Below are 63,734 nucleotides of genomic sequence, written 5' to 3' on the forward strand. Positions count from 1 at the left end.
TGAGTTATGTAGATACTAACCAGGAAACGAGGTCAAACACTTGATATAGACAAAGTATATTATATGGATTGTAATGAGAATTAAAAAGGTGGAAACATTTACCTTTACACTGAGCCTTTCATGTAAAATACTTGTTTAACAGGGTTATCCCTCCTTCCTTATTAAATTCTATAAAACTCAAATAAGGGATTCCAATCCTGAGACATGTCCTTGCCTTTTTACATCAGTAGAGGGCAGTGCAAGACCAATCATACAGATCACAGGACTTACTTTTTTCCTCCTCTTTTCTTGTTTCAGACAGTCATGAACTATTCTTTGACAGGGATATAATTGTTCACGTTGAACAGACGAAGAATACCTTTTGCTGCCATGTCTACAAAATCAGTCGTGGACAAGTAGAGGAGTGAGATGAGTGTCTGAAGTTCGGTAAATCACGTGACATTCCTCCAACTACTAATTATGAAATGCAAGAGAAGTCCTAATGTAGATTGCGCTGTTGAATGTTTTTCTATTTATTTCTGGCACTTCTTTCCCAATAAAGATAGCATACGGTCATCCTGTTTGTACTTTAAGATGTTGGCACTCTAATAGTGTCTGAACTGGTCAGTCATGTTTTGTTCTTCCAATCCGACTGTTGGATACATCTGCCTTTTTGTCATGATTTATTTTTGACATACGGAAGTCACTCAATTTCCTCCTTAACGGAATAACATTTTGATCAAAGAAGTTGCGTTGATACACTGCATATATGTTTTTACAGCCACCGATTTCCCTCTATCATAGCTGAATAAATGGTGTGGGGTTTTGACCTAAAAATATGGTTCAGAGCCCTCCTCCACTTCTGATCTTCACGAGGGTGAGCACACAGAGGGCTTTTTGCTGGTTTGAGTTTTGCTTCTCACAAGCTCCAAAGCAGAATCTGGTCACAGCTGTCTCTTTACACTGGAGTAACACATTTGTAGACTATACAGATGTTAACGCATGACTTTAATGATGGACCTGAGGATACAATGAAGACCATAATGTTGCAACAATATGGAGAGGAGCATGGTATGCAACAGTAGTCCAACATACGGAATTATACTCCACCTACTGTAGCATTGTAACTTGAGCCATAGCATCACACACACCATGAGGGAAAATGACATACTGTATGATAAATTACATATCTTCAGTTCTCTGAAAAACAATGCTAAAACTCACCAGGTTGTTCTCAGAGTCTGAGCTGGAGACAGAACTGTCCTGATGGAACATTAATCAGCAATCTGAAAACATTAGCATTCATGGCTTACCAGTCACATGATAGTATACATGTAACAATGCTGTAAATTCAGGTGTGCATTGATGGAATAATTGTTTGATGCCGCTGTAGCATTATGATTGTCTATAATCCATGATGTGTGTTATAGTGGAGTCAGCAAGAGCACTTTGCTTCAAAGAGTCAACATTGTTCAGTTTGGCCAGTACCCCTATCATCTTTCACCACTATAAATAATGCATTTAGGACTACAATTAAAATTAACTACACTATCAAACATGCAGCACACAAAAAGCAAGCACCTGCAAATTATTTTTATTTTCAATATATAATTATAGGCTAACCGAGTTGGGTATTGTGTGCAAACCTGAATTATCATGACAGCACCTTGTATTTTGTGAATTTTACAGTTATTAAATATAACACAAAATAAAATCAAACAAGCTTATATAATTGGTATTCATTTTTGTACATTGTACCATAACTCAAGAAAGGCCGTTGATAGCTAAGCTACCCTAAATCCAGCAAGGTAAGGAGGAAGGCTACAAAGGTCAGTAACATATAGGGGTCATGTTCTGAAGCAATGGCAGAAGATAGGAAAGTTGAATCCATCTAATTTATTCAGGAATGCAGAGAGCGGTTTTCAAAGGGAACCATTATACAACCGTAACATAATGAATCCTCATTTAGCCGGTCAGGTCAGTCATGATTTCAACATATCCAGGTCAATTACTTGATAAGCATATCCAGTAAATAAGTAAGTAAATCCAGCTAATTATCATACAGGATGTCCAGCTAATACCCAATGAGTACATCCACATCATTATATGCACACACTGTAGCTTGTCCAGCAAATAACCATTTGGTGATAAAATCAATGCGTTAGAATTTCCCCCGAATCACAAAATCAGCACCTTGATTCAGGGAGAACGGGGGCGTGTTTACATAGACATGTGGGGCAGGGTTAAAAGCCATAAGATTGGCAGTCATTGGCTGAGGGGAGTGTCAGTGTCAGCTTTTGGGCCCCACCTGCTCCCGCCTCTCTGGCACTCTGTCCAGGATGGGGCTAAGGCCTCGGACCCCTGCGTACGGCCGGTGGGAAACCCCATTCATGGCTGAAAGGCCCCCAATGTCTATCGGGCAGATGTAGTCCCCCAAGTCATCCGGCCTCCTCTTCCTCAGGTGACTGAAGTGGGTGAAACCAAGCTTCTTGGGCTGAAATAATACAGGAAGACAAGAGCTTAAGCTTGGGTCCTTTGTACACAGTATGTACATTGAAAAATAACTACTGTGTATTATTTCTAAAACTGAATACAAGAAAATTAGGCAGATGTCATTACATGTACAGAGTAGTCACAGCACATTATAGGGTAATCACAGGCCCTCTTCCATGGACACACAGCAGTCGTACCCGAACTTTGGCGGCGGTAGTGAGGGGTGCATGGCCGGTGGCGTTGGCATACTCCCGTTTCTCCAGAGAGGCCTGCGTCCCCACCAGGGCGGTGAAGGCGGTGGCCAGGTGGCGGCGGAGCAGGGTCTTCTGAGGGGGGATGTTCAGCAGCATGGCCAGGGTCTCAGAGCTGAACCGCAACTCCAGAATCTAAAGTACAGGGGTAGAGGACAGGGCTGGAGCTCACTCAGGTAGGAACACAACCATTAATAAGTGCTGCATCCCGATTCTCTTGTCTTCTTCCAGAGTGTGTTCCTGCAGATGACGGGGGGTGTGCAGCTGCACACTTCAGAAAGGTTTGGGGAATTGGGACGCATGCATGGTTCTGAGGTGCAGTCCACTCACAATGAGACCTCCATGGACCCCACTGCCCCGTAGGTTGGGTGCATACTCAGCCAGGTCCACCGCCCGAAGCCACTCCATCACACGATGGTTGGACCATTGGATCACCTCTGAGGGAGAGGGGTTCCTCTGACCAGGGAGAGAGTGAAATGAGACAATTCCGCCACTGAGCAGTAAAATCTTATCGTTAAACAAATCTTAACCAATTTCTCATCCATCATTCCAACTTTTCCCCTCAGTCACTCATTTCCCTCCTCCCCCCACCTCAGGGTTCCCACCCTCTCACCTCCTCTCCAGGCCTTCGTCGGAGGCAGTGGGGGTTGAACTTGTTGACGTGGAGGACGTGGATAGCACACTTTATACTGAGGTGATGAAGCTGACTGGTCACCTTCAGGAAAAGCAGGTCATTCTGGGAAACAGTTTAGATACTGTAGTTCAGTAGGAAAGCTAAGGCGTATTCCCTGTAGTTCAGTAGGAAAGCTAGGGCGTATTCCCTGTAGTTCAGTAGGAAAGCTAGGGCGTATTCACTGTAGTTCAGTAGGAAAGCTAGGGCGTATTCAATGTATGGGAACCCTTTTATATTTAATGGTGATATCAAATGAGAGCATTTACACTCAACATTTCTTGTACGATTCACTTAAAAAGACATCATTGTTTAGCCTTACCACGGTGAGATACTGAAGCATCCTGCCATCCACTCGCCCCTCGTGGAACTGGTCCTTGTACTGTGGAAGGCCTATGTCATCCAACCATCCTGCATGTGACCAATCAGAGTTAACCATTTTAACTTCCTTTTAAACAAGGACCATTTTCCAGCAAAATATCCTACAGACAATGCAGTTGACTCATTGTGCACCTCAAATATCACATTTCTGGTAATGTCTGAATATAGTCGATTTTAAGAGTACAGTTTAAGTTGTAGACGTACGTGTAACCCAGATGTGGCCCAGTTCAGAGGACTTCTCCAGGGCTTTAGTACTGAACCCCCTTAGAGCCAGCTGTAATTTCTTCCTGTGTAGCGGGTGATTGATACCCATTTCCTGTGGACACAGAAACATTTACATTAAAATAAAGTTCTGAAACACATGCCAGGTTTTACTGTGGTTTCCCCAAACCATCCATGTTTATATGTTCAGAACAACATGAACCTGATTCCTGCAGTGCTACATGTTCTCCAGAGAGTATTATGACAACGCAGTGTCCATATGGAATCCTGCGGAGACTGAAAAGTTCTGAGTGACTGACAACCTACTTGTGACCCTGAGGCTGTCCTAATATAGACACCATACAAGCAACCATTCTGTATGTTTTTAAGTTCAGAGTAGCAACTCTCTCCCTCAATGTTTTACAATTTTTATTTAATTTATTTCACCAGGTAGGCTAGTTGAGAACAAGTTCTCATTTGCAACTGCGACCTGGCCAAGATAAAGCAAAGCAGTTTGACACAGACAACAAGTTACACATGGAGTAAACAATAAACAAGCCAATAAACAAGTCAATGACACAGTAGAAAAAAGAAAGTCTATATACAGTGTGTGCAAAAGGCATGAGGTAGGCAATAAATAGGCCATAGGAGCGAATAATTACAATTTAGCAGATTAACACTGGAGTGATAAATGAACAGATGATGATGTGCAGGTAGAGATACTGGTGTGCAAAAGAACAGAAAAGTAAATAAAATAAAAAACAGTATGGGGATGAGGTAGATAGATTGGGTGGGCTATTTACAGATGGACTATGTACAGCTGACCTTCTCAAAGTCCTGTGGCCTTGCGGACAGGAGCGTCTGTCCGTTGTCGACCCACTGCCGGGTCAGGTTGACGTACTGGCCCAGACCATAGTCCTCCAGCCAACCACACACCTGCTCTCTGGTCCACTGGCTGAATGGTGTGTTCATATCCCTGATCGACAGAATGAGAGAAGTTAGAGTAAGAATGCTTGAGAGAGAGAGAGAGAGAGAACACTGATAGAAGCAAAACAAGGTTCTCTGTCTACATATATTGTATATGGCCTATTCAACATCTATACGATATGAACAGTATGCCCTATATTGAAACAGGCGCAGTAGCAAACATATGTGACTCATTTCAGGAAACTAGGCATATCTCGTAACGTCACTACTTCACAGGAGAGGTATTTGAATGTAATTTATGTATTTTCTTATCAAAAGCATTTTTTGGCAGAAATGCCTTCTGGAACACGTGAACTTTCATGTGCCTTAAAAAGTAACTTGTAATGCCATCTGTAAAAAAAAAATAATGTTTTTGTTAAATTACGAGCCGAGTTGGTTTAACCATGGAAAAGACAGTAAAGGGGATAACTAGTCAGTTGTACAATTGAATGCACTCAACTGAAATGTGTCTTCCACATATAACCAACTCTTTGAATCAGAGAGGTGCAGAGGGCTGCCTTAAAATCGACATCCACGTCTTCGGAGCTTCGGAATTTTTACCTTGTCAGCTCGGGATTCAATACAGCAACCTTTTGGTTACTGGCCTAACGCTCCTACCTGCCAGGCTACCTGCCGCTAGCCATGATTGGCTGAGAGAATGGTTGGGCTGGACATGCTGAGAGATGATTTCAGATTGTGCTGTCATGGAGCACTCTTCTGTCTATAACATAAGCTGCTAAATGTGTCTAGGTAATCCTTTCTAAAGTGGCTTTTTTGAAAGATATCACAAAAATCTGCACAAGTGTTGCTAAGGCTCTCCACTTTCTGGAGGACCAAGTGTTACTAAGGCTCTCCACTTTCTGGAGGACCGAGTTTTTAAATCAGTGGAATGCCTGGTGGAAGCAGAGTATGATAGCTAAGGAGATGGCGTTTGATTGCAAATGCAGAGGGAGCCAAAGAGAACAAGGAAGGCTGTTGAATAAAACACCTGTCTGGATTACATTTTCAAACTAAGGGCAACCATGGTATTTGTGACAAAGAGGGAGAAGCATTCATCCATGTATACAGGTAAGAGAGACTAGCAAGCTACATTTTCAGATATTCTACATTTCTAATTCTGTTAGAACGTCGTTTTCATTGCCCGTTAAAGGGTACTGTTAGCTAGCTAGCTAACATTGTGTGTATGATCTGTGTAGTAATGTTTTCATATTTCAGAGCCATTTACATTGCTAGTTATAGACTAGCTAACATTGAACTTAGCTCATCGGTTAGCTTTAGCTACCTGTAGATTCATACAGGATAGTTATGTTATGAGTTAGGATTATGGTTCATTGTTTAGCTAGCTACAAGTCACAACAAAAGACTCCACTATGCAAGTAACCATTTCACTGTGCCGTTTACACCTAACAAGCTAGAAACTAAGCAAAATCATTGTTTAGAAAGCTGCTTTTAATTCCCTGGTATTCTAGATGTATATATATTAAATGTATGGGTGTATTGGTGTTAAAATGAACCAGTTATGCTATTTTTATGTAATGTAAAAAGCACCATTCCAAATTGTTATACATAAGACCAAATCGAGGCGGTTGGTCACTATTTGTACAGATGGTCAAACTATCAACAAGTCATCTGGTGATAAGCAACTGTTTGCTAAGGTTACGGTTAGGTTTAGAATAAGTGTTAGAGTAGGGGTTAAGGTTAGTAGAAATGTTACTACATTGTTAATTCATGCCACTAATCTATTGGGGAATTAGGCGGTGTCAAGGAGTTATCCCCAAATCCAGTCTTACCGAACAGTGCTGCCAGACTCAGGGGTCCGGGTCAGTCTTGGCCCCGCTGTGGCACGCAGCCCCCCTCTCCTAAACTGGTTTGGTTCCAGGTCCTCCCCCTGCAGACCCCCTGACTGGGTCCTCCTGATCCTGGAGGAGAGGACTGTATTTGATTTCATAGACATACTGTACATAATATTCAAGACTTGGGCGTCATTCACATTCCTAAGCTTGCCATGTTAGGTGAGGTATATGCTGAATCTACTGTATGTATTTTATTTAAAAAATATATTTAAAGAATATATACCACTCACTTTCCCCAGAGCTTTCTGATACTGTTATTGTTCTTCAAGTGTTCTGGTGAGCCAATAGTCCGTTGACCTGACTCCGCCCCTGAAGACTGGGGTGAAAGATCAGAGGATGAGGTGTCGTCCATTTTCTCTGTCTTTCCTGTAAGAAGGGGGGAAAGATCAACAAAAAATTATCTTTATTTTCTAGTTGTGTATCTATCATTGAAACATATAAAATCGGAAGTTTACATCTGGGCAAAGGTTCTGGTTAAGCTTTCATTTGAGTTTATTTTGAAAATGTGCAATGCAAGAATAAAAACAATCAACTCGTTCATTCAAAAAATGTATTTCTTTCCAGGACTGCAAAACAAATAGCTGATGTTATCTTGGTGAAAAAAAAGTTTCATACAGGCGGTGAACCTTCAAAAAGACTTGAATCTTAATGACTGAATTATGTTTATTGCCAATAGCCTGTGAAGAGAACTAGCACAAACATGTTAATTAACTCAGACTAGTGCAATGGACACCCTACGTGTACATATCCCTGAAATATAAGGAACATGAATGTATTGGAAATTCCAAATTGTATGCTGTCATCTTACACAGAGCACTGACACACTCATTTACCCCGACATACATTTTCCTAGTCCCCAGGTCCAGAACAAATGAAAGGAAATGCACAGCATTATACCCTGAGCCATGAATGCATGACTCCCTTCCATCTTATGAGCACAAAAAAAAACGTATTAAGCACCATCTCACGGCACAACTTCTCTCCTCCATGTGACCTACTTGTGCTTGTACAGACATGTAAAAACTGATAGATGCACACGCACACATTGAAAAGCATTAACATGATGTGTATGTCAATTGTAAAGTATTTTGTCTGTAATGTATTTTTCGATATGTTGTCGAACCCCAGTAAGACTCACTGATAGGCCCACTAGGGGATTGGTAGAGCTTTGCTTTCTCATGTTTGTATTGGAGGCCTTTGGCTCTAACCGACCACCCAAAAGGAGTGAGAGCACATAGAAAGGGGTTCCAGCTGCTGGGCCTGTGCCTGTTTATGTGCACAGCACAAAATCCCACCACCACATCCATAATATGGCACCAGTTACAGCTGGGAGGCCAATATAGATTAATTTTGTGGGAGGATCATATACTCATGGACTTGATTCCTGCCACTCCAAAGTCCAGGGTGGAGTTGAGGTGAGTGTGGTCCATGAGAGAGGGTGGGGTTGTGTGGACCGTGGTCATTTAGAAAGAGAAGGTGGAATTGGGGTAAGTGTGGTCTGTGAGAGAGAGGATGGGGTTGGGTTCAGTGTGGTCGACCAGAAAGAGGGTGGGGTTGTGAACATGGTATATGTCAGGCAGTCAGGAATATCCCTGAAAACCTTTGCTCCGGCTGGGGCCTCGCCGCTATTGGCTTTGATCAAAGTGCCACTAGCCACTGATCAGAGACCTGTGTATTTTCCCGGTCTCAAAATGGAGGACCAGGTCTTGGTCTGATCAGCTATCTGAGGCTTTGTGCTCTGTGTTGTAGAAGGGGCCAGAACTAAGCAGATATGGTTTCTCAGAGCAGGTCTGTCCACTATGCAACATAAGCTACAGTGAAACCTAAGTATATCGTGAGGTGAAGGTGTCTGAAGCACTAATAGACAGTGTGTGTGTGTGTGTGTGGTGGGGGGTGGGGGGGGGGGGGTTAATGCTTCTTTAGGCTTACTTGAGTCTCCGTCTTCACTCCCCTCTGGAGACCTCTGGCTCTGTGTCTCACTGCACTCTCCCTCTCCATTATGCTCTGGGAAGGAGGCCTTCACCGGCAGGGTCTGGCATCGGTTATCTACAGGCCTATTCTGGAGAACAAACACAGACTAATGAAACAATTAGACCAATAGAAAATGTTTTATGTTACTTTTGATTAATTGATTTATTTCCTATAAAATTCTAATTCACAAAACAATCATGTGGTCAGAAGTGTGACCCAAACACAATGAAGAACAGTAATGGTTAGATATGAACGTGAAGAGTTTTGTTCACAGTAGCAATACCTCAGTAGACACTTCAGCCTCTACAGGAATCACCACTACATGCTAGAGGTAGGAAAGGTGAAGAACAGTCATTAGATGACAAGGAGTCAGTGCTGTGATACAGATTGGGGAGAAAAGTGTAATGGCCTTTCTAGACAGATATTCTCACTCTGGGCAGTAAATGGTGTCAAGTGAAAATGTCCCCACTACCTTCGATGAAGATCCATTCTGTAGGTTGTCCATACTGCTTGATAAAAGTCGGGAATGCGTCCTGATAAAAATATATTATCATCTGATTATTCAATTTACAATGAATTATATTGGTTAGTGCAGCCCCATAAAGAAGTCCCAGAAAAGGCAATCTATTCCCAGAGTCTCACCAGAGTTCTCTTTCCTTCTGGGCTGGCAGGTGGGACACAAGCTGTGGGGATGAACTGCTGAAGGACATCTGGACCAGAGGAGAGACGGAGATGAGGACAGGGAGCGAGGAATATGACGGTAGTGCATTGTGACAATGAGGCTTCTGAACCATATTGGGCAGGATCAAACATGTTTTAATCCAAAAGGCACTTTCTACCTTCATATTGTGCCGATACTGAAAACTGGAGTAATTGTCAGTGTATGCTTGGGGCTGAGAAAACAATTTTTTCCCCTATCTGAACATTCCCCTTCCTCTGACCCACCTCAGTCTTTTTGTTCTCAGGGAGAACACTAGAAGGAACTGTCCTCATCACCACTCCATGCTCCCGTTCCTCACTGCTGCTCGATGGAGTACTCTCATTGGATATTGAGAGGATGGTGGGTGGAGCTATCACAGAAAGAGTGTCATTGCTTCATACCATCATGAGTAATGGAAATGTTCTGCTCTCTCTAGTTCATTATACAGTGGGGCAAAAAGTATTTAGTCAGCCACCAATTGTGCAAGTTCTCCCACTTAAAGATGAGGCCTGTAATTTTCATCATAGGTACACTTCAACTATGACAGACAAAATGAGAAGAAAAAAAATCCAGAAAATCACATTGTAGGATTTAATGAATTTATTTGTAAATGATGGTGGAAAATAAGTATCTGATTGAGTATCTGAAGTATCAAGATTTCTGGCTCTCACAGACCTGTAACTTCTTTAAGTGGCTCCTCTGTCCTCCACTCGTTACCTGTATTAATGGCACCTGTTTGAACTTATCAGTATAAAAAACACCTGTCCACAACCTCAAACAGTCACACTCCAAACTCCACTATGGCCAAGACCAAAGAGCTGTCAAAGGACAGCAGAAACAAAATTGTAGACCTGCACCAGGCTGGGAAGACTGAATCTGCAATAGGTAAGCAACAATTATTATTATTAGGAAATGGAAGACATACAAGACCACTGAATATCTCCCTCGATCTGGAGCTCCAAGCAAGATCTCACCCCGTGAGGTCAAAAAGATCACAAGAACGGTGAGCAAAAATCCCAGAACCACACGGTTCTAGTGTGGTGACCTGAATGACCTGCAGAGAGCTGGGACCAAAGTTACAAAGCCTACCATCAGCAACACTACGCCGCCAGGGACTCAAATCCTGCAGTGCCAGATATGTTCCCCTGCTTAAGCCAGTACATGTCCAGGCCCGTCTCAAGTTTGCTAGAGAGCATTTGGATGATCCAGAAGAAGATTGGGAGAATGTCATATGGTCAGATGAAACCAAAATATAACTTTTTGGTAAAAAATCAACTCGTCGTGTTTGGAGGACAAAGAATGCTGAGTTGCATCCAAAGAACACCATACCTACTGTGAAGGATGGGGGTGGAAACATCATGCTTTGGGGCTGTTTTTCTGCAAAGGGACCAGGACGGCTGATCCGTGTAAAGGAAAGAATGGATGGGGCCATGTATCGTGATATTTTGAGTGAAAACCTTCCATCAGCAAGGGCATTGAAGATGAAACGTGGCTGGGTCTTTCAGCATGACAATGATCCCTAACACATCGCCCGGGCAACGAAGGAGTGGCTTCGTAAGAAGCATTAAGGTCCTGGAGTGGCCTAGCCAGTCTCCAGATCTCAACCCCATAGAAAATCTTTGGAGGGAGTTGAAAGTCCGTGTTGCCCAGCAACAGCCCAAAAACATCACTGCTCTAGAGGAGATCTGCATGGAGGAATGGGCCAAAATACCAGCAACAGTGTGTGAAAACCTTGTGAAGACTTACAGAAAATGTTTTCCCTCTGTTATATACCCTTTGTTGGCAATGACAAAGTATTGAGGTAAACTTTTATTATTGACCAAATACTTATTTTCCACCATAATTTGCAAATAAATTCAATTAAAAATCTTTTTTTTCTAATTTTGTCTGTCATAGTTGAAGGGTACCTATGATGAAATTTACAGACCTCATCTTTTTAAGTGGGAGAACTTGCACAATTAGTGGCTGACAATACTTTTTTTGCCCCACTGTACATTTGAATGCAAGGAATGCTTTACCCTTTGGTGGCTTTTCATTAAAACAGTCAATCAATAACTAGAGTAGTGCAATGTATGTTAGGGGAGGTTGGTACCTTGTCTTGGAGTCGCAACGTCTCTGAACTGTCTGCACTGGACTAAGAGCAGTGTGAGCTCCTCAATACGCCGGTCCTGTAACAGGGAGATGAATCCATACAGTCCCTTGCAAAGTAGTTATTCACATTTTGTGATACAACGTGGGATTAAAATTAATTTAAATTGTCAATCTACACAGAACACTAAATGCCAAAGTGGAAAACAAATGTAATAAGTAAACATTGTTGTATAAGTGTTCAGCTCCCAGAGTCGAACCATGTTAGAAAAACCTTTGGCTTCGATTACAGCTGTGAGTTTAGGGTAAATCTAAGAGCTTTGCAAAACTGGATTAGGACATATTTGTCAATTAATTTGCAATAACCATTGTCACTTCCTGTTGAACACAAAACGAGGGAGAGCTCAGTTGTGTTCCCAAGAAAGCTAAGGTAACTGAGCTAAACTACCCCCCCCCCCCCGTAGCTCTCACAGCTCTCACTTCCATCATCATGAAGTGCTTTGAGAGACTAGTCAAGGACCATATCACCTCCACCCTACCTGACACCCACTCCAATTTCTTTACCGCCCCAATAGGCCCACAGGCGACGCAATCACAACCACACTGCCCACTGCCCTAACCCATCTTGACAAGAGGAATACCTATGTCAGAATGCTGTTCATCGACTACAGCTCAGCATTTAACACCATAGTACCCTCCAAACTCGTCATCAAGTTCGAGACCCTGGATCTCGACCCCGCCCTGTGCAATTGGGTACTGGACTTCCTGATGGGCCGCCCCCAGGTGGTGAGGGTAGGTAACAACATCTCCACCCCGCTGATCCTCAACACTGAGGGCCTAAAAGGGTGCGTTCTGAGCCCTCTCCTGTACTCCCTGTTCACCCACGACTGCGTGGCCATGCACGCCTCCAACTCAATCATCAAGTTTGCAGGCGACACTACAGTGGTAGGCTTGATTACCAACAACGACGAGACGGCATACAGGGAGGAGTTGAGGGCCCTCGGAGTGTGGTGTCAGGAAAATAACCTCACACTCAATGTCAACAAAACAAAGGAGATGACTTCAGGAAACAGCAGAAGGAGCACCCCCATCCACATCGACGGGACAGTAGTGGAGAGGGTATTAAGTGAAGTTCCTCGGCGTACACATCACGGACAAACTGAATTGGTCCACCCACACAGACAGCATGGTGAAGACGGCGCAGCAGCGCAAACTACCTGCCCTCCAGGACACCTACACCACCCAATGTCACAGGAAGGCCATAAAGTTAATCAAGGACAACAACCACCCAAGCCACTATCATCCAGAAGGCGAGGTCAGTACAGGTGCATCAAAGCAGAGGCCGAGAGACTAAAAACAGCTTCTCTCTCAATGCCAGACTGTTAAACAGCCACCACTAACAATGAGTGGTTGCTGCCAACATACTGACTCCACTCCAGCCACGTTAATAATGGAAAAAATTATGTAATTGTTTATCACTAGTCACTTTAAACAATGCCACTTAATATGTTTACATACCCTACATTACTCATCTCATATACAGTGCCTTGCGAAAGTATTCGGCCCCCTTGAACTTTGCGACCTTCTGCCACATTTCAGGCTTCAAACATAAAGATATAAAACTGTATTTTTTTGTGAAGAATCAACAACAAGTGGGACACAATCATGAAGTGGAACGACATTTATTGGATATTTCAAACTTTTTTAACAAATCAAAAACTGAAAAATTGGGTGTGCAAAATTATTCAGCCCCTTTACTTTCAGTGCAGCAAACTCTCTCCAGAAGTTCAGTGAGGATCTCTGAATGATCCAATGTTGACCTAAATGACTAATGATGATAAATACAATCCACCTGTGTGTAATCAAGTCTCCGTATAAATGCACCTGCACTGTGATAGTCTCAGAGGTCCGTTAAAAGCGCAGAGAGCATCATGAAGAACAAGGAACACACCAGGCAGGTCCGAGATACTGTTGTGAAGAAGTTTAAAGCCGGATTTGGATACAAAAATATTTCCCAAGCTTTAAACATCCCAAGGAGCACTGTGCAAGCGATAATATTGAAATGGAAGGAGTATCAGACCACTGCAAATCTACCAAGATCTGGCCGTCCCTCTAAACTTTCAGCTCATACAAGGAGAAGACTGATCAGAGATGCAGCCAAGAGGCCCATGATCACTCTGGATGAACTGCAGAGATCTACAGCTGAGGTGGGAGACTCTGTCCATAGGACAACAATCAGTCGTATATTGCACAAATCTGGCCTTTATGGAAGAGTGGCAAGAAGAAAGCCATTTCTTAAAGATATCCATAAAAAGTGTTGTTTAAAGTTTGCCACAAGCCACCTGGGAGACACACCAAACATGTGGAAGAAGGTGCTCTGGTCAGATGAAACCAAAATTGAACTTTTTGGCAACAATGCAAGACGTTATGTTTGGCGTAAAAGCAACACAGCTCATCACCCTGAACACACCATCCCCACTGTCAAACATGGTGGTGGCAGCATCATGGTTTGGGCCTGCTTTTCTTCAGCAGGGACAGGGAAGATGGTTCAAATTGATGGGAAGATGGATGGAGCCAAATACAGGACCATTCTGGAAGAAAACCTGATGGAGTCTGCAAAAGACCTGAGACTGGGACGGAGATTTGTCTTCCAACAAGACAATGATCCAAAACATAAAGCAAAATCTACAATGGAATGGTTCAAAAATAAACATATCCAGGTGTTAGAATGGCCAAGTCAAAGTCCAGACCTGAATCCAATCGAGAATCTGTGGAAAGAACTGAAAACTGCTGTTCACAAATGCTCTCCATCCAACCTCACTGAGCTCGAGCTGTTTTGCAAGGAGGAATGGGAAAAAAATTCAGTCTCTCGATGTGCAAAACTGATAGAGACATACCCCAAGCGACTTACAGCTGTAATCGCAGCAAAAGGTGGCGCTACAAAGTATTAACTTAAGGGGGCTGAATAATTTTGCACGCCCAATTTTTCAGTTTTTGATTTGTTAAAAAAGTTTGAAATATCCAATAAATGTCGTTCCACTTCATGATTGTGTCCCACTTGTTGTTGATTCTTCACAAAAAAATACAGTTTTATATCTTCATGTTTGAAGCCTAAAATGTGGCAAAAGGTCGCAAAGTTCAAGGGGGGCGATTACTTTCGCAAGGCACTGTATATATACTGTACTCGATACCATCTACTGCATCTTGCCTATGCCGTTCTCTACCATCACTCATTCATATATTTTTATGTACATATTCTTCATCCCTTTACACTTGTGTGTATAAGGTAGTTGTGAAATTGTAATGTTAGATTACTCGTTGGTTATTACTGCATTGTCAGAACTAGAAGCACAAGCATTTCGCTACACTCACATTAACATCTGCTAAACATGTGTATGTGACAAATAACATTTGATTCGATTTGTTGTTTTGAAAGTGTATTGGAAAGTTCTAGTAGCTAGCTAACATTTTAGTTTGGATCTCACAACGCTGTTGGCATCAGTTGCTGGGACTGCTAGTCTCTGTCCAGTGATCCTGCCAACTAAGGCCGGGTCTGAAGTTCTATTTACCTAGCTGCCTATCAAGCCAGCTGTGTATTCCTTGAGGGCTTGAATGCAGTCCGCGATGCGGTTAGCCATTGCGGCTGGGACAGAGGATTGTCCCAGGTTTGTGGCTGTCTAGATCCCTGCTGTTTGTCATGTTGAATCTTCCCTGTGACCTGCCTTGTCTGGAACTGTGAGGAGTAACAGCGTAGCCTACGTTGCTAGCTACCATTACAAAGACCAAAGCCGGTGGGAGTACTGTTGAGGACAGTGGTGTATATCACACGTGAAGTATCTTTTAAAACAAACAAAAATAGTTCTAAAAGCAGTTGTTACAGCAAGAAAATTGAGTTGTGTTTTGTCAAAATACTGGTGGATTCAACTAATAAAATAATGGTCAACCAGTCCAGGACCTGAAGAATAGGTTGCAGTTCTCCCAGGTTCAGCTCGATGAGTTGAAACAGGAGAACGGCAAGATGAATGCAGTCTGTAAGTCCTTGAGAGAGCACAGTTCTGTGTGTGAATCCATGATAACAATGATGGATTAATCAATATATCAAGGAGGAACTACATGGTTGTGGGCAGAATTGCAGAATCTCCACGTGACCTGGGCGGAGCCTGGGGACAAAGTGAGGGAAATTATCTGAGAAATTGAAGATGGACAACATTGAGGCCCACCAGACTGGAAAACCCACTACCGGCCGAGGTCGATAGTGGTCAAGTTCCTAAGGTTCAAGAACAAGGTAGCTGTTCTGGAAAGAGCCAAGAACTTGAGAGGAACGTTCAGTTGAAGTCAGAAGTTTACATACACTTAGGTTAGAGTCATTAAAACTTGCTTTTCAACCACTCCACAAATGTCTTGTTAAACTAGTATTTTCCAACAATTGTTTACAGGCAGATTATTTCACTGTATCACAATTCCAGTGAGTCAGAAGTTTACATGCGCTAAATTGACTGTGCCTTTAAACAGCTTGGAAAATTCCAGAAAATTATATCATGGCTTTTGAAGCTTCTGATAGGCTAATTGACATAATTTGAGTCAATTGGAGGTGTACCTGTGGATGTATTTCAAGGCCTACCTTCAAACTCAGTGCTTCTTTGCTTGACATCATGGTAAAATAAAAAGATCACCAGCCAAGACCTCAGAATTTTTTTTAGACCTCAACAAGTCTGGATCATCCTTGGGAGCAATTTTCAAATGGCTGAAGGTACCATGTTCATCTGTACAAACAATAGTACACAAGTATAAACACCATGAGACCACATAGCCGTCATACTGCTCAGGAAGGAGATGCATTCTCCTAGCAATGAATGTATTGGTGTGAAAAGTGAAAATCAATCCCAGAACAACAACAAAAGGACCTTGTGAAGATGCTGGAGGAAACAGGAACAAAGTATCTATATCCACAGTAAAACGAGTCCTATATCGACATAACCTGAAAGGCCACTCAGCAAGGAAGAATCCACTGCTCCAAAACCGGCATAAAAAAGCCAGACTACAGTTTGCAACTGCACATGGGGACAAAGACCATACTTTTTGGAGAAATGTCCTCTGGTCTGATAAAACAAAAATAGAACTGTTTGTCCATAATGACCATAGTTACTTTGGAGGAAAAATGGGGTGGTGTCACGTTCTGACCTTTATTTCCTTTGTTTTGTATTTATTTAGTATGGTCAGGGCGTGAGTTGGGTGGGCAGTCTGTTTGTTTTTCTATGTTTCGGCCTAGTATGGTTCTCAATCAGAGGCAGGTGTCATTAGTTGTCTCTGATTGAGAATCATACTTAGGTAGCCTGGGTTTCACTGTGTGTTTGTGGGTGATTGTTCCTGTCTTTGTGTTTGCACCAGATAGGACTGTTTTAGGTTTTCGCACGTTTGTTGTTTTTGTTATTTATTTCATGTGTAGTGTCTTTATAAATTAAAGAACATTAATAACCACCACGCTGCATTTTGGTCCGCCTCTACTTCACCTAAAGAAAACCGTTACAGGTGGCTTGCAAGCCGAGAACACCATCCCAACCGTGAATCACTGGGGTGGCAGCATCATGTTGTGGGGGTGGCAGCATCATGTGTGGGGGTGCTTTGCTGCAGGAGGGACTGGTGCACTTCACAAAATCGATGGCATCATGAGGGAGGAAAATTATGTGGATATATTGAAGCAACATCGCAAATGGGTCTTCCAAATGGACAATGACTCCACGCATATTACCAAAGTTGTTGCAAAATGGCTTACTGACAACAAAGTCAAGGTATTGGAGTGACCATCACAAAGCCCTGACCTCAATCCTATAGAAGATTTGTGGTCAGAACTGAAAAAGCATGTGCGAGCAAGGTCTACAAACCTGACTCAGTTACACCAGCTCTGTGAGGAGGAATGGGCCAAAATTCACACAACTTATTGTGGGAAGTTTGCGGAAGGCTACCTGAGACGTTTGACTCAAGTTAAACAATGTTAAAGGCAATGCTACTAAATCCTAATTGAGTGTATGTAAACTTCTGACCCACTGGGAATGTGATGAAAGAAATAGAAGCTGAAATAAATCACTTATTCTGACATTTTACAGTCTTAAAATAAAGTGGTGAACCTAACTGACCTAAAACAGGGAATTTATACTTTAAATGTCTGATTAAATGTCAGGAACTGTGACATTTAAATGCAAACTGGAGTTTAAATGCATTTGGCTAAGGTGTATGTAAACTTCTGACTTCAACTGTAGATCTTCCTCCACGGGGACTATCCTGAAGCTGTGCGCCAGAAGAGCAAATAACATATCCCAGCCGTGAAAGCTGCAGAGCGCTTGGAGACGTTGCTTACATCCACTTTGACAGGCTCATTGCCCACCTTCCCTCCCAGAAGCTTGGAAGGGATGAGAGACCCAAGCCTATGGGTTTGTAGCTTCAACTCTGCAGCACACACACCTTAATGTATTAATGGCCTGCTGAATGTATATTTTTTTCAATTGCTTGGTTTGCTCTTTTCAGTATTATGTCTCTCTGATAATCTACCCAGGAAAGGGCATAAATTAGCCCATATTAATATATGTAGCCTTAGAAATAAGGTTAATGAAATCAATATCAGATAATTCATATTAGCCATTTCTGAAACTCACTTAGATAATTTATTTGATGATACAGCACTAGCAATACAAGGGAAAAACATATAGAAGAGAAATGCTAGGGGATATGTTGCTGTATAGTCAGTGCCTTCAAAAAGTATTCAGACCCCTTGACTTTCACATTTTGTGACGTTACTTCCTTATTCTTAAACCGATTAAATTGTTTGTTTTTTTAGATTTGAGAAAAAACATTGAGGGAAATCTGACTGGAGCAAAGTACAGAGAGATCCTTGATAAAAACCTGCTCCAGAGAACTCAGGACGTCAGATTGGGGCGAAGGTTCACCTTCCAACAGGACAACGACCTAAGCACAGTTAAGACAACACAGGATTGGCTTCAGAACATGTCTCAATATCCTTGAGTGGCCCAGCCAGAGCCCGATCTAACATCTCTGGAGATACCTGAAAATAGCTGTGCAGCGACGGCTCCCCATCCAACCGGACAGAGCTTCAGAGGATCGGCAGAAGGTCCCCAAATTCAGAAGGTCCTCAAATACAGATATGCCAAGCTTGTAGCGTCATACCCAAGAAGACTCAATGCTATTATTGCTGTCAAATGTGCTTCAACAAAGTACTGAGTAAAGGGCCTGAATACTTATGGAAAAACAAAAAAAGGTTTTTGCTTTGTCATTTGAGGGGGAAAAAACAATTGAATCAATTTTAGAATAAGGCTAACATACACATGTTAAGCTGTATCCGTACCCATTGGTTGCAGTGATCACAATTTAGTGGCTATATTCAGGAAAGCCAAAGTTCCAAAGGCTGGTCCTAAAATAGTGTATAAGAGATCATACAAAAGATTTTGCTCTGACTCTTATGTGGCTGTTAGATACATTTGTTGGTCTGATGTGATCTCCACCCGGCACAGCCAGAAGAGGACTGGCCACCCATGATAGCCTGGTTCCTCTCTAGGTTTCTTCCTAGGTTCTGGCCTTTCTATGGAGTTTTTCTTAGCTACCGTGCTTCTACACCTGCATTGCTTGCTGTTTGGGGTTTTAGGCTGGGTTTCTGTACAGCACTGTGACATCAACTGATGTATGAAGGACTTTATAAATAAATGGGATTGATTGATGTGATTAATAAGGAGAATCCAGATGATGCACTTGATGAATTTATGAAAATGCTTCTTCCAATTATTAATAAACATGCACCTGTTAATTAAGAAACTGACTGTTAGAACTATTGTGGCTCCATGGATTGATAAGGATTTTTTTTTTAAATTAAACGGTATGGTTGAAAGAGATGGGGTGAAACGAGTGGCCAATAAGTTTGTCTGCAAATTGAGAAATTGTGACTAAACTCAAAAAGAACAAGAAACTGCATTATGAAGCCAAGATCAATGATACAAATGGAAAGGAACTCAGATGGCATAATTATTTGAATGACTTTATTGGCAAAGTGGGCAAACTTAGGCAGGAAATGCCAATCAACTAACAATGAGCCATGGTATCCATGCATTAAAAAAAATGTTTTGTAAATTTAGTGTGGGAGTAGTGCAAACATTGTTATCGATCAATAATGACAAGCTTCCTGGCATTGACAACTTAGAAACTACTGAGGATGGTAGCTGACTCCATAGCCAAATCGGTCATATCCTTAATCTGAGCCTAGAGGAAAGTCTGTCCTCAGGCCTGGAGAGAAGCCAAAGTAATTCCTCTACCCAAGTGGTAAAGTGGCCTTTACTGGTTCTAACAGCATACCTAGAAGCTTGTTGCCAGCTCTTAGCAAACTGTTGGAAAGAGATTGTGTTTGACCAAATAAAACGCAATTTCTCTGTTAACTTCATATGGCTGCAGGGGCAGTATTGAGTAGCTTGGATGAAAAGGTGCCCATTGTAAACGGACAGCTCCTAAGTCTCAGTTGCTAATATATGCATATTATTAGTAGTATTGGATAGAAAACACTGAAGTTTCCAAAACTGTCAATATTGTCTGTTAGTATAACAGAACTGATATTGCAGGCGAAACCCTGAGGAAAATCAAAACAGGAAGTGGCTTCTATTTTGAAAACTCCATGTTCCATAGATTCCCTTTCCTATCGCATCCTCAAGGTGTCAGTCTTCAGACAGATTCAGGCTTTTATTTTGAAAAATGAGCCAGAACGATAACATTGCGTCAAGTGAGTTTTGCTCACGCAACAGAGTTTGGATAGGTATTGCTTTTCCTTCTCCTACTGTGAAAGACATTTGCGGTTGATGTATTATCGATTATATATTTTAAAAACAACCTGAGGATTGATTATAAAAAACGTTTGACATGTTTCTGTGGACATTATGGAAACTATTTGGAATTTGTCTGCGTTGTCGTGACCGCTCTTTCCTGTGGATTTCTGAACATAACGCGACAAACAAACGGAGGTATTTTGGATATAATCTTTACGGAACAAACGGAACTTTTGTTGTGTAACTGGGAGTCTCGTGAGTGAAAACATCCGAAAGTCAAAAGGTAAATGATTAATTTGATTGCTTTTCTGATTTTCGTGACCAAGCTTTCTGATGCTAAGTGTACATTAATGTTTTATCGTGCGATCGCTAAAATTACAAACGCTTGGATTGCTTTCGCTGTAAAGCATAATTTCAAAATCTGACACGACAGGTGGGTTAACAAAAGGCTAAACTGTGTTTTCCTATATTGCACTTGTGATTTCATGAATATAAATATTTGTAGTAATATTTATTGAATGTAGCGCTATGCTATTCAGCGGTTGTTGATGACACTTATCCCGATTGGGGGATTGCAACCATAACAAGTTAACAAATTAACAGACTTTCAGCATGCTTAAAGAGAGGTGAAGTACATGTTGAGTGCCCTGACAAATGACCGATGATTGGTTGAAGGAAACTGATAGTGTCAGCTGTATTGTTAGTGTAGTGTAGTGTAGCCTCTAATATTATTTACCATAATCTGTTGGAAAAAATAAAATAAAATCACACTACCGTTGAAAAGTTTGGAATCACTCAGAAATGTTGTCGTTTTCCATGAAAACATGCATGAAATAAGTTGCAAAAGGATTAGGAAATACAGTCAAGATGTTGACAAGATTATAAATAATTATTTTTAATTGAAATAATTGTCCTTCAAACTTTGCTTTTGTCAGAGAATCCTCCATTTGCAGCAATTACAGCCTTGCAGACCTTTACCGCCACCAAAGCACGCCCAGACCATCACATTGCCTCCACCATGCTTGACAGATGGCGTCAAGCACTCCTCCAGCATCTTTTCATTTTTTCTGCATCTCATGAATGTTCTTTTTAATGATCTGAACACCTCAAACTAAGATTTGTCTGTCCATAACTTTTTTTTTTCAATCTTCCTCTATCCAGTGTGTTCTTCTACCCATCTTAATCTTCTATTTTTATTGGCCAGTCTGAGATATGGATTTTTCTTCGCAACTCTGCCTAGAAGGCCAGCATCCCAGAGTCGCCTCTTCACGGTTGACGTTGAGACTGGTGTTTTGCGGGTACTATTTAATTAATGAAGCTGCCAGTTGAGGGCTTGTGAGGCGTCTTTGTGGTCAAGGTGCGGGACTCTAACCCGGAAGCTTACAAGAAATCCTGCTATGCCTTCCGACGAACCATCAAAAGGGAAAATCACCAATACAGGGCTAAGATTGAGTCGTACTACACCGGCTCTGACGCTCGTCTTATGTGGCAGGGCTTGCAAACTATTACAGACTACAAAGGGAAGCACAGCCATGAGCTGCCCAGTGACACAAGCCTACCAGATGAGCTAAATCACTTCTATGCAAGCAACACTGAGGCATGCATGAGACCATCAGCTGTTATGGACGACTGTGTGAACACACTCTCTATAGCTGACGTGTGTAAGACCTTTAAAAACAGGTCAACATTCACATGGCCAGATGGATTACCAGGACATGTGCTCCAGGCATGTGCTGACCAACTGGCAGGCGTCTTCAATGACATTTTCAACATGTCCCTGATTAAGTCTGTAATACCAACGTTTCAAGCAGACCACCATAGTCCCTGTGCCCAAGAACACTAAGGCAATTTGCCTAAATGACTACAGACCCATAGCACTCACGTCCGTAGCCATGAAGTGCTTTGAAAGGCTGGTAATGGCTCACATTAACACCATTATCCCAGAAACACTAGACCCACTCCAATTTGCATACCGCTCAAACAGATCCACAGATGATGCACTCTATTGCAATCCACACTGCCCTTTGCCACTTGGACAAAAGGAACACCTACGTGAGAATGCTATTCATTGACTACAGCACAGTGTTCAACACCATAGTACCCTCAAATCTCATCACTAAGCTAAGGATCCTGGAAATTAAAACACGTCCATCTGCAACTGGGTCCTGGACTTCGACGGGCCACCCCCAGGTGGTGAGGGTAGGTAGCAACACATCTGCCACTCTGATCCTCAACACTGGAGCCCATCAGGGGTGCGTGCTAAGTCCCCTCCTGTACTTCCTGTTCACCCACAACTGTGTGGCCAGTCACGACGCCAACACCATCATTAAGTTTTCAGACGACACAACAGTGGTAGGCCTGATTACCGACAACGACGAGACAGACTATAGGGAGGGAGGAAGTCAGAGACCTGGCGGTGCCAGAATAACAACCTATCCCTCAACGTAACCAAGACTAAGGAGATGATTGTGGACTACAGCAAAAGGTGGACCGAGCACACCAATTCTCATCAACAGGGCTGTAGAGGAGCAGGTTGAGAGCTTCAAGTTCTGTGGTCCACATCGCAAACAAAGTAGAATGGTCCAAACACACCAAGACAGTCGTGAAGAAGGCACGACAAAGCCTAATTAAAGGAACATGCACCTGTGGAGCAGTCATTAAGACACTAACAGCAATTAAGGTCACAGTTTTAGGACCCTAAAGAGGCCTTTCTACTGACTCTGAAAAATCCCAAAAATAAAGAATCCCAGGGTCCCTGCTCATCTGCGCGAACGTGCCTCAGGCATGCTGCAAGGAGGCAGGGAGGCAAGGGAAATCAATGTCAATATCTGTACTGTGAGACGCCTAAGACAGCGCTACAGGACGGACAGCTGATCATCCTCGCAGTGGCAGACCAGGTGTAACACCTGCACAGGATCGATACATCTGAACATCACACCTGTGGGAAGGGTACATGATGGCAACAACTGCCCGAGGTACATCAGGAACACACAATCCCTCCATCAGTGCTCAGACTCTCAGCCAGAGGCTGGACTGAGGGCTTGTAGGCCTGTTGTAAGGCAGGTCCTCGCTAGACATCACCCACAACAACGTCGCCTATGGGCACAAATCTACCGTCGCTGGACCAGACAGGACTGGCAAAAAGTGATGAGTCTCGGTTTTGTCTCACTGATGAGTCGCGGTTTTGTTTCAAGGTGTGATGGTCGGATTCGCGTTTATCGTCGAAGGAATGAGCATTACACCGAGGCCTGTATTCTGGAACGGCATCGATTTGGAGGTGGAGGGTCTGTCATGGTCTGGGGCGGTGTGTCACAGCATCATCGGACTGAGCTTGTTGTCATTGCAGGCAATCTCAATGCTGTGCGTTACAGGGTAGACATCCTCCACCCTCATGTGGTACCCTTCCTGCAGGCTCATCCTGACATGACCCTCCAGCATGGTAATGCCACCAGCTATACTGCTCGTTCTGTGCGTGATTTTCTGCAAGACAGGAATGTCAGTGTCCTGCCATGTTCTGGATCTCAATCCCATTGAGCACGTCGTCTTATTTCCCTCATTAAAATGCAAATCAATGTATAACATTTTTGACATGCGTTTTCTGGATTTTTACGGACTGTAACAAGGAAATCCCAACACAAGCTGCCCAGTGACACGAGCCTACCAGACAAGCTACATGCTTTTTATGCTCGCTTCGAGGCAAGCAACACTGAAGCCTGCACAATAGCACCAGCTGTTCTGGATGGCTATGTGATAATGCTCTCGGTAGCCTATGGGAACAAAACCTTTACAAAACAGGTCAACATTCAGCAGCTGGGCCAGACGGATTGCCAGGAAGTGTACTCAAAGCATGCGTGCACCAACTGTCAAGTGTCGTCACTGACATTTTCAACCTCTCCCTGACCGAGTCTGTAATACGTTTCAAGCAGAACACCATAGTCCCTGTGCCCAAGGAACCGAAGGTAACCTGCCTAAATGATTACCACCCCGTAGCACTTACATCGGTAGCCATTAAGTGCTTTGACAGGCTGGTCATGGCTCACATCAATAGCATCCTCCCGGACAACCTAGACCCACTCCAATTTGCATAATCTCTTGGGGCGGTATGTGATCTCAATTGCACTCCACACTGCCCTTTCTCCCTTGGACAAAAGGAACACCTATGTGAGAATGCTGTTCATTGACTGCCGCTCAGCGTTCAACACCAGTGTCCACGAAGCTCATCACTAAACTAAGGACTCTGGGACTGAACACCTCCCTCTGAAACTGGATCCTGGACTTCCTGACGGGTCGCCCCCAGGTGGTAAGAGTAGGCAACAACACGTCTACCACACTGATACTTAACACTGGGGCCCCACAGGGGTGTGTGGACCCCTCCTGTATTCCCTGTTCACCCATGACAGCGTGGCCAAACACGACACCAACACCATCATTAAGTTTGCTACAGGAAAGGGCGGGCTGAACAGGCCCCCATTAACATCAATGGGGCTGTAGTGGAGCGGGTCGAGAGTTAAGTTCCTTGGTGTCCACATTACCAACAAACTGGCATGGTCCAAACATACCAAGACAGTCGTGAAGAGGGTACCTCAAACCTATTCCCCCTCAGGAGACTGAAAAGATTTGGCATGGGTCCCCAGATCCTCAAAAGGTTCTACAGCTGCACCATCGAGAGCATGGTTGCATCACCGCCTGCTATAGCAAATGCTCGGTAAGGCGCTACAGAGGGTAATGCGAACGGCCCAGTACATCACTGGGGCCAAGCTTCCTGCCATCCAAGACCCATATAAATAGGCGGTCTCCGAGGAAAGCCCATAAAATTGTTTGAGATTCCAGTCACACAAGACTGTTTTCTCTGCTACCGTACGGCAAGCGGTACCGGAGCGCCAAGTCTAGGACCAAAAGGCACCTGAACAGCTTCTACCACCATTAGACTGCTTTACAATTCATACAAATCGCCACAGGACAATTTACTTTGAACTCCCCTCCCCCTTGTACACTGATGCTACTCGCTGTTTGTTTGTTACCTATGCATAGTCACTTCGCCCAAACCTACATGTACAGATTACCTCAACTAGCCTGTACACTGAATCGTTACCCCCGCCATATAGCCTCATTATTGTTATTCTTATTGTGTTATATTTTAGCCTACTTGGTAAATATTTTCTTCCGCTTGAACTGCACTGTTGGTTAAGGGCTTGTAAGTAAGCATTCCACGGTAAAGTTCTCACTTGTTTTCGGCGCATGGATCAAATCAAACTTTATTTGCCAGATTTTAATCCCACTAACACAAAATGTGAAATAATCCAAGCGGTCTGAATACTTTAGCAAGGCACTATAAATGGCTTTCTCCATATGCTTTTAACATAAGAGTTGAGAAGTATGGAGTGTGACATGGGCACAGCTGGAAATCAGAGTAGTGGTAACAGAGTGTGTGATTTGAAGTGGTGCCAGTGCCCTTGGCCTGGTCTAGTTTCTCTTCATGGACCAAACTCCAAAATTAGGTCTGGCATATTCAGGACTCATTAATTGTGGCTTTGCCTAAAATGGATGGCTGCTGAGAGAGCGAGCGAGCATGAGGCACATTTGTTCAAAGACCCAAGATTCCACCCGTGCGTGCAACTGTAAGAGTACAAAAGCCCTACTGTGCTATTAATGCCTGTGGGTGGTGCTACTGATGTGCGGATACATACACCATCAGCTTTCCAGCAGCCCCTGCCATCCAAACAGTAATGATGGTTGTGCTGTGTATGCCAACACTGCTTTTAATGTATACAATGGTACTCAACTATATACAAAGCAATGGGATCACACTGTTCAATTTTGTGATGTATGCCAAATTACATCTCACTAGTGGACCAAGAGAGAAAAACATAGATTTATAGTAACCTTTGACAGCCGCCTACTCACCTTCTCATCGTTGGCAACCAGCAGCGTCTCCATCCCCGTCTTTAACCTTTGGAGCTCCTGGTCTGTAGAAAGGAGTCATACTGTAGTTGCCATCATGTACCTATGTATGCAGTACCATAATATGACAATGTGTTTGCAATCTGTCATTTTCTACCCCATTTAGGCATATGTAAAATAGATGGCGCAGAACTTCTCAGATGGAAAATGTCTCATCTAGCCAGGGAAAGTCAACAGTATGAGCTAGAGGTCCATACAATAAAGCAGAAATGAAGTAGAGAAAGTTGACAGGCAGCCATGTGCAATGGAAAAGACATATTCTGAAAATGAAACTTAATCACTCAACTACAGTATACCACTAGTAGCAAGAGCACAATGCCATATCAAGGTTATGGTACTGGACACCAGTTGGCTGACATTAACAGATCAACAGTCCCTTCCCAGTGGAAATTCTGTATTCTGATCAGTGATTCCATATACTCAGTTGAAGAAATGTGAGCTCATTAAAATGTTGCCAGACAGAGGAAGCCAAGGTCCATTCCTGGGTTTGATTTTCTTGGAGCCCCGCGACAGGGTATGCAAGACAGTGTGAAAGGAGTGCATTTAGGGAAGGGATAAGATGGTGAGGTTGAAAGCAATGTGTTAAAGTTGTTCAATAGTGTTAAGGCTTACGCTTGTTGTTGAGCCTTCTCCTGTACATATCCTCTAACAGTGGAAATTATGCAATGTGGAGAGAGAGAACCATTGTTAGACACCACTCGCATGCAGGCACACCTTTTGCTGCCACTGTTGCAGCATGTTATTGATCCATGACTGACAAAAACCTGTTGACAAGTCACCAAGAAAGGACACATTGCTCCTTCATTACAGAACAAACCCTGTATTAAAGTTACTCAGTTTGGAAGAAGCGTTTGTTTGGGTGCTTACCTCTCTCCGAGGTCTCAGTGGACAGTGGTCTGGCCAGGAGCTGTGTGTGCAGGCTGTCTATCTCAGCATTCTTACTGAGCAGAAGCTGCTGGAGGTCTGATAGCTCTGCCTGTGTGATTGGGGGGAATCAGGAGCATGCATAAGCTACCACACTCTTATGCTCTCAGAAAGACAACACATACATAACATAATCCTCATACAACTGTTGGAGACTAAGTCAAATCAATGTTTATTGGTGGCGTAAACTGTTTAGCAGATGTTGTAGTAGGTACAGCAAAATGCTTATAAGTACACACTCAAGCTTGAAATCTAAAGCTGATTTTTACATGATTTGGCTGGTTCATCTTTCCAGAGCAGGCTATATGTTTATATAGGGCAGACTGAAGTTCATAGTAGCGCATCCACATCCCACATGACCATATATAGCCTGATAATGTAGTCAAAAATGTGTTAGACTAGCAGTGATTAAAGTTAAAATACATATGAACAAAAAGGAGATTCACATCTGTCCCGAGTGAAAGTTTTTAAAAAATGGCTCAATGAAGCAGTTCAGGAAAAGGTGAAATTGAGAGTTTGGAGAGTGCAAGGGAGTGAAAGAGTGAGCAAAAGAGAGCCAGGTAGAGAGCCAGCGAGGTATGGCAATGGGGTGTGTTAACCAAGGCATTGTTTAACCGCCAAGAGAAACCACCAAGGGAATGTGCCACCATTTAAATCCATTTCTACAAAGAAAATGGTCAGCAGATTTGTAAAGAAAATAAGCTTTTGTGAATGACTTTCGTGTCTGTATGACTCATCTAACTGGGCAGAAAAGCAGATTGGACAGAGTTTAGGAAAACTGCAGTTAGCAGAGGAATCTGGGCACTACTAGTACAGTCTAGACATAACAGGAGAGGAGGTAGGCTAATGTATGTTTGTTATACCTTTGTTGCTTTGAGTCTCCTCTCATACTGGGACTTCTGGTCTTCAAGATAGTCTACTTTCTCCTTGAGAAGTCTGAGCTCTTGAAGTTTGACCTGGGGACATTGATAAGAGGATATACAACTTGTCATTGTCACAAATGTACATCAACAGATAAGGGATTGTTTTAATAGTCTGGAGACTGTCAATTAGTCCATGAGTTGTATCTGCTAACTATTCTCATAACACCACAATGAAATGCCTCTTAAAAATGATGCAGTACTGTGCATGGATCAACCCCCTTATCTACACACTAAATGGGATTGCATTGGGTCTCATGAACTATGCATGTGCAAGTTTGGTGGTGAGGGGTTCCTTAGTGCAAGCACAGATCTAAGTGTCAGAGCCTTGGGATCATGCCATACACAGTGATGGACGACTACATGCTTAGGATCAAAGGTCATGCAGACATTCTCTGCCTACACTCTCGCTTCCACAGCAGCACTGCTCCTCAGAAGTACTGGAGCTATTCTCCACGCCTGAGAATGGGATCACGTCAGGAGGCTCCTCCAGCCCACTGTTGTGTACCTCCTCTGGGCTACCCTCACAGGCGAGCCCCTGGTCTGGATTTTGGGCATCCGTGGACCAAGTGTCGCAGGCCTTCTGTAGGCTGCTGTCAGCCTGCCCTGTTTTCTCCCGGATCCTGCAATTGATCTCCTGCTGAAACCTACACATCTGCTCCTGCAGCTCACTAATCAAGTTTACGACACTCTGACACACAAAGAAGAGAGAAATAAGGAAAATTTAAATAAACACAGAATGAGAGGAAGAATGAAAAAAGGGAAGGACTGTGTGTGGTGTTCCTCAACGATATACTAACACATTTTTTTACATAATAAATGGAATGTTTAAAGCCATGCACTGTTTTGGGTTTAAATGTCTGAGTGAACCACAATGAGAAACAGGTCTGTAAGGTCTAAACACACTCTGGGCCTGTGAAATTGTTTTGTCAGGGTAAATAGATTAGGTACAGGAGGTACCTAATCTCACACACACACACACACACACACACACACACACACACACACACACACACACACACACACACACACACACACACACACGTGTATGCTACTGCCACATGAAAGAAACAGTCTAGTCCATTAGTGCAAGGCAAGTTCTCATACTTAGAGCGTAAACAACCATAGAGCTATGCCTGGACTGTGGAAGTATCACATGGTGTCCAGTATAGAGGATATGACAGATATATGGAGAGCTGTCCACAGCTATATATAACCATGAGCTTAGTGACTGCTCCAGAGCAGGGAGGCCTCCAAAGTGAGAGTGTCAATGTGTGTGCGTATTCACATGCATACTGTATGCTTGAATGGTCACACATGGCACATCAGTGGAATGTTCAAAGCAGAGGTTTCATTCTCTCCAGAAAGCAGTCATAGGGAAGGCAGTGTGTGAACATGACCAGAGCAGAAAGACTATTGCACCACATGTCCTTAAATTACTGAACCTACTGAATATCCTCTACATTACAAACCACAGGTATGGATCATTTCCTGTGTTATGCTACTCAGTCTTGAAAGGGGTGGGGTTGCCTCATTTAACACCTTCCTCTGCATCTCACACAATAGGCCAGTCATGATTTCAACAACATCAGAACTGTAGACTGAAACGTAAAACCTGTCGCCGAGTTAAAGTCTACTCACCCTCAGGTTTACCCAGTCATCCATCATGCCAGCACGGCTTCACATAGTATGGATGTGCTCTGGGGCACAAAGGCTCATTGACAAGCCATGTTTTGCAATAGTTCGGAGGAAGATGTTGGACCTTCATGTGGTGATGGGTGTAGGTAACCCAACATACCATATGGGCTTAAGAAAACATACATTTCAGGTTGAACTAAAAACAGAGCTAGGACTCTAGCTGAGAGCTAGCTGAAACTTCTCTCCATGTAGTCCAGGAAGAGGGTAGAGTACATTTTACTCAGTCTTTAAAAGTATGTTTGTCATAAAGTCAGCTGCTGAATACATAGTTGGGTCTCCTAAAACATGAACAGGACTTCTACATACACTCCTGTCATTTCCTTGTGAAGCTCACTTCACTAAACAGATATGTCACAAGGGACATGAAACAAACCCCCTTAGAGTCCTGACAGAATTCAACTTCCCTATACTTGTTCAAGCGCAACATTAGTCTAAAAACAAATAAAAACCTGCCAGATGTTGTAATCACAGACATGCTAGTCTGTCTCAGGGACTCAACTCTGACCTCCTCTGTCATACCTAAGCTTAGTATTACTCATCATCCCTCCTTATGTGTGTGTGTCCTTACCTCTGCTTTGTGCTGCCTCTCTACTCCATGAAACTGTTTCTCTTCCATGTCCACCAGCTTCAGTTTCAGGTAGGACACCTCTCCCATCAGATTCAACTTCTGACTCTCCAGTGACGTCCTGCTAAGGAGCTCCTACCACCAGGGGAGACACACGTGTTAATACACCAATCATGCAAATGGTTAAAGACCACACACACACACACTGACCGTTAGAGACAGTAGTACAAAGACACCAATCTCAAACAGAACTTCTACTCTGGACACTAAAGAAGCTATCGTCTAGCTCTGCTCAGTTCTCTCAAAGTCAGACAAACCATCTGCTGTCAGACGCAGTCCACACAGCTAAATATACACAGCTTCTGGGCACTATTTTTACTGCCCCTCTCAAAGGCAAGCACAAAGCATGCATAGGAGAGCGTAAAAGAGCCCACAGTTCCCATACAACAACAACTAGAAGTACTGTAGAGGCTTAGCATATACCTTCCTATTCGAATGAGAATTGCTATCAATCAAACATACTGATTAGGACCTTGCTTGATACACTAATTATCCCTCTTTATCAGAAAAACTGTCCCCTTTGAAAGTCCCCATTTCTCTCAACAGCTAATTATGTTGATTTCAGGCAAGTGCAAATTCTCAGAGGCTGCCCAAATCTGATATTTTTTTCACTCTTTTGTATTTTGACCAGTGCAGCTCTGAAAAAGCGCTGATGTGAAAAGATCTGATGTGATTGGTCAAAAGACTAATTAGTGAAAACATATCTGAATTGGGCTGCCTGCGTAAACACAGCCTTAGAAAGGTCCAAAGAAAATATCCGAAGCACTGAGGCAGGCCGACCATGGGCATTTAAAAATGTAGCTATTTTGAAGCAAAAAGGGTTGGGTTTCTGAGAGGTTTCTGGGAGAGTGCACATGGAAAATATTAGAGCTGTGTCACTAGTAAGAGATTTGCGGCTCAGGTCCAAAGCCTCATAATGACCAAATCTCATGGAAACAAACCCGGCCCTTCAAAACAACCCTGCTGTACAGAGTTAACCAGGGGTGTATTCATTACGAAAACTGTTTACAGTTTAAGAACCAAATGGAAACAAACAGAGCAAAACAAAATTTCAATTGGACAAATTCAGGTAGGTCCCTCACGTTTCTGTTTAATACACTTTTTGCAACAGAATTGAAGTTTGCAATGGCTACCAAATGAAACGCATTGAAGGCATTTGAAGAGTCTAACAAAGTCTGCATAGTATACAGAATTTATTTGGGAGAACTTTGGAGCAGTTGAAAGCCTCTCCTTGGAAGGATGATATACTGTAGCAAAAACAACTCACTAGTATGCTAAGTTTGTCCTACCTCAATTTCCAGTTTGTATGGACTGACAATAGTCCTTTTCATGCATGAAGGCTAAAGATGTTGCTGTCATGAAGTTATCTTAGCACAGTTGTAAAGAGGATCCTTGATTCTGACTGAGTTTCCATGTCTGCTCTGAGTTTGAACTCCACTGCACCTCACAGGAGTGGAAGACATGGACACCACCTCTACTGATGACAGAGCACTCCCTTCATCCCTGCTCTCTCTCTCTCTCTCACTGCTTCTTAATCTCTCAGTCCATGTGAGATTAGGCGATGTGTCCAACCTCATCTGGGTGGTTATGGGTGTGACCGACTATGCTCTCTGTCCTGTGCACACCTACCCAGTCAGGCCAGCCCTAGAGCAGAGCACCATGACCAAACCTTCCAGAGCGGACGGATGCTCCACTCCAAGAATCAGTCCTGGATGGGAACAGACCACACTAAATATTTGGGTTGTCACAGAGATCTAGAGCCTGGCTCACTGGGATCCTGGGGAGGAATTTCCTCCTGGGATACTGGACTCTCTAGGAGGTAGTCTACCATGAGACTCCTAGATAGTCTGCTAGGAGACAGTGTGTCTAAATCTAAATGTCCTCTACTCACACATGCATTATTTGAAAGTATTCTAGTCATACATAAAGCAAATGTCATGATGTCAGTCTAAGGAAGAAGGCATGATATTTGTGCTGCTGTGATGCAGACTTTCAGAACACTGTTTGAATAGAAACAGGAACTGTTTGAAAGTGGACAGGAACTGTATGGAAGGGAACCTGATAACCATACAAAACGAGGAAGTTGATATCATACTGAAGCCAGTCTAAACTGAGACAAGGTTGCAGTTCATAGGTTTGTATGGATGGAAGAGGAGCAGAGTGTGAGGTCCTTACCTGCTGCAGCATCTCTTCTGTAGAGTTGAGCTTGTGTTGATGTTCCTCCAGAGAACTTTCCAGATCACTGATCTTTACTCCCTGAGCTTCCACCTGGTCCGTCAGAACGCTCACCTGTGTGTGTGTGTGTGTGGAATGGAGGAGAAACTCAGTCACACCAGCAGGCAGCAATACTTCAACATTTCTGACACCCTCCTTTCAATGTTGTCAACCCCCTTGACCTCTGTTCATGCTTCATTCCCACACTCTCTTTCTCCCTCCCTGCCTTTGCTCCTTCCTTCCCCCTTTCCTGGCTCCACCCTCCACCTGGGAAGTTATCTAACCCCAACATCCACATGCACTTTCCCAGTCATTAAAATCACCTCTCTCTGCCTGCCATCCATTTCACAACATATCAGCACCTTAATTCATATACCCTTCATACTGCCAGATAACAAATATTTACAAAGCTGAATGAAGGACTCTTTGTCCTTTATGAGTTTTCTCAGTTCAACTCATCAGGCCGGCTCTGCACTACTCATGATATAGATACAGCTGTTGAGAAAACAAACTAGGGAAAGAGCCAATCGGTTACAAAGGCGGGGCTCAACCAGCCAATCAGATGGAGTTTAGTGGAGGAACACGTTAGTGTGTACATGAGACCTATACACAACAACAAGACATCACATCTGTGAATGAACAGAGGTGTGTTGTAGCCAGCAAATCTGGACCTGACTGCAGAAAAACCCTTACTCAAAAGCCCTGCGGACTAGTGTACGCACGCACACACACACACACACACACACACACACACACACACACACACACACACACACACACACACACACACACACACACACACACACACACACACACACACACACACACACACACACACACACACATAAACATAAGAAGTACTGCCCTTGTTCCTAACCCTTGTTGATACCTGTTCAACAAAACAACACAACAACACTGGATTAATCACCCCCCCTCTCAATTCAATTCAATTCAAGGAGCTTTATTGGTATGGGAAGTATATGTTAACATTGTCAAAGCGGGTGAAGCATCCCTCTCTCTCTCTCTCTCTCTCTCTCTCTCTCTCTCTCTCTCTCTCTCTCTCTCTCTCTCTCTCTCTCTCTCTGCATATCTCTCTGTCTCTCTCTACATCTCTCTCTCTGTACAACTCAATCTCTATCTCTCTACATCTCTCTCTGTCTCTCTCTCTCTCTCTACATCTCTCTCTCTGTCTCTCTCTACATCCCTCTCTCTCTACATCTCTATCTCTCTACATCTATCTCTCTCTCTCTCTACAGCTCTCTCTCTCTACATCTCTCTCTCTGTCTCTCTTTACATCTCTCTCTCTCTCTCTACATCTCTCTCTCTCTCTACATCTCTCTCTCTCTCTCTACAGCTCTCTCTCTCTACATGTCTCTCTCTCTCTACATCTATCTCTCTCTCTCTCTCTACATCTCTCTCTCTCTGTCTCTCTCTACATCTCTCTCTACATCTCTCTCTCTACATCTCTACATCACTCTCTCTCTCTCGCCATCTCTCTCTCTCTCTACATCTCTCTCTTTCTCTCTCTCTCTCTACATCTCTCTCTCCCGCCAGAAATCTTGCTTGTTTGTAGGTGACCAAATGCTTTTTTTCCACCATAATTTGCAAATAAATTCATAAAAAATTCTACAATGTGATTTTCTGCATTTTTTCTGTCACAGTTGAAGTGTACCTATGATGAAAGTTACAGGCCTCTCATCTTTTTAAGTGGGAGAACTTGCACAATTGGTGGCTGACTAAATACTTTTTTGCCCCACTGTATATCTCTCTCTCTGTCTCTCTCTACATCTCTCTCAATTCAATTCAATGTGCTTTATTGGCATGACGTAACTATGTACATATTGCCAAAGCTTACTTTGGATATTTACAATATTAAGATAATAATAATCAATATTGTCAACCATTGAACAATAACAATATAGAGGACATGTGCAGGTTGGTCTGTGCTCACTGAGCCTGTACTTTGTCAAGGTTTTGATCAGTAACCATGGTCAAATAGCCACAGTGTACTGTTGATTTAGGGCCGGATAGCACTGCATTTTGTGTTGGGCTTTTGTTTCCCAATAAGCAATGTAGTTTTGACTGTGTTGTAATGTGGTTTATTCTGATGATTGGATGTTCTGGCCCTGAGGCTTCAGTGTGTTAGTAGAACAGTTTTGTGAATTCAGCAACAGGACCAGCTGGATGAGGAGACTCTTATTTTCTCAGCTCTCTCTCTCTCTCTCTCTCTCTCTCTCTATTTGTCTCTCTTCCTCTCCCTCTTTCCCTCTCTCTATCCCTCCCTCTGTCATGACTGATACATGATAGAGCTACTACTGTTTATATTTTATTGAGGGCACCAGGGGGCCAATGCAGTGTAATGTATCCTCTTGTATATCAGTAGGCTCATATTCAACTCGGGGGATTCAACTTCAGCTGAATTGAAATAATAATTGCTGTAGGTGAGGGGTATATAAACATTACAAACAACTCCTTTATATGCCAATGTGCCGCAAAACACACATGCCTACAGACACAGATAGCTAAAAATACACATGCATTATGGCAAATACAAAACATACACATGCATACACTGTTTATGACATAAGGTAATCTTACCTGGAGGACAAGGGACTCTTTGTCTCCCTCTAAGCGTGTCAATCGTTCTTGGTTAGTCTCGCCGTTCACAGGGGACTGCTGGTTTACCTACAGAGGAGCGGTCAGTTACTGGTCAATTTGTGGTCAGTACAAGTACATCTGTGAAGTGAGAGGAGTTACCCACAGTGTCAGCTCTACCTTGAACCAGGGCTCCCTGAAATGAAAGCTCAGACTGGAGAGAACAACAAGAACACACACACACACACAGCATTGGTATCACATTTCATATAACCTATTGTGGCCGTGGGGTGAGAAGGTCGTGAGTGTGGAATTCTGTAAGAGGGTTATGCTTCTTAAGCTTTCATTAAATTATTATGAATATTTTAGTATTCTAAGAATTTGATATTTGCTTCTCGAACCAAGGTTGCAAGCCCTCATGCCTTCCTAAATAATGGCTTAGCCGTTCATGTATGAAACCAAATTAGAAGAAATTGTTGAGAAATCCAGACTTTTTTCAACCACAACCATGGAAAGTTTGTGGCACAGCAACTTTGAGGCTGAGCCAACCAGCTCAAGTGGTTTACAGTAATTGTGAAATACCATTAAACCTTTAATAGACTATGTAAGAACACTCTTGCAGATCTAACCGTTGAAGATTCAGAATCCACAGCATGTGGCCGGAGTTTAACTTCCTTCAAGAGTCATAGGAAAAAGAAGACAAATGATGCGTTTAGCCATATATCTTTTGAACAATAGAATATGCAAATGCATTCTCTTCAGTTATTTCAAAGGCTGCAAATAACAAATATTTGCGCAACATAAACATCCTGTAAACAAGTCCAAATAAGCAAGTCAGTTTGGTGAAAGAGAGAGAAAAAGCCTTTGTATATTATCATCTATCAGGCCATTTTGTGTCCAAGTTAATCCGTGACAACGAGGTCCAGATGGGATCAGCCAGCAAAGAGCTAAAAACGTCTCCCTAATGACAACAAGATGGTGAAGGAGAATTCAGGAATGGGCTGATCATAACTCCATCCAGTCTAGTTCTATCAGGTCTATTTCAGGTGCTTCCTGTACTGTGCCCCCAGAGGAAGGACAAAGTCTGAAGTGAAAACACATGTTGCCCATCCATTCATCCATTCATTTATTCTCCTCAGGTACTATGACCTCTTGACCTGTCTGGTGTTTACCTTTCACGAATCCCAGTATCTCCCGACACATGTTTCCTGCCCTTAATTAGTGATTGGTCACTGGGACCTTGATTGCTGATTGGCCGCAGGGACCGTGAAACAGGTTAAGCCTGGTGCACAAGCTCACCATACCAGATCTGGTTCCCATTCAGTGACACGTTTAAATGTTTTCCTTCTATCCTAGATAACATCCATTTAGCCACAGACTCAGATTAGCCTACATATTCTTCATTGAAATTCAGTAAAAGTTCCTCAACAGATGGATTGACAGGTTAGCCATATAGCTAATTGAACTATACTGAAATAAAGTTTTCCTGTTATCGTACCATGTATGAAGGCTATGTAGGAGCTCATCCAATCCTAATCACCTGCAGAGTTATGGGTATAGCTCCATTAAGGAACAGCATCTCAATCAGTTCATCTGCTTTCTCTGTGAGAGCTTCCCATGTCTGGAACACACTGCCATCAGACACACACAACTGCGCCACCTATCCCACCTTCACAAAAAACAAAGACATGGCTAAAGGCCAGTCATGCTTGTGAACATAATCCCCAGCTGTTTATTACCGCTTTCCATGTTGTCTGTAGCGTGTGAGGTGTGGAAACACTGTTGCTTTTATGTATTTTGTTTTGTTGCTTTTTTTGCTATTGTTCTGCATGCTACGTGTTGCTTGTTCTATGTTGCTCTGCACGTGCTCACTGCTCAATGTTTGTCTGTATTGTAATTGTTTTAAGAACCTGCCCAGGGACTGCAGTTGAAAATTAGTTGGCTGGCTTAAACCGACACTTTTACTGAATGTCCCTGTAAACATAAAAATAAACTAAACTTAAATAAGTAAAATATTGTATTATTCCTGTACAGTAAAGAATCGCAGGGAGAGTTGGGTCCCGTGTGGCTCAATTGGTAGATGCCAGGGTTGGATTCCCATGGGTGGCCAGTACGAACAAGATAAAATAAACAAGGTATTTTTGCTACATTAAATACATGCTTAATCATGTGGACAAGTATCCTGCCTATATTGTATGGTGTTTTGGAGAACATGGGGGTCATGCTAGCAGCAACTGCATAAGGTTACTGTGAAACCAAGGTAAATTAAAGACATTTTCTCAGTTCCACGCTACGAGCAGTTACTGCCTTTTTGCTTTTTAGGACAGTACGACGCACAACTTTCCAGCTTATGGTCAAAACAGGTGAGTCTATACTATCAATGTTTCTAACTGTGTTACAATGAGCAACTCCACAACACAAGTCTTTCTCCATGTGCATCTCCAGTATGCAAGGAATTCCACTGTAATAACAATAACCAGATTCCTCTATACAGATGCAGTACAGATGTATTAGCAGGGAAAATGCATGAAAGTGAAACTTCAGTCTCTTACCTTTTTCAGCCAGGCAAAATGCTTATAAAAATCTATGTTATACTCCATTCTGTTGGCCCATTGTAGCTTTGACTATATCCTCCCTAAAACTCTACACTGTAACTTATCCAGAGAGAGAGAGAGAGAGAGAGAGGGAGAGAGAGAGAGAGAGAGAGAGAGAGAGAGCAAAAAAGGAAGCAAGAGCACGATAGACAAGAGATTGATTAATAGAGTAGAGCTCAGAAAGAAAGATACTTTATCACTGTTGATCTCCCTGATTCCTTCTATCTTCTTCCTCTTCCCCTCCTTCCCTCTCTCTTGCTGCAGAGAGACTGTAGTGGGGACCCTGTGGTGTGCTGTGTCTGGTGCGGACCCTGGCTGTGCGGTTTGGAGCCCAGACAGAGGCAGGCTGAGAAGTGACTAGTCTTCTTCTCCTCCTCTCTCTCTCTCTCTCTCTCTTACGCACATACACACACAAACAAACACACTCCCTCTCTCTCTCTTGCTGTCCGTCTCTCTCTTTTCATCGCTCTCCCTCTCCGTCTCATACACAAACATTATCACTTGGTTATTTTTGTCTGTATCCCCCCCTTTCTCTCTCTCTCTGAAGTACCCCTCGATGTAGCTACTTTTGTGATCTCTCTAAAGGGGCACCGTAGAGAGGGAGCATTCTGCTATACATGCTTGTCACAGATGTGGTACGAACCAAGAAAGGTAGGTAGACAGAGAGGAGGGGGAGGAGGAAGAGAAAGAGGAGATTAAATAGGCGGGAGGGAAGGGATGGAGGGTAGGTGAGGAGGATGAAAGGGAGAATAGGAAGGGGAGGGAGGGGGATAGAGTAGTTGAAGTGGAGTTAGGTGGGGAGAGTATCAGATGTTCCTTTCCTTACCCTGAATGTGCATAGTAAGTATGTGATAAAGTTTATGTGCAAATAAAACCAACATCAAAATGCAAGCAGGAAGGAGTGGATAAGGAGAAGAAAGAGGAGGAAGGGATGGAGGAGGGGAACTAACTGCTCTCAGTCTGAGCAGCAGCTACCTCTGGATCTCATTACCAGTGGCAGATGAGAGACCCCTGCTCTGGCTCCTACTCCTGGGTGAAGAGGGGATGGGAGGGGGCATCCACCCCTGAATAAAGACCACCACAAAACAGACCTTATGCCTTCATGTACCCTATAAATACTGGGGGTTATCTACCTTGCTCAAGCCTCCTTTCAGTTACTGGCCCAATGCTCTTAAATGCTAGGCTACCTGCTGCCCTTCTGGCTGTTGGAAGTGAGCTTGATTCAATAGCTGCCGTTACTGCAGAACAGATTTGATCATTGTAGCCATGTATTGTACAATGGAACCCAGAAACAAGGTTTCCTGAAAAACATACACCACACTAGCCAGTTTAGGGTGTGAAGTGAGTTTAGGCTGTGTTGAAGGTACTCACCCCTCCCTTCTCCAGCCACTCTAACAGGGTGTGTGCTGTGTCTATGGGGACCTGTCTCCTCATGGACTCCTGGTCCACCTGGCCCTCCAGGGCTACCCTGAGATCCTCTACCAGCTGTAGCACCCTGATGTCGGGGGTAATGGCTGAGGTCAGGGCAGGAATGAGGGCAGAGTCCGAAACCTGGGAGGGGTAACCCTGGGCCCCAAACTTCAAGAAGGCCTCGCAGAACCCTCCTGCCAATAAAATGAAATAATTTAAGTTAGAGTTATGGTTAGGGTTAGGGCAAAAATCATAGTGGAGATACAGCCATCAGAGCCTTAACGCTAGCTATCCCAGAGTCTAGCAATCAATTTTGACTTGTTTTGATTTTCTGAAATCTGATTACTATAAACTGTTCGGTGTTGAATATATTGTATGTGACCGCTCCACAAACAGGCTGTCAGGATTGCTGAGTGAAAGTACTATGTGATGATCAATGTCTCATGTCAGTTTGAATTTCCAAAGCGAGTCACTGAATACATCAACATACTGTGTGAAATAATTGAAAACACCCAACTGCTACCTAGCCAGACCACTGGAGGGCACACTCCCACTACAATGCTATCTTCTACAGTGCCTGAATGCTGTCAGCTTTGAAAGTGTTCTCTATAGGGATATTGTAAAGACATTGTATGTTGTATTGACCGCCTCGATGAGTAAAGGCAGTGGGTCAAAGTGCTGTGCTCTGATGGTCTTTTAAATGTTGCACTAGTCTGCACATATATAGATATTCATGATCTCATGTCACCTTAGATGCATGCCTATTATGGGAATTGCTAGAATGTTCATTATTAGCATTATGCTAGCCTGTATGACTATCTCTATGGGTGAGGTCATTATCTTCTCAGTCTTAGAGCAGTGTGCTGTGGGTCATTAGCACTATGCTATCTCTATTATTAGGAACCGCAACAGAGTCATCAGATATACTGCTGTGGTTGTGACAAACAGTGGTGATTGAAATGTATCACCCCTGTAAGAAAACAAGGAGAGCTGAACAACATGGAGAGAGAGCTAGTTATAGAGCAAGGTGGACAACTACAGACAAGGATGAAGAGACAATAAATCAAACCTTACTTTTGTATTTGTCTTTCTAGCACCGATCTGGCTGACAGCTGCTTTACTGAGGAAGTTTTTACATTCTATGACTGTGACATGTGGATTTATGGACCTTAGTTGAATGCACTGACTGTAAGTTTCTCTGGATAAGAGTGTCTGCTAAATGATCAAAATGTAAACCTAATAAAAATGATAGGGTATGAATGGAATAGATCAAGTGGGGGAAGAAGAGAGGCAGCTTAAAAAACTAGCAGGAAGGTTGATATACAGTAGCCTACTGACAAGGACCATCTATTCAAAACCTGCGAGTTTCCCCCGGTAAAATCTGCTCTAGATGGAAACAAACTCAATCCCAGGATCTCAAACTTCAAGATCACAAGAGGAACTTTCCTTTCCTCATTTCATGTAAAATCTAAAGTAAACCATTTTTTAGATTATGCTTAGAAAGAACTGAACACAATGTAACAGTCCTAAGTTAATCTATTTAAATCTCAATGAAACCTTCAAGACATTGTCAAATACCAGTCTAGAGAGAGCAGTAATTGCAAGCCGGGTTGTCTTTGAAGAGGTCTTAATAAAATTGAAACTTACCAGCGATAATGTCATCCATTTGCTCCAAGGCTGCCTCCAGCATGTGGCTGGCATCTGACGTCATGGCAACGGGCTACTTCATACACTGTTACTCACTGGATCACCTTGCACTAGTAGAAATTGAAATAGAGAGAGGAGGAGGGGGATGCGGCGAGTGAGAGTAGAGCCGGTGAGAGGAGGGTTTGAGAGAGACGGAGAGGGGCAGAAGGAGCCGAATGGAGGCGAGTAAGAGATGGGACAGTTTTCAATCATGAACTAAAATGTAAAATCAGTCAAAGAGAATCTAATCAGTACTCAGATGACTGGAGCTTTAGGGAGTACTCTTTACCTCTTAGATCAAAATTAGAGCAAAACAACAACAGCTGCCCCAGCCCTTTTTCCCATGTAAAAATCCTCCATGGATGTGACTTTTGGCTTTAAATATTCCTCTCATTTTGCGGGCGGAGTTCATGCCATTGTCAGCAGTCCTTTCCACTTGGGATGGAATACCAACCTTAGCATTGTTTGTGTTTTTGTGGGCCTCCCGAAAAACTGCATTGCAGTGCTAGCTGTGCCACTAGAGATTCTGGGTTCGAGTCCAGGCTCTGCCGCAGCCGGCCGCGACCGGGAGACTCATGGGGCGGCACACAATTGGCCCAACATCGTCCAGGCTAGGGGAGGGTTTGGCTGGCAGGGATGTCCTTGTCCAAATGCGCACTAGCGACTCCTGTGGCGGGCCGGGTGCACATTCACACTGCTCGCTGTCCTATCACTGCCTGGTATACTGGCAACTGCACCGTCCACAACCGCAGGGCTCTCAAGAGGATGGTGCGGTCAGCCCAATGCATCCCTGGAGGTACAATGCCTGCCCTTCAGGACATCTACAGCAGCCAGTGTCACAGAAAGGCCTAGAAGATCATCAAGGACCTCAGCCACCCGAGCCACAGCCTGTTCACCCTGCTACCATCTAGAAGGTGGAGACAGGTACATCAAAGCTGGAACCAACGGACTGAAAAACAGCTTCTATTTCCAGGCCATCAGACTGTTGAATCATCACCACTAGCTGGCTTCTGCCCAGTACCCTGCCCTGAACCTTAGTCACTGTTACTAGCCGGCTACCACCCAGTACTCTTGCCTACACCCTAGATACTTATATTCTGGACTGACATTGCTCGTTCTAATATTTCTATTTTTCTTAATTGTCTTGTGTTTCTTTATTTTTTCATGGCTGGTATGATTTTTATGGCTTTTATGTTTCCCTCAGCCTGAGAATACGGAAGTTATAAAATACTGAAACAAGGTTGAATCAGTATAAAGATGGTACTGACCAGCAGGACTCAGTCACAATCATTTCTGTATAGCATCCACAGTTTACCTTATGTCACTGTCAATCAGACAGTTAGACACAACACAGAATACCATGATTTTAAAGAGCTGTCATGCTTGGCTACACTAGGGTAGCACAACCAAGGCATTATTTGGAGGACACATAAGAGCCTTGTACTGACAGACGGACATACTGTAGGAGGACAGGATGACAGACAGTTGGATACTGATAACCAATGCAAACATGGACCAATGGCTGTCATAACAAAGTCCAAGTGAAAACCGTATGGATGCTGTAGACAGAACGGAGAGCCATCATCTCTGTCACTACAACCTGTTTTGGACTATTTGCTGTATAATTACACGCACACGCGCACACACACACAAACCTACTCACAGGAAAATGTACATTGCACATTGCCACATTGTATTACATCCCCTGTTCACAGATGTAATCGTGTAATCCTCTTATTTGGTCTATTTACAAATCAAATCAAATTGTATGTGTCACATGCTCCGAATACAACAGGTTTAGACCTTACCGTGGAATGCTGACTTACAAGCCCTTAACCAACAATAAGGTTCAAGAAATAGAGTTAGAAGAGGGGGGTCAATGCAAATAATTGGGTGGCCATTTGTTTCGTTATTCAGCAGTCTTACAGCTTGGGGGTAGAAACTGTTTTCCTCTACACCAGTGGTTCCCAAACTTTTTATAGTCCCGTACCCCTTCAAACATTCAACCTCCATCTGCGTACCCCCTCTAGCACCAGGATCAGCGCACTCTCAAATGTTGTTTTTTCCATCATTGTAAGCCTGCCACACATACACACTATACAATACATTTATTAAACAAAATAATGAGTTTAAGTTTTTGTCACAACCCGGCTCGTGGGAAGAGACAAAGAGCTCTTAGAGTACCAGGGCACAAATAATAATACAACAATAATCAACAATTTTGGTCTTTATTCAGCCATTTTACAAATACAACTTTATTTGTTATTTGAAAATTGTGAATAACTCACCACAGGTTAATGAGAAGGGTGTGTTTGAAAGGATTCACATAATTCTGCAGTGTTGGGTTGTATTGTAGTCTTAGCCTTAAATAATTTTCCACACACAGTCTGTGCCTGTATTTAGTTGTCATGCTAGTGAGGGCCAAGAACCTAGCAGGGAGAGCTAGTGAAGGACCTGCAGAGAGCTGGGACCAAAGTAACAAATCTTATCTAGTTATCTGTTAGTTAGTTAGTATCTGTAGTTGGTGAACCAGGCGAGGCAGTTTGAGAAACCAAGGCTATTGAGTCTGCTGATAAGAATACGGTGATTGACAGAGTCAAAAGCCTTGGCCAGGTTGATGAAGACGGCTGCACAGTACTGTCTTTTATCGATGGCGGTTAAGATATCATTTAGTACCTTGAGCGTGGCTGATGTGCACCCGTGCAGACTGAAGGAAAAGCTGCCAACAAGTGCTCAGCATATGTGGGAACTCCTTCAAGTCTGTTGGAAAAGCTTTCCAGGTGATGCTGGTTAAGAAAAGGCAAAGGGTGGCTACTTTGAAGAATCTCAATATTAAATATATTTTGATTTGTTTAACACTTTTTTGGTTTCTACTTGAGTCCATAAGTGTTATTTTATAGTTTTGATGTCTTCAAGAAAAACCCTTGAATGAGTAGGTGTGTCCACACTTTTGACCGGTACTGTTGTTTGCCAATGTGTTGTAATCACACACATTTAAGGGTCGATATGTAGACTGCTTATTGAATCACAGATAAGGTTGTTACTTCATAGCACTCTGGCTCCATAGTGGCAGAGATGCAATCACTAGAGGAGTGATAACCTACCAACTGAACTGCACCACAACAAAACGTATCTATCAGATTAGTCAGATATGATCAAGTCCTTGACCAGAACCAGAGTGCTGCATCATCCTACCATCCTATTGTATAGTTAATTTAAGGTCTTTGGTATATTAGAAAATGTGCTATCTAGAACCTAAAAGGGTTATTTGGCTGTCCCCATAGGAGAACCCTTCGAAGAACCCTTCATGTTCCAATTAGAACCCTTTCCACAGAGGGTTCTACATATAATCCAAAAGGGTTCTACTTGGAACCAAAAAAGGGTTCTCCTCTGGGGACAGCCGAAGAACACTTTTTTGAACTTTTTTTCTAAGAGTCTATAATGACATCCACTCTAAACGTTTTGACTTGTAGGCCTATTTTAGTCACAGCCATTCGGTTGTTGGCTAAATAAATGCTTTTATTTCTGTCCAGGGAATTACAAAAGCACTTTAATTATATGGTACATACACTGTGTTTGCTCCCACAAACCTCTGCACCGCTCAACACAATCAACACAAGTACAGGTTTTAAATTGAATCCCATTCCATACACTGTAACCATGAATCTGTCTTCGGTATTGACTGAAATCTATCATTTCTATTTGATTTGACCTACATTGACATATGCCGTCGGGAGAATGTTCACTCGCCGTGATATTGCCCCATGGGTAGCATCTGTTGGGGGCAGGATGGCTTATTAACAGTGTTATAATGTACATTTAGCCAGCGGGCTGCTACAATTAATGGTACATTACACACTACCGCGACATACTGTATGTGGATCTGTTTATCTTCTGTAGTGTAATGTGTTCACATAATCCAATTGAAATGGTATTGTGTTGCAGATTCATTTGTAATAGAGTGTTTATGTTACACTGTTGCCCCTCTGTTCCATTTGCATTCACCTGTGTTTTCTTTTGATAGTGTACGTGTCCTATCAGCAGAGACGGTAGAGAAAGCGAAACATCTCACAGGCAATTTTTTTCCCTGATTGGGCAGGGTGGGGTGAGCGGGGGTGAAGGGGGAATAGGTAGACCAGAGCCAGCTGTTATCGGGCAGATTCCTGTTGAAAACAATTGTGAAGGTTCCTGTCTGTGTAAGTGGGCTGTGCCTCTCATTTGTGACCATCTTTGAGAATGAATGCCGGAAAGCATTCTCACATAAGAAAGGGAACGCCCACTTACACAGACAAGAACCTTGACCTTTTTGTTTTTATGGTAAACAGTCTTTATGTAGCATCTTCATTATCCACCATCTTTGCTATCTGTATAGGAGAGCATGGGGAGGCAGTGATGTGCTGCTATGCCTTACAAGGCCACCAGAGAGCATCAAATGACTAGATACACTATGTCAATGACCAAATGTTGTACGCATGGCAATCATGAATGGTGTTCTGTCTAATATACTGTTTAGAAAAAACACATCATAAAATAGTCTACACATCAAAACATAGGCTACACATCATAACATAGTCTACATGTCATAAAATAGTCTACACGTCATAAAATAGTCTACACATCATAACATAGTCTATACGTCATAACATAGTCTACACATCATAAAATAGTCTACACATCATAACATAGTCTACACATCATTACATAGACTGCACATCATAACATAGACTGCACATCATAACATAGGCTACACATCATAACATAGGCTACACATCATAACATAGTCTACATATCATAACATAATCTACACACATAGTCTACACATCATAACATAGTAAACACATGTTAACATAGGCTACACATCATAACATAGACTACACACAAGTAAAAGATGGAGTGGGGTAACTGAATTGATTCGCTTAAAAATGTCAGTCCATTTATCCATTGATTCCTCGTGTTTTCTCTCTCTCTCTCTCTCTCTCTCTCTCTCTCTCTCTCTCTCACTCTCTCTCTCTCTCGCTCTCTTTTAAATGGTTGCAGGGTATTTTATCCTCCCAAGACTGTTACACGTGTAATATGTTTTATATCCAATGACAGTTAAGATCATTAATGTTGCCATTAATTTGAAAATGATCAAAACTGCCAGTTCAGTGTTCGGTTGCAGTTTGGCCATGCAGCTCTCTGTAAAGGCAGAAAGGCTCATACAGTCCAGTGAAGATTAGATTGCTTCTCAGGGCAGTGAGCCTGGGTGAATCCTCAGAGAGCTGCACACAAAGACTGGCGCAGAGAGATCAGAATGGTGCCTCCTGGGTAGTGATGATGTACAAACCTTGGCCTCTCCTGAATACCATAACAAATGCCTTCACCCTCCAGCTAAGACCATTAGCGGCCAGATAAATGCAGGGTGTGTGTGTGTGTTTCATAGGGTTTATGTACATGTGGGTGTGTTGGTAGGAAGTGTTTTGTAGAGGGACGATGTGTGTTTTCTTATATGTGTGTCTGTCAGTGTGTTCATGCACTCTACACAGTCTTCCTTTCAGACCCCTAGACACTTGTATGGCCACAGGGTGTATCCTGATGGCTTATTGGATTCCTTTTAGTGATGGCCATTAGCTAAACAAATAAAGGCATGTCTCTGTGTTACGACCTCCACCACTGTGGTCACAGGATCAACATTTTAACTTCAAACATGAAACCAAGCAGAACTAGTTAGGGTGGGGAATCATATACAGTACCTTGGGACTTTGGTCTAGAGGTGTTATCTCAGTGAATGTTGCAAGGTATTGTAATAACAGAATCAATGCACAAATATATTTGTATGTGCATGCAGTCATTCCTGCCTATTAGCCTGTGTTTGTGCTTGTGTGTACGTGCATGCGTATGCCTGTGTGATTGACTGTTGGGTTTAGTGAACTTGACGTTCCGTCATCATGATGACACTGACCTTCTCTCCACCAATGTGTTCTTGCTAATGCAGTTCCCAGAGAGTGGAGAAATCAATTGCTCAGTCAGGACAGGAGGTGGACTGGTTCACCATGGTCAGTTTACTGACTGCTGCACTGAGCACTGCGTATCACCTCTTGATTTGATTTGATTTATTCGTTTCCCCATTAGCCGACACCAATGGCGACAGCTAGTCTTACTGGGTTCCGACATAACAAACAAGATATTACAGACAAAATACATTTAGAAATATGAACATGTCGTTTGTGTGTGCATCTATCAGTTACACATACATGTCAGTACAAACACACAACAAGTAGGTCACATGGGGGAGAGGCGTTCTGCCAAGTGGTTTTGCTTTACTTGTTTTTTGAAACCAGGTTTGCTGTTCACTATAGCTGGGAAATGTATTTAAAAAAAGCTGTTGGCATGTCTGGTAGGGTATGTGTGTCAGTGCTGTATGTAAGTTGACTATACAAATAATTTGGAATTTCCAACACATGAATGCTTCTTTTAAAAACAAGAAGTGATGCAGTCAGCATTTTCTCAGCCAAGAGAGACTGGCATCCATAGTATTAATATTAGCCCTCTAATTACAATGAAGAGCAAGCTCTGTTCTGGACTAGCTGCAGCTTAACTAGGCCTTTCTTTGCAGCGCTTGACCATATGACTGAACAATAATAAAGATAAGATACAACTATAGCCTGCAGGAATTGCTTTGTGGAGTGTGGTGTCAAAATAGTATACATTTCTTAAGTTTTGACCATGATAATTTACAATCTAAGGAAACACCAAGTAATTTAGTCTCCTCAACATGTTCAACCTCCACGTCATTCATTACCAGATTCAGCTGAGGTCTAGAACTTAGGGAATGATTTGTACCAAATACAATGCTCTTAGTTTTAGAGATGTCCAGGACCAGTTTATTACTGAACACCCATTCCAAAACTGACTGCAACTCTTTGCTAAGGGTTTTAGTGACTTCATTAGCTGTGGTTGCTGATGCTTATATTGTTGAATCATCAGCATACATGGACACACACGCTTTGTTTAACACCAGTGCCAAGTCATTGGTATGAATAGAAAAAGGTGAGAGGGCCTAGAGAGCTGCCCTGCGGTACACTGCAATTGACATGTTTGACATTAGAGAAGCATCCATTAACCTCTCTGCGCACGGTAGCGGGCTGAAATTCCACAACATACGGTGATCGCTACATAAATGGTCATATTAAACATTCATGAAAATACAAGTGTCTCACGTGTATCGAAAGCCTAGAATCTTGCTAATCCAACTGCGTTGTCAGATTCAAAAAAGGATTTACTGCAAAAGAATACGATGCGATTATCTGAGCATAGAGCCCCATAAAAATACAAAAATTAACCAGCACAGGGGTAACATAATCACAAACTGCATTTAAAATAAATAGTTTACCTTTGACGATCTTCGTCTGTTTGCAATTCCAATGCTCATTGTTACACAATGAATGATCTTTTGTTTGATAAAATCCGTTTTAATAGCCTAACACAAAACATTTTGTGAACCGCTTGTGTAGTGAATTCCGTCTCATTCCATTTTCGACGACACATTCCAGGTAAATCACCCACACAGAACGTGACTTTTCCATTCATGTTTGTTTTCACTGCAATTAACTGGTTTGTTTGTAACACAATCAAACCTGATGGGCCATTTCGTATTGAATGAAAGAAACCGATTTGAAGACAACAAGTAATGACATCATTGTGCACCAATGATTTGCCCGCTGTTTCGTTGATTGACTGTCTTTTAACCCAATGACCACTGATCGTCTTGAAATCTAGCTGGGTAGATAGCCAATGAGCTGAGCTATACGGCAATACGCCATGTTTATGTGTTGCAAGACCAACCCATGTAGTAAGCTCCAGCGTAAAGAGAGTCATGGGCTATTGAATTTTCATACCGGAAGGAGAAACACATATTACGCATTGCATTGTTTGGTGAATGCGCAGATTCAGCTGTTTATATATCAATCATTATGGCAACTAAGTCAAGTCTAGATATACAGATGTACACACAACTTTAGAATAAATTGATTGGGAAGGTGAGACAGAGATTGTTGTAGGACGCTTAATTTAGTGATTGTGGAGGAATACTTTTTGAACGGGAGAGGACAATTAATAATATAAAATATTATTTGTGATTTTTTATTTATTTTAGAAGCAGTATATAAACATTTAATGTCCTGAAATGTGAGATGCGTGTGTCTGCCGCCCCACCCCAACCCACATGAAATAGCCTATTTGAGGCTGTTGAGGAGAGGGCAAGACCACATCAATGGCCAAAGTGAAATGGAGACAGTAGATACAGCTGGTCTGTTGTAATATAATAAAGACAGTAGATCTTGCTGTTCTGTCATAATATAATAGAGACAGTAGATCTAGATGAAATGTCATAATATAAAAGACACAGTAGATCTAGCAGGTAATAATAATATAATAATATATTCAACCTTCAACTCTCTATATATATATGTTTATTATACCTGTTGATACAGGGCTCATATGTGAAACTATTTTAACTGAACATTTTCTTTCACAGTGACACTGACACCGAATGCGAGTCTTATCCGGTGTCCTGTGTGAATTTAAGTATGCTCTCTATAATTCTCTCTTTCTCTCTCTCGGAGGACCTGAGCCCTAGGACCATGCGTCAGGACTACCTGGCATGATGACTCCTTGCTGTCCCCAGTCCACCTGGCCTTCCCGCTGTTCCAGTTTCAACTGTTCTGCTTGCAGCTATGGAACCCTAAACTCTTCACTTTTACTCTTGAGGTGCTGTCCTGTTGCACCCTCTACAATCACTGTGATCTCCACCCGGCACAGCCAGAAGAGGACTGGCCACCCCTCATAGCCTGGTTCCTCTCTAGGTTTCTTCCTAGGTTTTTGCCTCTCTAAGGAGTTTTTCCTAGCCACCGTGCTTCTACACCTGCATTGCTTGCTGTTTGGGGTTTTAGGCTGGGGCTATATAAATTGATTTGATTTGATAGAGGACTGAGGGTCTTCCAAATATTGAAAGTGTGTAAATAGTTACCCATGTTATTTTGTAAATGTATATATATATTTTTTTTTCATATTTTTTTATCAATAATAATTATTTTTTCCATTTTTTTTGGGGGGGGGGTGTATGTTAGAATACCATTTTGGTATTTTGTATATAGTTATTTGTTTCAAAATGTATACCTTCACCAATTTGGCCACTTGGGTACATTTGGGCTACTTGTGTGGGACACCTGGGTGACTTCATGATAAATGTCATATAGCACACTCATTTTGGAAGTTATCATTCTGAAACTTTGCACAAGTACTGTTGACCTCTTATATTTTTCACTGAAATTGTCCGCATCATCCTATCTGAATGTTTGTTTTATCTTGTTCATTTTAAAGATGATGATACAAAAAGAAAAAGAAAAACATCTGGTTTCTTTCATTGTTTTATCTAAACCAGATATATTGTGTGTTATTCTCCTACATTAAATTCACATTTACACAAACGTCAGAGTGTTTTCTTTCAAATGGTACCAAGAATATGCATATCCTTGGTTCTGTGCCTGAGCTACAGGCTGTTAGATTTGGGTATGTCTTCAGGCGGGAAATTGCACAAAGTAGGGGGAGGAGCTGCAAGAGGTTAAAGAAAACCCTCTGAGTTCAATTAGATAGATAGTTCTGAATCACAATATGGCAGAGGATGAAAAGACATGCGTTTTCTCAACAACAGGTTATGGTCAATAATATCAAAGGCTGCACTGAAATCTAACAGTACAGCTCCCATAATCTTCTTATTATCAATTTCTTAAAACCAATCATCAATAATTTGTGTCATAGTTACGTGTCACATAATTTCTCAATTTGCATTAAGTCAGCCAATCAGATGTGCGGCCCGACTTATTAGCCACTTCTTTTCCCCCATCTCTTTCAACCATACAGTTTTGTAATTCTTCATCAATCCATAGAGTTCTAACAGTCAGTTTCTTAACAGTTGCATGTTTATCAATTATTGGAAGAAGCAATTTCATAAATTCATCAAGTGCAGCATCTGGATGCTCCTTATGAATCACATCAGACCAACAGATATTTTTGACATCATTTACATACCTGTAATAGTCACCGCAAAATCTTTTGTATGATCACTTATACATTATTTTAGGACCAGCTTTTGGAACTTTGGCTTTCCTGGATATAGCCACTGTGGATATAGCCACTTTCCACTGATATAGCCAAATGGTATGGATACAGCTTTAGAACAAAGTTCTACAGTATTAGTAACAATGTAATAATAAATGCATGTGGTTGATCTTGTTCCTTTGGTGTTTGTAAACACCCTGGTAGGTTGATTATTAACCTGAACCAGATTGCAGGCACTTGTTACAGTGAGAAGCTTCCTTTTGTGTGGACAACTTGATGAAAACCAGTCAATATTCAGGTCCCCAAGAAAGTAGACCTCTCTGTTTACACCACATACACTATCAAGCATTTCACAAAAATGATTTAGATACTGACTGTTAGCACTTGGTGGCCTATAGCAGCACCTCAAGAGGAAAGGCTTTAGATGTGCAAAGTGATCCTGCAACCATAACATTTCAATAACACTTGACAAACGACCAGGGAAATGGCTCTGAAAATATATAGCAACACCTCCCCCATAAGCATTCCTGTCTCTTCTATAGATGTTATATCTTTCTATTGCTACTGCTGTATCATCAGAGGAATTATCTAAGTGTGTCTCAGAATGGCTGTTTGCTGTTGATGAGGAGGATTTAAAGAGATGGGGGGTTAATACTGCCAACCTGTTCAATCTCACTCACTGTGTCTTCCTGTAACAGGAGTGGAAGGTGTGGAAAAACACTAGCTCTACCGATGGATTACTTTAATATCTCTATCATCGTCCTATAATAATCCTATCATAGCGATGAACTGACATTCCATTGGCTGCTCTCGCTCTCGCTCTCTCTCTCTTTCCATACCTCCCCCTCTCCCTCTACCTTCCATCAGTGTGCTCCACCAATAAACTAGTCTGTGGAGAACTTCAAAGTAGGTCCTCAGGGCTCCCTACTCCCCAGTGTAGGGATGGAAAGATGCTATGTCTGTTCCATGTGCTCTCACTGACAGAGCAATGTCTGTATAATTAGCAATACAACTCTATGGTTCAGAGGAAGGGAGAAAGATAGAGCTGAGAAAGAGTATCAGTATCAAATAGTATCATATTATCACAAGAAGTCAGCTTCACAATCACTTATTTGTTCAATAGTTTTGTAGCAAAGCAGTTGTTCCCAACTCCAGTCCTCCAGTACCACTAACAGTACACATTGGTATTATAACCCTGGACAAAAACGCCTTATTCAACTTGTCAAGGGCTTGATGATTAGTTGACAACTAGAATCAGGTGTGCTTGCCGGCGCACAACAAAAATGTGTATTGTTGGGGGCAGTGGAGGCTGTTGGTGGGAGGACGGCTCATAATAATGGCTGGAATGGAGCTGAATAGCTGGAATGGAGTGAATGGAATGGTATCAAACAGATGAAGATGCGTTTGATACCAATCCATTCCAGCCGTTATTATGCTCCCGAGTGGCGCAGCGATCTAAGGCACTGCATCTCAGTGCTAGAGGTGTCACTACAGACACCTTGGTTCAAATCCAGGCTGTATCACAACCGGTCATGACTGGGAGTCCCATAGAGCGGCGCACAATTGGCCCAGTATCGTCTGGGTTTGGCTGGTGTAGGCTGTCAGTGTCAATATCAATTTGTTAAAGCAAAATCTACAATGGAATGGTTCAAAAATAAACATATCCAGGTGTTAGAATGGCCAAGTCAAAGTCCAGACCTGAATCCAATCGAGAATCTGTGGAAAGAACTGAAAACTGCTGTTCACAAATGCTCTCCATCCAACCTCACTGAGCTCGAGCTGTTTTGCAAGGAGGAATGGGAAAAAATTTCAGTCTCTCGATGTGCAAAACTGATAGAGACATACCCCAAGCGACTTACAGCTGTAATCGCAGCAAAAGGTGGCGCTACAAAGTATTAACTTAAGGGGGCTGAATAATTTTGCACGCCCAATTTTTCAGTTTTTGATTTGTTAAAAAAGTTTGAAATATCCAATAAATGTCGTTCCACTTCATGATTGTGTCCCACTTGTTGTTGATTCTTCACAAAAAAATACAGTTTTATATCTTTATGTTTGAAGCCTGAAATGTAGCAAAAGGTCGCAAAGTTCAAGGGGGCCGAATACTTTCGCAAGGCACTGTATATATTCTCCCCTGTTTCTTCCCATGATGGCTTATAATGTCTCTGACTGCTAACGGGATATTCAAACATCAGTGTCTTATTGCTCTCCCTCTGCATCTAGGCGCAACTGAGAAACAGTTGACTGTTTCCAACCCTCAGTTGTACACTACAAAACACACACACATGCACACACGCACGCGCGCGCGCACACTTACACACACGCACACACACACACACACACACACACACACACACACACACACACACACACACACACACACACACACACACACACACACACACACACACACACACACACACACACACACACACACAGAGAGATATGCATTTGCAACCATGCGTGCATGCATAGGAACGCATGCACACACACATTAATGCAGACATGGACACACACACACTATCCATCATGTCCATCAGGGTAAAGACAGGGGCAGCAAAAACAGCAGCTGACAGATCTTAATAGAGCCTGGCTGTCAGTGTGTTGTCAGTATTATCCCCCTGAGGATAGACTGGTCACTTAAAGCCTTGATGGGCCAGGTCAATGGATACTCATAGCTCAGGATCTAGAATAGCCCCTGGCATAGATAGCCTAGCGAAGTGTGAAAAGAGTGTGGATCTCTATTAATGGTACTCACTGTAGAAATATGTATCTAACTTTGCAGTCATATGAAAAGTACTTGGATTATAGTTTTTTACAATCAGTAGGACCCATTTCTCAATACTTAGGTCACCTTTTCAAACCCTTCACACAGTGAGCATAACAGCAGTCCATGTGGGCTAAACTATGGATCATTTTTCAGTGCTTTGGCACAAAATGCAATGACTACATCTATCAATTTTCATGAACTCTTTTCTCACTCAGACACAATCACCACCAAAACTCTATGTACCTACAGGCCAATTTGCACATGTTGACATACTCTTTTCAAAACTGTTAAACTTAAGTTCAAAACCTAAAAATAACACAAAATTGAATAAGACATACATTTGCTACATTTCTACAATAATACTGTATTGAAATATATTCCAAATCTAAAAAATGAAATACTATCCAAACAGTTAGACCAACCACAGCTGATTCCCATCGTAGCTGAACACCTACCCAGGTGTTAGTCTTTCAATTACATTACCATCTATACATTGGAGGACATCTTAGGAATAATGCTGTACTGTAATGTAAACATGGACCCAGCCAGAGATAGAGAAGTGGCTGACAGAAGAAGAAGAGTGGCTGGGAGAGGGAGAGGGAGAGGAGTGTGTATGTGTGGTGGAGGAAGACTGAGAGGAAGATCAAGAGCTGTCCTCTCAGTTGAGATTAGGGCTACCATAATTGATCATGTAATAAATCATGATCTATCAATGAGAGAGGCTGGTCTGAGAGTGCAGCCAAATCTGCAATGCTCAACAGTGGCATCTATTCTGAGAAATTTCCGGCAAAACAACAGTTAGACGTGTATTCTGCAAGGGCATCTGACTGAGCTGCACATTACAGAAGTAAATCCTCCAAACCTACTTGTGTGTAATTGTAAATGTTTTTGTTTTTCTGCTTAGGACCCAACGGTTACCTCCTTCCTACAGGCGGGAGAGGTAGGATTTTCACTGCTGTGCAGTAAAGTGTTGGACGAGTGTTGGCAGACAATTTAAGCATAACAAATATTTCTAGAGTCCTGAAACAACATCAAGTCAGGATGAAGCAGTTGTACACTGTCCCCTTTGAGAGGAACTCTGAATGAGTCAAGCAACTCAGGAACCAATAAGTCAAGGTAAGATGACTATAAAATACAGAACTGGTTTTGAAAAAACCAAACAGGGCAGAGGCACACAATGGCATGTTTTTAGGTATAATGTAAACTACCGTAATAGCCTAACTCTTATGTTGCCTTGTGGATTTATTTTAGAGAGTCATGGAGATTGAAGCAAGGCAAACACCCCACATATTCATCTTTGTGGATGAGGCTGGTTTCAACTTGGCCAAAACACGGCGGCGAGGAAGGAATGTGATTGGGAAAAGAGCCACAGTGGATGTCCCGGGCCAGAGGGGTGACAACATCACAATGTGTGCAGCAATATCCTCTGATGGATTGCAAACCGCTAATTGGGCCATACAACACAGAGTGTCTCATTTCATTCCTGGATGACCTCTATGGAAGGGTTGTGTCTGGAGAGGAAAGGGTTGCAGTGAGACAAAATCAGTCATCGTTTGTAATTGTACGGGACAATGTGGGATTTCACCACTCCCTGTGCAGTCACAGAGTGGTTTGCAGCCCATCCCAGGATGGTGTCACTTTTCCTCCTTCCTTACTCTCCATTCCTCAACCCCATAGAGGAATTATTTTCCTCATGAAGGTGGAAGGTTTATGACCACCATCCACATGATCAAATGTCCCTCCTGGACGCAATGAATGCTGGATGCCTGGACATATCTGCAGAAGATTGCCAGGGATGGACCAAGCATGCCAAAATATTATTTCCTAGGTGTATTGCCCAAGATGACATAAGATGTGATGTGGATGAGAACCTGTGGCCAAATGCAGAAGACAGGGTTGACTAGTATTGCTACTGTATCTGTATCAGTAGATATACAAATTATTGTATTTTGGAATCACTCAATTCCATAAAATGACATAAAACATATTGAAGCATATTGCATCATGTCTGATACATTCCTGTAACATAAACTGCAGTGAATTCTAAACAGTAGAGAGGTGTCATTCTTGTTTTGTAAAGAAAACATTGTGTAATGCTACCTGTTGTTAGTGTTGTTTAGGTCATTGTTCTTTGAGTGACAATGTGTGCTTGTTGGGTGGCAACCTTTGCTAGTGTTATGGAAGAACGAGTTGATTTGAGACATGTATGAAGTGTTTTGGTAGTTTTAGGGCAATTTGAACGTGAAATTAACTGCTGTGCCAAGCTGAAAGTTAGGAGGAGAACTGTGTGAAGAGTTTTGAAAAAGTGACCTAAGTATCGAGAAATGGGTCCTAGTGATTGTAAAAAACTGTAAAATGATGATGTAATCTTTTGTTTCACGGACTTGTTGGAGTTGTGTTTAAGTGTCCAGTGAACCTCATCAATGTTAGTCTCTAGAGGAAAGAAATGGCTTCTCTCAATATTCTTGTAACTAGATCACTGTGATGCCCTGACCACTTCATTTGGATAGAGGACTGGGTGTGAGCGTGTGTGTGTGTGTTCTTGTGTGTGTAGTTGTGTGTACATGCATGTCTGTGTGTACACCTGAGTGAGAGACACGTTGATCTCCTTATTGGGTAGATTAATATTGGAATTCATAGATGGATACATCTCACCATCCCCCCTACTGTCTCTCCTCTATATTCCCCCATTCATCCCCCTCTCTATTCTTTCCCTCCCCTTTCAGAGTTAATATGTTCTGCATCTTTTCTAGATGAACAATCATCAAAAACGTTATGTTTAATTGCATACATGTACAGTATCTATGTTATGTTGATTTAATTCCATGTCTACTTTGTCAACAGTATATTGATGTCAGGCTGATCTTTATTGTGGAGTGTGCACTCATGTACAACTAGGGGGTTTCTCAGGTGAAAGACAGCTTGGCTGTAGCCCTAAACGATGTGCTGCTCCTACTTCTCTCAGCTCATTATCCATGCATGTAGGCCACTGGAATATGCAACTCTGGGGAGGCTGTACAGCTGGCGACCGCAGGCATGACAGAGACAGAAAAGTGCAGTTTACCTGCGAGAATTCGTAAAATACCTAACTTCTCAAAGTGATTTTCTAACGGAGCATTTTTCACCTGGTATTTTAACACTTAATTCAATAGTTTCAAAGCTCTCTATTCTGTCACCAGTCAAGGTGATAAAACGACAAGATCCCACTCCAGAGTTATCGTACAGGGACTACGTCATGATGTGTGAAAACATGAGGCACACACGGTATGTGAGCTAACAATTACTCTGATGACACCAATATGTCCTCCCCTCCTGTAAAATAGGCAAAGAGAATGATGTGCTGTAGTATGAGGATGTTCCCACCATCCTTATTTAGGTTGACTTACTTAACCAATCTCCCTGTAGTCTGTTGGAAACCGACCAGCAACACAGCATCTTCAGGTGGCTCAGATATGTGGTGACAGGAGGACTCTATTTGATGTGAAACAAAGGTAATTAGGCCCTGAGTTTAAGGGCTGGATGACACGACAATCTAAACCTCATCAGGACGTGGGAAGGAAGGACAGAGGGAGAAAATAGAACACATCTGATTTCGCTGCGGGTGAATGTTATTTCATACAGTACAGAATGCAATATGCCTATGGATCATTATTGTCCAAATGAACTCAATGCTGAGGTATTCACTCTCCCCTACCTGTAGTGGTTTGATTGTTCCCAGTAATATTTATTATTTTTGGTGAATTCAAACAAATAGGCTTAATCTAAACAAGTTGCTTCACATATCAACAGTAGTGAAAATTTGCTGCAGAAAAAATGTTTTTATTAATTGATCATAGTATAGCTTTTGCTATATTGAAATGTTCATTAGGCCAACTGGCTCTTCAGAGATGCAGAGGCAGCTCGGTCTCTGCTGTCAACATGTAGTCATAAAGTGCTGAGAGCTCCAACGGCTTTGCATCCTCATTAGCATTATCAGTAGCAGGGGTAGCGGAGGCAGCCATATCCTTCAGCTCATTGTCATCTTCCTCATCCTCAGCGATGAGGTCTTTCAGGCTGGTCTCACTGATAGATTTAGCAGAGTCATCAGTAGTGATCATGTCCTTAGTGCTCTCAGGAGTCAGTGCCATGTCAGGAGTGGAGGTCTGGGTAAGGGGTTCTGATGTGTGAACCTCTGTCATGGTCTTCGATGAGACCATGGAGATCTGGCTCTGAGAGGTCGCAGTAGTCTGTGTGTCTGTGTTCATATCTGTTGTCTGTGTTTCTGTCTGTGCCTGTGTCGAAGTGTTGGTAGAGGATGGCTTTCTCTCTGTCCTAGTTGCCATAGATGAGGTGGGCAGAGGGACTCCAGGTAGCTGCCACTCCAGCGGGAGGACGGCCAGGTTCCTAGCCAGGGAAAACTGGGAGAGGGAGCTCTACACGGAGGAAAAGGGGGGTTAGGTTGAGGTCAGAGGGGAAACTGTCTGGATGTTTGAATCTCTGTCTGTCCGCATAGTAATTAAGGTTTCAGTAACTTACGTGGGCACGTGGTAAAGTTGGAGAGTCAGGTATTATGTACATTTCCTCCACAGGGGTCTTCACTTGCCGTGGTGTCCTTCGATTTATCTGCATAAGACAATTGTAACACCCAACGATAATGCAGCATTATGGGAAGGTTCTTTTGCTCACAGTAAAATATGATACAGCATGTTTGGTTGTCTCACAGAGTTAGGTCTTTGTCCCAAACTAGTTCCCTTGTCTGTTTCTGGTGTTGTACTTCTGGGTTTGTGGTCTTGAGATGATTTCAACAGCTGAACTTCAGTCCGGTCTTTCTCCCTGCCCACCTTTCCATTTCTCTTGTCCTTAACCCTTTTGGTTGTAACATCACCTCCAGACAAGTCTGAACCTGTGTAGATGAGACATTTTGATTTTGAAGACACATTCTTCCAAGTGAAGCCAATCTCATTCTATATCTAATCAGCAGACACCCCATAACACTCACCAGTATCAGATGCATTATCTTTGTCCTGGTCCTTTCTACTCTGTCTGTTCTGAGAGGGACGAGTCTTCCTCAGCTTGACTTTCCCACCACAGCAGAAGAGAGTGAACAGCTGCAGGGCCGCCACAGCTGGATGGATGCTCTTCTTCTTCTCTTTCTGCTGGATCTCCTTTGCTTTCTCCTCAGGGGAGACCTCAGTGTCACAATCAGTACATCAGTTAGAAATCTACTGACATTTCAAACTACAATATCAATGTTGAATATACGTAGCAAATGAGCTTTAGCTTGATTAGCAGCAAATATGATTTCATAAGTGTGTTTCCATGTCCAAATGTTACACCCTAATAACTAGTGTTAGTGCTGTCCGTTCTGCATTTGTGGTCTTGAGATTCAATGCAATGTTTCTCTCCCCCAACCTTTCCTTTACTCTGGTCCTTGATCCTTTTCACATCACCTGCAGAGTAGTCCAAGCCTGTAAGTGAAACATTTCTAAGACACATGATGTGTTTTTATCTCCAAGTTAAGCCTGAATAATTGTACTATGTAGCAGCACTAATCAATATACACCTCCTAACACTCACCAGTATCAGAGTCATTATTGTTGTTCGTATCATTTATCGTTGTTCCCCTTCTCCCCTCACCACTCTGGGAGGGATCAAAGGGTGTTTTCTTCACCTTGACGCAGCTCAGCATCGTAAACAGCTGAAGAAAGTTCAGGGCTGGAGGGATCCTCTTCTCCTTGGGTTTATCTTTATGTTCCTGGGTCTCCTTTGGTTTCTCCCTATGGGATACCTCAGAGACAGGGTCACTTAGTCTCTGACCCATGTCACACCAGGGTAGTGTACTGTTGTAATCAATCAAATCACTTATTAGTCGAGAGATCGTTCAAATGTAGCTAATCTCTCTACCTGAGCTTGTCTGACAGTTTTAATGTGGTCCGAGATTATGACATAAGTGTGTTTCCGTGGCAACATGTTACCTCATAATGTTCCCTTATAATAACTAGTGCTCCATCCCTGGTAAAGGGGCATTGTGACATCATCAGGTTAGTTACCTATCTGCATATCCACCCAAAACACTGGAACAGCTTATTTCTATAGACCTAGTCTGCCTGTATGTCTGTATGTCTGTCTGTCTGTACAGATGAAGGATATTAATTTGATCACTCTTTTGTTTCTGAGAATTGTACTGCAGAACAAGAAATGCGAAGATGTATTGTATTACAAAACGCTTTGTAAGTTTGTAATTTCCATATTGAAAGGTCAGACTTGATTTGCACAAATAAACAATGTATCAACCCCTACAAAAAAATCTTACTTCATTATAATCCACATAATAATTCACATTTCCTGTTGCTGCAGAATTATTTTCCTGCTGTAGCAAACTGGCTCAAATTAAGATCCTACAACTATGTATGTATGTCTCTCTCTTTCCTTCTCTATACCTCTCTCTCTCTGCCTGTACTCATATTCAACCTCTGCCTTCACCCTATTGCAGCAGTTTATTTTCTCATCATTTGCCTGCATCATGTTGCAAGGAGAGGGTGGCTGAGCACAGGTCAATCACTCCACAATGAGTATGATTATACAGTTGATTATCAAGTGCCACATTCAACAGACTACTACTGTTGGCAATCAGAATAAATGCTTGTTGTAGTCCAGGAGTCGACTCAGTGAATACATGCAGCCCAGTGGGCAAGAGTCATGGCAACACGTCTATTCATACCTCCTCTATGTCTGCACTATTAAAAGCAAATCGCCGCCACATGTAGCGTAAGAGATAGCAAGCCTCCCTGGCTCAGCGCCTGTTAGTGTCAGCTTTTAAGTGCTACATGTCAGCCTGATAATTACTCTGTGTGTCATCCGCTGAGGCGATTAGTGATAAAAGCTCACACAACATGATAGGCTAACACCTCTGTAGGCACCTGGATGGATCACGGTAGTTTATCCACTTCACTCAGACCCCTAACGAGAGGTTTGCAGGTATGCACACACAAACACACACCACATGCACACACACACACACACACACACACACACACACACACACACACACACACACACACACACACACACACACACACACACACACACACACACACACACACACACACACACGCACACACACACACACACACACACACACACACACACAGAGAGAGAGAGAGACACACACACACAGAGAGAGAGACAGAGACAGACAGATGTGTCACAACCACACACCCTATTGTCATACAGTAATGGTTAGTGTAGGTGGACTGCGGGACCATGGGTCATGGTTGTTAACCAGACGAGAGGCGACAGCAGGCTGGCTGTCATAAAGGCGCTCAGAGAGACCTGTGACACTGCGCATACTAATGGTAACTAAATTATTCATCTGTAGCACGGCAACATCCAACAGCAGCGCAGCTAGCTAATGGCCTGGTTTATATCAGTCAGGGATGAGAGGCCTTATCTACATCACAGCAACTCTAACCATTGGCCTGTGATGCTATATGCTAGACAGAGGAGAAGACAGGGATCATGGACAATAGAAAAGAAACAGACTGCAGCTAGCTGAATGTAATGGGGAGCAGATATGGAAGAGGATGTTCTACAGTGCAGTAGCAGTGCAGTAGCACCAGTCTCTGTCTGTTGCCAGCACTAGTGGTAGAGGTGATACACGCTCTCTCTTTATGGTGGTCCATGTCAATGCCCTGCTTAGCAGTGTTATGTGCTATACAGCATAGTGTATGGCTGTGTAAAAGCCGTATGTTAATGACCTGTGAAAGAGCAGTATTGACGAGCTGCGTTAAAGCAGTAAGACCATGAGATGGTGTGTTTTATATCCCATGGGATGTGGGACCTGAAGTAAAAGGCAATGTCTTGCCTTGATATAATGATACAGTAAAAATCATGGAAGAAAAAATACATTTCCATTGGCCTCCCTAGCTGGGATGAGTTAACAGAGATATCATCACTGTGTGACAGGTGGAGCATGAAGAAGCCCCAAATGGCCATGTAAAAATCTTAATCTGTGGTGGACAGGACGACAACGAGACTAGACACTCTAATGTACTTGTACTCTTGCTCAGTTGCGCACCGTAGTCTCCCACTACTCTTTCTATTCTGGTTAGAGACAGTTTGCGCTGTTCTGTGAAGGGAGTAGTACACAGCATTGTACGAGATCTTCAGTTCCTTGGCAATTTCTCACATGGAATAGCCTACATTTCTCAGAACAAGAATAGACTGACGAGTTTCAGAAGAAAGTGCTTTGCTTCTGGCCTTTTGAGCCTGTAATCGAACCCACAAATGCTGATGCTCCGGATACTCAACTAGTCTGAAGAAGGCCAGATTTATTGCTTCTTTAATCAGGGCAACATGTTTCAGCTGTGCTAACATAATTGCAAAAGGGTTTTATAATAATCAATTAGCCTTTTGAAATGATAAACTTGGATTAGCTAACACAACATGCCATTGAAACACAGGAGTGATGGTTGCTGATAATGGGCCTCCGTACGCCTATGTAGATATTCTAGCCGTTTCCAGCTACAATAGTCATTTACAACATTAACAATGTTGACACTGTATTTCTGATCAATTTGATGTTATTTTAATGGACAAAAAATGAGCTTTTCTTTAAAAAATAAGGACATTTCTAAGTGAACCTAAACTTTTGAATGGTAATATAAAGATAAGGTTGAGCGATGGCCGAGCGGCACAGGCAAGATGCAATGGATGGTATAAGATACAGTACATACATATGAGATGAGTAATGTAAGACATGTAAACATTATTAAAGTGGCATTGTTTAAAGTGACTAGTGATCCATTTATTAAAGTGGCCAATGATTTGAGGCAGCAGCCTCAGAATTAGTGATTGCTGTTTAGGAGTCTGATGGCTTTGAGATAGAAGCTGTTTTTCAGTCTCTTGGTCCCAGCTTTGATGCACCTATACTGACCTCTCCTTCTGGATGCTAGCGGGGTGAACAGGCAGTGGCTCGGGTGGTTATTGTCTTTGATGATCTTTTTGGCCTTCCTGTGACATCGGGTGCTGTAGATGTCCTGGAGGGCAGGCAATTTGACCCAGGTGATGCGTTGTGCAGACCGCACCATCCTCTGGAGAGACTTGTGGTTGAGGGCGGTGCAGTTTCCCTACCAGGGGGAGATACAGCCTGATAGGATGCTCTCAATTGCTCTTATCTGTAAAAGTTTGTCAGGGTTTTAGGTGACAAGCCAAATTTTGGTTGAAGAGGCGCTGTTGTGCCTTCTTCACCACACTGTCTGTGTTGGTGGACCATTTCAGTTTGTCTGTGATGTGTACGCAGAGGAACTTAAAACTTTCCACCTTCTCCACCACTGTCCCTTCATGTGGATTGGAGGGTGCGCCCTCTGTTGTTTCCTGAAGTCCACAATCATCTCCTTTAGTTTGTTGATTGAGAGGTTGTTTTCCTGACACCACACTCCGAGTGCCCTCTCCTCCTCCCTGTAGGCTGTCTCGTCGTTGTTGGTAATCAAGCCCACTACTGTTGTGTCATCTCAAACTTGATGATTGAGTTGGAGGCATGCATGGCCACACAGTCGTGGGTGAACAGGGAGTACAGGAGGGGGCTGAGCACACACCCTTGTGGGGTGCCAGTGTTGAGGGTCAGTGGGGTGGAGATGTTGTTTCTTACCTTCACCACCTGGGGGGTGGCCAGTCAGAAAGTCCAGAACCCAATTGCAGGGCGGGGTTGAGATCCAGGGCCTCCAGCTTAATGATTATCTTGGAGGGTACTATGGTGTTGAAGGCTGAGCTGTAGTCGATGAACATTATTCTTACATAGGTATTCCTCTTGTCCAAATTGGATAGGGCAGTTGTAACCCCAGAATATTGTTGTATAATTCTAAATACTTTTTATACCAATTTTTGGTATAAAAA

The 63,734-nt window shown here is 42.7% G+C and overlaps 2 protein-coding genes and 1 long non-coding RNA gene across 22 annotated transcripts; 1 reads left to right on the forward strand and 2 right to left on the reverse strand.

Annotated features, from left to right (window-relative positions):
- Positions 1-968: 968 nt before the first annotated feature.
- Positions 969-38,362, reverse strand: ppfibp2a (PPFIA binding protein 2a). 20 transcript variants are annotated; one of them, XM_090238757.1, is made up of 25 exons: positions 37,859-38,171; positions 35,310-35,396; positions 32,673-32,786; positions 31,787-32,205; positions 30,441-30,572; positions 28,578-28,865; positions 28,118-28,210; positions 27,198-27,306; positions 26,943-26,975; positions 26,274-26,335; positions 11,558-11,633; positions 9,711-9,835; positions 9,408-9,475; positions 9,238-9,298; positions 9,049-9,090; positions 8,724-8,853; positions 7,025-7,160; positions 6,732-6,860; positions 4,801-4,951; positions 3,979-4,090; positions 3,716-3,804; positions 3,337-3,459; positions 3,054-3,179; positions 2,670-2,858; positions 969-2,473 (listed from the first exon to the last, which is right to left on the reverse strand). In XM_090238757.1, the coding sequence occupies exons 4-25, from the start codon at positions 31,826-31,828 to the stop codon at positions 2,270-2,272; spliced, it is 2,520 nt and encodes an 839-aa protein (XP_090094883.1). In that variant the 5' UTR covers positions 31,829-32,205; positions 32,673-32,786; positions 35,310-35,396; positions 37,859-38,171; the 3' UTR covers positions 969-2,269. The 20 variants fall into 20 exon arrangements, with proteins under 20 accessions (XP_090094883.1, XP_036836767.1, XP_090094887.1 ...); XM_036980872.2 differs by lacking the exon at positions 31,787-32,205 and having other exon boundaries at positions 37,859-37,960; positions 38,093-38,151; XM_090238761.1 differs by lacking the exons at positions 28,578-28,865; positions 31,787-32,205 and having other exon boundaries at positions 37,859-37,960; positions 38,093-38,197.
- Positions 37,339-38,254, forward strand: LOC149983070 (uncharacterized). The gene is made up of 3 exons (XR_016496845.1): positions 37,339-37,441; positions 37,629-37,669; positions 38,165-38,254. It is a non-coding gene; the product is annotated as an uncharacterized LOC149983070 (long non-coding RNA).
- An 885-nt stretch (positions 38,363-39,247) lies between the features above and the next one.
- LOC149983071 (liprin-beta-2-like) lies at positions 39,248-41,069 on the reverse strand. Its single transcript, XM_090239455.1, has 2 exons — positions 40,958-41,069; positions 39,248-39,504 (listed from the first exon to the last, which is right to left on the reverse strand). Exons 1-2 carry the CDS (start codon positions 41,019-41,021, stop codon positions 39,248-39,250), a joined length of 321 nt encoding a protein of 106 aa, XP_090095581.1. The 5' UTR covers positions 41,022-41,069.
- Between the last annotated feature and the right edge of the window lie 22,665 nt (positions 41,070-63,734).

The sequence above is a fragment of the Oncorhynchus mykiss genome, chromosome 6 (genome assembly GCF_057628025.1).
Source record: "Oncorhynchus mykiss isolate SJ-2025 chromosome 6, ASM5762802v1, whole genome shotgun sequence".
Classification (NCBI taxonomy): Eukaryota; Metazoa; Chordata; class Actinopteri; order Salmoniformes; family Salmonidae; genus Oncorhynchus; species Oncorhynchus mykiss.

Excerpts from the sequence above, each read along its gene's own strand:
- ppfibp2a (XM_036980872.2), bottom strand. The coding sequence starts at position 37,906 with ATGGAGTATAACATAGATTTTTATAAGCATTTTGCCTGGCTGAAAAAG. Across the intron at positions 26,336-26,942 it reads GAGAAGGCTCAACAACAAGC|ACCAGGAGCTCCAAAGGTTA; the intron begins GTAAGCCTTAAC and ends TCCTTTCTACAG. Across the intron at positions 9,091-9,237 it reads AGAATGGATCTTCATCGAAG|CATGTAGTGGTGATTCCTGT; the intron begins GTAGTGGGGACA and ends TCCTACCTCTAG.
- LOC149983071 (XM_090239455.1), bottom strand. The coding sequence starts at position 41,021 with ATGACGTCAGATGCCAGCCACATGCTGGAGGCAGCCTTGGAGCAAATG. Across the intron at positions 39,505-40,957 it reads AATGGATGACATTATCGCTG|GAGGGTTCTGCGAGGCCTTC; the intron begins GTAAGTTTCAAT and ends TTTTATTGGCAG.